This window comes from Gossypium hirsutum, chromosome D06 (genome assembly GCF_007990345.1).
Source record: "Gossypium hirsutum isolate 1008001.06 chromosome D06, Gossypium_hirsutum_v2.1, whole genome shotgun sequence".
Classification (NCBI taxonomy): Eukaryota; Viridiplantae; Streptophyta; class Magnoliopsida; order Malvales; family Malvaceae; genus Gossypium; species Gossypium hirsutum.
The window spans coordinates 16,338,325-16,410,413 of NC_053442.1; the positions used below are offsets into that span (position 1 = coordinate 16,338,325).

The following is a 72,089-nucleotide window of genomic DNA, read 5'->3' on the forward strand; positions in this document are numbered from 1 at the left end:
ATGGTTTCATTTAAAAATTTACTAAAATAGGAGATTGTTGAGGCAATTTATGAGCAGTGCCAATGAGCAATTCTCATTGGTGTCTAGCACTGTTCAACTCATAAACTTGCCATTTTTGGAGTTGGAAAATGTTGGCAACAAAATCCTTGGTCTTTGATCTTTCCTAATACTTTGGTCAAGTGCAAGCTTACCTATTATATCAAAATTACTTATAGCAACATATTCTAAAGATTGGTTTAGATTGGATCAAGGAAATAGACTTTCTTACTTTGAAGAGATTGGATCGGATCAGGTAAAACATATCCTGAAGATTCAAACTTATTGTGGTCTCATTGAAGATATTCTATATGCTAGTTGTCCTACTATCTATTTGGGATGATTGATTGTAATTGAGATAGTATGTTAGCAAGTCTTGATTCCTTATAAATTGAGGAGACTTGTATAGGTGATGTACTAATCTGAAAGTAGTTATTCTTTTTCATTGAGGAACACTTCTTGTGAGGGCATTGAGTGTAAAATCAAAACAAGTACTTAGTTTTTATCTTAAGTTTTCAGGGGGAAGCTTAAAGGAGAGTTGCCTAGATCTTAGGTGGAATAGTGAAATCCTAATATGATGAGTGTTAGTGTTTGTAATCATTTATTGTATGAGGTGATAAGATAGTGGATTATCATTCTGGGAAAGGTCGTCTATATCTAGTGGAAACTTAACTATGTAAACATATCGAGTGTCTATTGTTTTCCTTTCTTGTTCATCACCAGTGCTTGAGGCAATTAGCACTACTCTTAAGCACCACTTCTGGCACTACTTGGCTTTGCTTGTAAATATTGCATTCAGTATTCATTGCTAACTTACACATTAAATGAAAGTTTGTATATGATCATATTATATGAATCATCATGGTTGGTTTGAAAAAAAAAACATAAGCTAAATGGATGTTGTATATGATTGCATATTATTATAATCTATATTATAAAAGTTGGACTAGAAATGAAAAAAGTCATATGCATTTTTCAAGGTTAATTTTTCTATTTAAAGTAAAATAGTGGAAAACATTGACTTACATAATAAGATCATTATTTTGGTATGAAATCTTCTAGTGATAATATATAACATGATAATAATATTTAAAATAAAGAACATACTATGCATATTTATGATAGTGCACATGATTTATGCATATTTATAATGATCTACGCGATTTTTTTATATATGGCTTAGATATGATCTATAATTTCATGGCTTTATAAAAAATTTGAGATATAGTGAAAATTGAAATATATTTTGGAAGCCATGAATAAATGACCTCGTGAGTATGAAAATAGCAATATAAAGCTATTTGACCCATTTAAGTGATGAACATGGTTTTGATTATAGTTGTAAAGCGACTAATAATGTCCATGGTAAAGGGTGTATAAATGTGATAAAGAATTTAAAAATGTGTGATATTATAGTCAAAAGATTAGAAATGATGGTCTTTTAATGTATATGTTTTGTTGAGAAAAGGTTGAAGTTATTTGATAATTCATATATATATTATTTTAAGGTCATATATTAACTATTAAAAGAAGCTATAAAATAACAAATATTTGATCTTGTTTCAACAATAGATTTAAGGCCTATTTACAACAATTTACTAGGTGAAAATGACATATCATTTATGGTATCATATATTTGGTAATTATGAAACTAATATTTTGGATATAAATAAATAAAATAGACAAATATGAAACTGTCATGATCAGAAAAATTAGAGTGATCACTATAAATTAATAATAGTACAAAGGATATCCATGATTGCACTCTTTAGAAATTAATGAATTATCAAACATGATAGTGGTGGAATTTTCAACATACAAATATAAAGTTTCCCCATGTGATATAAATTATTAACATAGCTATGTTAGAATTTAAAAATTGAAAGATGCGGTACAAGCCTGTTATATTGAAGTCACCCATGAAGGAAACTCAACTCAACACTTAATATAATGTCAAGTATTGAGTTCAATGAGACAAAGTACATAATCAATATGTGATTGCTAACTGACCGCCTTCAGATGTACTAACATCTAAAGTGTGAATACTGTAATAAAATATAGAAGTACAAGGCGGTATCCGCAAGTATATAGGTCAAGTTGAAATATAGTTCCTCAACAGAGTAGGTGAGTACTCCGAGGATCATACCCAAGGGAGGCGAGTGCTAGATCAATTCTAACCTAAACACTAAAAGATCTGATTAGTACTTTAAATTAGTTATAGTGCGAAAACATAAAATAAATTAGTTTTAGGGTTTTTATAATAATAAAACAAAATATCATAAAAAAATAAACTTCAAGAGATAGAAAAGGAGAATGAATCAAATCTTGATTATGGGATTAGCTCGCTTCGGTAATCCCCATCAATTGTCATTTCGGGTTCCTCTTCAATCAACTAGCCACTACCCCAGCATAATCTTCCAATCTTTCACTAACATAACAAGTCACTAATGACTATTTATCTTCTGACCTCACAGTTTAAACTAACTTGGGATGAAAGAGTTCACGGATGGGTCATACAAATTCTGGGTTAATTTCCACCTTGGTGACTTCTCGAGGTTAACAGGCCTAGGGTTTGTTTCACCTTATTCCTTTCCCAAAGAGTTAATCCGTTGAGTAACCCTACAAAACAGTCAATAGATCATACCTCTACTCGCTAATCCCTCTATGAGAGATTAGTTACTCATGGTTTTCATAGACAATATAGAATGAATATAAAGAGAAAGCATGCTAATTAAATTGATAATATAGAATATATGAAAGAGCCTCATTGTATTGAGATTAACTGCGAATCCATAAAGTTTGAATGCTTTCCACAATTCAGATCCCTTGATAACAATGGAGAACAACTGAAATAAATTATAAAACCTAAAAACGAAAGAAAAGCTAAACTAAATTTACTAAAGAAAGTCTAGGTTAAGTAAATTATGTCCATAACATGTGCCAAAGGATCCTATTTATAGATTGTAGGTGGTCGTCATCCTTAACCCTTGGTTAACTAATGTCCTCGAGCTTTAAGTTTGATTGTGCAGACTAAAATACCATTGTTTCGTATTTAATTCCAGTTTTAAAGTTGATGTCGTGACACACCAGGATATGTATCGTGACATAACAGTCAATGTAATCCTCTTAGGATATCTTCAGGGGTGTGTCGCAACACCCTCAGGCTGTGTCGTACATCGAAGGCAGTCTTGAGATTTCTCCATTGTACTCCCTATGTTGTGACATCGAACATCCCGTGTTGTGACATAATGACCAATATTGGTTTAGTACACCTTTTAACGGTCTCCTGCATAATCACAAAGTGTGTTAGCTCACCTTTAAGCCTTATTCGACCCCTAAAGTTAATAAAAGACTCAATTTACACATTTTATTGAATATAAATAAAACTAAAAAAACTTAACTCAAACATAATGAAAATGCTTATATTCAAGCTCCTTAAATGCGAAAACTAGTTTAATCTACTACACTGAATTATGGCAGATCAAACTCCCCTACACTTAAGTCACTACTTGTCCTTAAGCAATATAAACAAAAACAGGAATAAAAGCAACTACACTTGAGCAAAGATCATACAAGTATTGACTTCGGAGCATATGACTTTGGCATTTCAGGCTTACTAACAACTTTAATATGATGAGTAATTGACTTACCACTTTTGATCACAAACATATAAGTTCAGTATGTTACAAAATACACAAGTATTAAGGGTCTCGCCTGTAGGGATCCATTAATAAATTATACAAGTACTTTGATTATCTGAGAAAAATACAAATAGTCATTTATGCGTATGTTTAGTATGATATCCGTTCATGTATAAAGATATTAGGGTCACATAAGACTTTTTGGCTTGTAACGTTCTGAGGCTTAGGACAGGTATGAAATTCAAATATAGTAAGCATCAACAGGGTTAAAAACATGAAAATAGTTTGGCACATCATATTGATCCCTATTCTTCCCCCTTAGTGACCCTTACCCACTCACCGCCTTATTTTTCCTTCTCTCACCTTCCTTATCTCTCCATATATAGGAAGTCATAGCATGACATAGTAACTATGGCTAGCCTTACAAGTTTTTGTGCACTAATGAACGAGTTTTTCTTTCATTTGTGACTTTGTGACTTTTCTATTTTTCAATACATCTTACTCATAAATGCTTTTTTGTTGGTTTAAGACTTTTTCTACTCGTACTAATTTTTTTTTGGATTTTTCTTTTTGTTTCGCACATTAGGCTACCTTATAATTCCTATATCACACCAATCTTTCCTATTTCACTCTATTTTTACAAACTTCATCGTGATGTATCTACTTAATCCTCAATACGTATGGCTAGACGTCTATAGTCGTGCAGTGCAAGACCAAAGAAAAAGCGCAAATACAAATTAACGTTTTCAAGCTTGGGGTTTGTAATGAGGTTCATTAAGAAGTGTCAACAGGCTCAAAAATTGGCACTAAAGGTAAAATACAAATAGATAAGCTTTTTTACTCTATATGTGTTTCAAACAATGCCTTAGGTCATCCCTAAATATCTCAATATGCACAAATTTAATCAACCAAACAAACTCAAATTCAACCATTTATCATTCATACTAGCATGCTCGTTTCCTTATATTTTCTATATCATTTGGTATAGTTGATTACTTAATACCTATTTATAGTGTAACATATAAAACTTAGTAGTCTAATAATAAAAAAATTAAGATAACCTATCATCATGCCAAATTTATTTGTAAACACAAGTAACCTATGTACATGTTCCTAACCAATGACTTGTATTTATACAAGCTCAAGCACACCAAAGACAAGAAAAAATCAAAGAAAAATGTAGAAATTGAAAATAAACAAGTTTTTTGTATGACCCTCCACACTTTAGTTGACTCATTTTCCTCAATGTGTAACCCATAAAAGGATAAGGAAAGAAGTTACCCGATTGATCGTGGTCGCTCCAACTACTAATGGTGGTTTTTTCTTCCTTTGATCCTTTAAAGCTCGAATTGTTTGTCTCTCTTTTGTGTTGGGTTCCTACGTAGAAAACTTAAACAAAATGTAATAGAACTAAAAAATCTACTTATTAATCATACTCCTATAAAGTCTAAATCAAAATTATCCAAAATTAATACAAGTCTTCCCAAAAATAAAAATGTTCAATCATCCTATTCAAAATCCATCTCCTCACTTCCATCATACTTCTCATCCTCCTCTCTTTCTTTCCCCTCTTTTTCTTGTTTCATATTTGTTGGCCCAAACATGTCGGGTGTATAATTGGAGACCTATATGTGGTTCTGCCTAGCAAATTCTTAAAAATTTATCCATATCTATGTCTCGAAAATATTTCAAATCAGTTTTCTCAATAAAATCGTTTTCATAGTATGGAACATTATAAAAGTCACAAATCATTCGAGGGGTTACTCGCACAGGTACTATATCCCACATATGGCTTTTAGTATTTCTAAACTCCTAGTCCTGTAAAGATGCATAAAGCTCTTGAACAACAGAGACTACAATATTATCTTTCGAGATCATCCAAAATCGCTCTCACCTATGATATCTTACTAACGGTCATATTTCCTTACACAAAATCATCGACGGATCAAATCCCCTTTCTTGGATAAAGGTTTTTCATTGTAGTTCAGTAAAATATTTTCCAATATTCGGGTTTACAAAATTAGAAGGGTTTAGAACTGCCAATGGTTTGGGTTCATTGGTTCATCTAACTTTTCTAGGAGGCATGATTAAACTAAGAACAAAATAAATTTTTCAAGCAATAGTCAATAGAACAGTAACAAGTTTGAGTTAAGCACTGTTAACCTCGAAAAAATCTTTGAAGTACTTGTCGTACGTGTTGGTTCATCATTCCTTTGAGTGCTCCCCTCGATTGTCACACCGAAAGATTTTGAATGATGAGGGATTTCACACTAATTGCAATAAGAGAGTGAGAATTGAGATTTTAAGGTTTAAAAGGTTTTGGAAGATTTAAAAGGGTTAAGGAGTAAAGGGGTGTTTAATATGTTTATGAGGTGTATTAGGGTTATAAAAGATGTTTTTTTAATGGTAAAAATCATGTAAAAAAATTTTAGTCGACATAGGGGTTCCGTGTCATGACATCCTTGGCAGCTTACTGTTGTAGCGACACCGTGTCGTGACATATCTTTTAGTTTGGAAATTTGGGGAGATTGTCATCCATTTCACAACATAGGAGTGTGGTGTCGCGACGTTGAGTTGGTTTCTTCAGTTCTTGCATTCTACACAAAGTGTCGTGATACAGGGTTGTCGTGTTGTGACACCAACTCTGTGTCAGCCCAAATTTCTTTGAGGATGTCTCAATCTTGAATGAACATCTATCAAATAAGAGTTAACATCTAAACTCTACGATTAGTTAAATATACAATAATTTATAATACTTAAGCAATTCAAATATTTTTTAAGTTTTACTATCGAATTCATCCGACAGTATCATTAGCTCACCAATGAATGATTCTTCTGTTCTATCAGTATTAGTCCATCGTCTATCGTCTATCGTCTATCGTCTATCGTGTTGTTCCACCCATGCTCGCTTGTCCCTTTCCTTAAACCTTTTTTTCTACATACATAAAAGGAATCGTGTACCTTGACTCGAGAATGTTACATATTTCTCTAAATCAATGGTAGATCTAGAAGTGTCCAGGAAAGGTCTACATAATAAGATCGGTATCTCATGATCTTCCTCAAAATCAAGCACCACAAAATCTGCCGGAATAATAGAACTGCGCACTTTGACTAACACATCCTCTAGCACACCTTTTGGATGAACTGAAGATCTGTTGGCCAACTATAGTGTTATATGCATATTTTTAAGATCTCTTAACTCGAGCTTTTCAAATACAGATAACGGCATCAAATTAATACTAACTCCTAAATCATATAGAGCTTTATTAAAGTCAATGCTCCCTATCTTTATGGGAATAGTAAAACTTCTCGGGTCTTTTAATTTTTTGGGAACCCGTCTTGAGATAATAGCGCTACAGGAAGTGCTTATACTAACTTGTTCACCTACCTTAATTTTCCTAAGCCTAGATATAATTTCCTTTAAAAACTTGGTGTACTTAGGAACTTTCTCTATTAACTTTTTAAGGGTAGGTTAACATTTAATGTTTTGAGCAAGTTCAGGAAACTTACGAATTCATCATCATCTCGCTCTTTTTTCCTCTAGTCTTGAGGGGAATGGGAGTTTTGCACCAGCAAAATCTTAAGTTATTTCCTTCTCTGTCTCCGCTGCTGGTATGGTTACCTCCTCTGGCTCAGGCTCATTTTCAACCTCTGGCTCATTTTTAGCCTCTAAGGATTCCTCTTGAATATCACCATTATTTTCTACAATTGTCTCCGAAGTAGTGGTTTTCGGGCTCTCAGTACTTTGCCCGATCAAAGCGCGATTATTTTCAAGTGCTTCTTACCTTCTCTCCGTGAATTATCTTTCGTATTGCTGGGAATACATGTACCAATTTGTCTTTTGATGTCACTAATCATGCTAATCAATTGGCTCATTTGATCCTTGAGTTTAGTCAATGTTCTTGTTGAATTGATGCACTCAAACTATACCTGCTTGACATTCGTCCTCATTGACTTCATCTCTCCATCAATTCTATCCAGACGTTGACCACATGCAGTATGGTCACTTGGGTTGGCCCTATCTTGGGGTCTCTACAAATAAGGAGGTTGGTAATTAGTGTTTTCAGCTTGATTTGAATTATTACCTGCTCCTTGGTTCCTTCCTCATCTCAAACTCGGTTGATCTCTCTATCCGAGATTATATGTATTTAAGTAAGGGTTTCCACCCCTATTTTCGATGTATTTTACATTGTAATAACTCGTTTTCAATAAAATAGGAATAGTGGTTTTGAGACCACAAATATGAAGTAAAATTTATTTTATTATTATTTTATGGTCTACAACATGATAGTATTATCATATAAAAATTTCGTTAATAAATTTTACCGTTTACATGTTCAATTTGATAAAAAGGACTAAATCGCGTAAAGTGCAAAAGTTGAGTTCTAATAGCTAAAGGTATTAAATAGCCATAGAACTTTAAAGTAGAGGTTCTTATATGGTAATTAGACCATATTAGTGATAGCGGATTATAATTACTTAGCATTTTGTGTAATTTTTAAAGTATTAAAAGGTTAAATATGTAAATAGGTAAATAAATGTTAAAAAATTAAAGAAAAAAATATGCTATCATCTTTTTCTACCTTATTCAACCGAAATTTCAAAGAAAAAAAGCCATTTTTGGAGACATAGGTTCGACAAGCTCATTTTGTTCAATTAGGTATGCATTTTTGTCTCATTTTTAATGATTTTTATGTTTCCAGGATCATTGTAGCTTAATCTAGCTAGCTCGTGGACTAATTTGTGAAACTATTAAACTGTTCAAATTTTTCCATTGATGAAAATGCTTGAGTTTGAAGTTTGATGATAGAAAATGAATGGTTGTTAGATAAACAACTTTTGTAAAGGAATTTTTAGTAAAATTGTCAAATAGGGACTAAATTAAAAAATATGAAATATTACATGGTGAAATTGTGAAATAATTGAAGTATAGTGCATGCTAAGGACCTATTTGATATTCGGCCATAGTGGGTTGTGGTGAAATTGTATAAATTTCCATTTTTATGAGTTAGGGACTAAATTGTAAAGAATTAAAAGTATAAGGTCAAAATGGTAATTTTTTAAAAAATATGTTTTGGATTAAATTGAATGTATTGTATGTTGAATTAAGTTAAATTTATCAGTATAGATCTAGTCAGACCTCGTACGAAGTTAGATCGAGGCAAAGAGAAAATCTCAGATTAATCACCTTTGTATCTAAGTATACTCGTCAAGGTAAGTTCGTGTAATGAAATTGAGTATTTATATGTTTTAATTGAATTATATTTGTGTGGTTTGTATAATTTTCATGTATAAATACCAATCGCATAACTGACGATGTATGTCGATTACTGAGTCTCATTTGAACCTTAGGAATTCGTAGGATACAAGTGACATGTCATTAGGGTTACCGATTTGGTTGAGGTCCTGCATGTGTTGCGGATACTCCGCAGCTCGTATGAGCTTACCGATTTGTAGCTCATGAGAGCTTACTGATTCTCAACTTGTGAGAGCTTATCGATTTACAGCTCGTGAGAGCATATCGATTCATAGCTCGTATGAGCATACATGTATTGGAATTGATGGATTACAGTTTAGCACACTATGTGTGAGTTATCTCGAGTATCCAACAATATTCCAAATGGTTCAACGGGCAAAATTCTGTTATGAGACGATATGAGTTCAATACGAACTATTACAGGTATATATATGACATACATGGAAATGATATTACATGTTATATTGAAACATGAAACAGATGATACATGTATATGAAACTTGATTAGTGGTTATGTTCATCCATGTTTATTGATTATTATATGTGTTTTACATGGCTAATATATTGGTGAATATGTGCTTAGGCATTTGGCCAAATTGAGTTGGGATATGTTATGTTTACTTACCTAAATTATGATTAAATGGTAAGTTAAATTCTATATTATACGAACTTACTAAGCTTAAATGCTTACTCTGTGTATTTTTCGTATTTTTAGTGAATCGGAAGCTCGTTTAGGTTGGAAGCTTGTCGGAGCTATATCACACTATCCATAAACTCTTTTGGTACTTTCAGTTGGTTTAATTTTGGTTATAATGGCATGTATAGGTTATTTTGGCTAATGTTAGCCTATGTGTTTTGGTTGTGGATATGACCATTTGGTTGGTTTGCATTTTGGCCTTGTGTTAGTGAAATGATATATTTTGATATGTATATAAGTTGCCTTATATAGTTGAGGTATGGCTTGTTATGGTAGAATAGCAGAATGTAAAATGGTGGTTTGAATATGCATTTTGTGTAAGCCTTGAATGGTTGTGAATTGGTACTTGTTTGAATGACTTATTTGGTGTTTTTAGTGTACTAGTTATATGTAAATTATATGACCATTTGGAGCTAGTTTTTGTATGTCATATATGGTACATTTTGGTATGTTTTTAATGGGTAAATCAAGAGGCATAATATAGCTTAGTTTTGGTTAAGCCTTTGTTGGTTAAATGATCAAATTGTGTTTATATTTGCACATGTTTATGAATTGTCATTTGAGGTGCCTAAAGGCATATTGGTTGTATGTGAATATACTACATGTTTAAGGCTTGATTTTGCTTGTTTTGGATGCATTAATATAGCTTGTTTATATGCACAATGTTGAGTGTAGGTTGATGTCAAATTAGGTGAGAAATATGGCTTGTAAAATAGCCTATTTTCGTCCACACGGGCAGAGACACGGACATGTGTCTCAGCCGTGTGTGACACGATCATGTGTCCCCTATAGTTTTTAAAGGGTTGCAAGTTAGGCTGTTACATGGCCTAGTACATGGCCTGGCACACGAGCGTGTGAGGTTACTTTGAAGGGTACACGGCCTAACACACGGGGGTGTGGCTTGGCCGTGTGGGCCAAGTCAGTAATTTACACAGGCATGGACATGGGCTGGGGCACGACCGTGTGTCCCTGTTTCGAATGCCCACACGGCCTAATACACGGGAGTGTCTTTTGGCCATGTGGGTCACACGGCCTGGCCACAAGGCCATGTGACCCATGCAGCTTTGAAAACTTTCAATGTTTTCCGAAAAATTCTCTGAGTTTCTGTTTTAATCCCAACTTGTTTCTAATGCATATTTTGGGCCTTAAAGGCTCGTATATGGGACAATATGAATGATTTTGATTGGTTTTTTATATAAATATTGATATGTTATGAAATGTTTAAAATTCTATTTGTTTGTACTGTAAACTCTGGTAATACTCTTTAACCCTATTCTGGCGACGGATACAGGTTAAGAGTGTTACATACATCATCAGTAGGATTGTTGATATAGTGGAAGAGATGTTTGTCTCCACCATGTAATAACGATGTAAAAGCAGATTCGATGCAGTTGAGTGTATCCACTAACTGTTGATACTTGTCATCCTCTTGGATAACTTTTACCATGGCGGGTTTCTGCCCATATGTAAATCGTTCAATTGGCCACTGACAGGAGTTTAATTCCATGTTCTCAATGATTTTATATGCATCCTCGTACATTCTATTCATAAGGGCTCCACCTGCTGCTCCGTCTAATCTAGATCATGCATTCGCATCCAACTTTTTATAAAATACCTGTAATCGCATCCACTCAAGGAATCCGTGATGCGGACATTTCTGAACCAACGTTTTAAAATGTTTCCAAGCCTCATAGAAACTTTCTCTTTCTAGCTGGCTAAAGACAACAATATCTCTTCTAATCTAAACCATTTTGCCAATAGGGAAAAAATTCTGTAAGAATTTTCTAGCAAGTTCATCTCATGTCATGATAGACCCTAGTGCTTGCGAATCTAACCAAGAAAAGGCATTGTCAATCAAAGAAAATGGGAAAAATTGAAGACGAATAGCATCATTAGTGACCCTCGTTATACTTAAAAGTATTGCCGTTATACTTAAAAGTATCACAAAGTTAGAAAAACCGTTTTAAATGTTTATTCGGATCCTCTATCATTGTGCCCCTAAATTGCAAGTTATTCTGGATCATTTGAATCATTGCCGGCTTGATCTCGAAATTATTCACTATAATAGCTGGCCTTGTCATGCTTTCCTGAACCATATCTAAACTTGGTAGTGCATAGTCTCTTAAGGTTCTCTCGTTACGAGCCATTTGCACATTTGTAGGCAATTGTGGTGCTGGTGGGTTTCCTAAAACGTTATCGTCAACATCGGCAAACAATGGATTTTCACGTGGTACGTTACTTGCAGTAGGTGGTGGTGGATCTTACATCTATTGTTGCTGTTAACGATTTCTTCATATTATTATCTCTAGATCTGTGGTTGCTACAATAGGCTTGCCCCTGTTGCAAGTCATACACTAAACCCAGAAAGAGAGGACTAGTAAATAAAATAAAATAGTATCTATTACCTAAAAATTTCCTAATTATTCTTTTTAAATACAAAAAATAAAATCAAACTAGTGATGCGGCCTCCCCAACAACGACACCAACAACTTGACTGCCTCCAGACATACTAACGTCCAAAGTGTGAATACTACAATAAAATATAAAAGTACGAGGTGGTATCCGCAAGTATACAGGTCGAGTTGAAATATAGTTTTTCAATGGAGTAGGTGAGTACTCTGAGGATCGCACCCAAGGGAGGCAAGTGCTAGATCAATTCTAACCTAAACACTAAAATATCTAATTAGTACTTTAAATTAGTTATAGTATGAAAACATAAAATAAAGGAATTTTAGAGTTTTTATAATAATAAAACAAAATATCATAAAAGAAATAAACTTCAAGAGATGGAAAAAAAGAATGAATCAAATCTTAATTATGAGTGATTAGCTTGCTTCAGTAATCCTCATCAATTGTCATTTCAGGTTCCTTGTCAATCAACTAGTCGTTACCCCAGCAGGATCTTCTGATCTTCTCCTAACAACTCGAGTCCCCAGTGACTACTTATCTTCCAACCTCACAGTCTAGACCAGCTTGAGGTGAAGGTGTTCACAAATGGGCCATACCAATTTTGGGTTGATTTCCACTTTAATGACTTCTCAGGGTTGTCAGGCTTAGGGTTTGTTTCACGTTCTTCGTTTTCCAAACAGCTGGTTCGTTAAGTAACCTTACAAAACAGTCAATAGATCATACCTCCACTCACTAATCCCTCTATGAGGGATAATATTTTCTATGAGAAAATATTGTCAACCATGAGAAGATTAGGGATTTTAGGAGGGGAATTTGGGTAAAATGGCGCGATTTTTAAAAGTAATGATTTTTGCATTGCTTACCTTTTGCGACGTTTTTCATAAAAACACCACAAAAAATCATTTCATTTTGAACAAAACGATCATGTTTTGCTCTACTAAAAATCTTTTATTTTGTCTGTTAAAAATTATTAGTTAATTGATTTTATAAAATATTTATTATTATTTTTTATAAATTGAATTTTTATAAAAAAACCAAGTACTCTCAAAATAAATATCGTATATTTTAATAAGAAAAAATGATTAAATAGCTGTAATTAATTATTAAGTTAGAATTATCCAATGTAAGCAATTAATCTCTCACATATCAAATTTTAATTAAAGATTGAGACGTTAATCATGATTTTATATTATTCATTTTCAATCTAACCTCCATTTTGTTAGAGATATTTCTTCCTCACTAAAATATAACTATTTTCCTAGATGTTCGATGTGGAATGATTTTAGCTTTTGTATTTCATTTTTATTTGTTATAATTTAGTCCTATCCAAAATAGATAGTTACATATCTATATCAATTTGTTACAATATTAATTTATTTATTTATCAATTTTTTTAAAATCTAATATTTAATTATATCAAATGGTTAATTTAGATTAAAAATTTTTAAATATAAAAGCATTAATTAATTGTATAAAATTTCATCATTTAACAAATCTAAAGTAAACCTTAAATCCTAAACCATTTAATATATATAAAATTGATCTATTATCTCTTAAATAATTTAAACTATAATCATAATTTTAATATATTAAAATTAATATTATCTCTTTTACAATTATATAAGAAATTATTTAATATATAAATTAAAAAACACCAATTAATCTAAACCCTAACCCCTATCTCATAAACCTTAAATCATAAAACATAAACCCTAAACCTCTAACCCCTAACCCCTAAACATTAAACCCCAACCCTTAAACCATAAACCATAATCCATAATCCCTAAACACATAATCCCTAAACCTTAAAATAGTAACTCTTAAATCTTAAGCTCTAAACTATAATGATAATTAATTCAATATTTTAAAATTAATACTATCTCTTTTACGATTATATAAGAAATTATTTAATATTATATAAATTAAAAAACAATCAGTCATGTACCCAAAAAACTTTAAAATTATTTTAAATAATAGTATTTTAATTTTTTTTCATTTTTAACAAATATTTTTCTATGTTTTTACTTTTAAATTTTTTCTACGAGTCATTATTTTTCCAAAGAATTTAAATATTCAATTAAAAATAAATTGTAACCCCTAAACCCATAATCCATAAACCTTAAAATAGTAAGTCTTAAACCTTAAACTCTAAATCATATACCCTAAACCAAAAACCTTAAACTATACTGATAATTAATTCAATATTTTAAAATTAATATTATCTTTTTTACGATTATATAAGAAATTATTTAATATGTAAATTAAAAACACTCAGAAATGTACCCAAAAAACTTTAAAATTATTTTAAATAATAGTATTTTAATTTTTCCATTTTTAACAAATATTTTTCCATGTTTTTTTATTTCAAATTATTTCTACCACTACACTAAAACAAGTTTTTAGCGGCGTTTTTTTAGGCCTTTAGCGGCGCTTTTTAGCGCCACTAAAAGTATTTGCGGTGCTTTCGAAAGCGCCGTAAAAAATGCCGCTATTGTCAACGCTGTTAACATTTACGGCGTTTATAGAAATAAACGCCGCTAAAGAACATGTTCTTTAGCGGCGCTTTTTCCAAAAATGCCGCTAAAGGTCATGTTCTTTAACGGCACTTAGATCACAAACGCCGCTATTGTTTGATGACCTTTAGCGACGCTTTTCCTAAAAACGCCACTAATTTTGAGATTTTTGCAGAATTAATTTTTTTATATTATCAGCCATCCTGCAGGAACAAATCAAAAACAACCCAATTTAAACCAGCCAAAAGCAATAAATCTATATAATATTTTAAATTAAACGAATAAAATAATATTAATATCAATAAATAAAATATAATTCATATTATTTTCACAAAATGTTAAAAGTTAAAATGATAAAATATTTATACAATACACTATGACGGCGGATGTTGCGATTGTTGAAATATCTTCAGCATATCTTGAAGCTGTCGTTGGAGTTCGTCGTACTTTCTGCTCTGCTCTGCTTCCCTCGTTGCCGCCTCTGCTGCCCTCACTGCTGCCCTTGCTGCTGCCTCTGCTTCCCTTACTGCCGCCTCTGCTTTAAGTTGTAGCTGGAGTTCTTCATATTTCTTTTGAACCTCAATTGTGGTTGCTTGCATCTAAGTCATCTGGTCTTTTAACCTCTGAACTTCAGCTTGAGACTGACTCGCCGAAGGCATGTATTGCCGCGAGCTGGATCCAAAATATTGAGTTGGGTTAATAAAAGATCCTTGAAATCTAACTCGACCATACCTTTCAGGACCCAAAACTTCAGCAATAATCTGGTTATCAATGTCTTCAAGATGAACAGAACTCTCACTGGAAGCAACCGCTTCATACTCCGCCTTTTTATCCTTTAGTTTTTCCTAATAAATAAATCACATAGTTAAGAATGCAATATATATTAAAAAAATGCAACATAACTTAACAATAGTCGCATTAGAAGCAATGAATTAAACCATTAGAAAATAAACATTATAGATAACTAAAACAAGTCAAATCGTATTAAGTAAACGTACCATAATTTCTGCAGCTTCAGGAGTCATAGGAGATCCATCTTTCTTCCTATGTGTAACTTCAAAAAGTTGAAGGCGTCCAACTTTTTGACCGGACGACAGTTCCTACAGTATAGTAGTAAAAATATTATTTAATGGAAAGTTATACATATTTGACAGTATTAAAAAATTAAAAATACCTCCGCCTCAGCTACACATGCAAAACTTTTCGACCCGGCTGTGTGAGTGAATTTCTGTTTTTGTCTGCTGCTTTTTCCAACTCGTTCACGATCCTACGTTATGAAATTTTTAGTACGTAAATAGTAAATACTATAAACCAAAATAATTACAAGAGTTTGGAAGTACGTCATACCCCGCCTTTCTTCGATTGCCAAAATCTAACCGCTTCTTCCCATTGATACCTTAGCATACCCGGCGGGACATTGTGCAATTTCTCTTCGAGAGTTGTTTTTGTCTTATAATAATCTTTCTTTAGAGTACTTTTATGGTCTCTCCATATTTTTCCCAATGCCTTCTTTACATAAGTATCCGAGACCTCTAAAGCAAACCTCGCCTACAAAAAACACAAGTTAAGAAAGTAACTATAAATGAAACTTAAACCTAAGTATTACAGATGACATTAATGTTTTGTTACCTTAATATTATCGAGGGCTTGGTTTTTGTTACTATCGAGCATTTTATGCCATGACTCGTAGTTGATAGGCAACATATTCGCATTTCGTGCTAAAATGCCCAAGTATCCTGCTAAAAGTCGAGTTTCTGTTCCAACAGGCTGACCAAAACTGTTTCGTCCAACTTTGACACGCTCGACTGGATCTAACTCGTATAACTCTCTAAGTAACGTACATACTCGACCTCTGCGTGTCCCACCATTTTCAGCTAAAAATGGTATATTATAATATAAGAATTTGAAAAATAAATCAATTATAAGTCAACACGCATGTAAATTAAATGTAAAATTACTTTGAACTTCTGTAGGATCCTCAAGTGTATTCGAAACATTCGAAGATCCAATAGCTGTCCGTTCTTCACTATTTGTTTTTGCCGAATTTGGAGCATTTTGAACAATGCCTACATCTCGCATTTTTCTTCTAGGCATTTTATCTGTAATACACATAAAATAGTTGAAAAGTTATGGAATGATATATTTTAAAATTATTAAGTTATGTAAATTATGTAAGTTATGTATAATTTTAATTTGTAAGTTATGGAATGATATATTTTAAAATTATGTAAATTATTAAGTTATGTAAATTATGGAATGATATATTTTAAAATTATTAAGTTATGTGTATTATGTATTATGTATGTTATGTATAATATTAATTAAGTTGTAATGTAACATATTTTAGTAAGTAATGTAAGTAATGTAATATATACTTAAAAATATATATTTCGGTAAGTAATGTAAGTAATGTAATATATACTTAAGAATATATATTTAAGTAATGTAAGTAAAGTAAACTGAGTTATGTAATATATTTCGGTAAGTAATGTAAGTAATGTAATATATGCTTAAGAATATTGCATTTTTTGCACGAATGTAGCAAACCATATTCAAAGTCAACAAAAAAAAAGAAGCGAGATAATAAAAAGAAACATGTCGGAATATGCATTCTTCGATTAAAACTTAATTAATTGATCGAATTAATTAGTTCGATTAATTGGTTGGTCATTAAAATTAATTCAGTTGAGAATCGATTAAAAGTTTTGTAAATGTTCAAGTATCATTTAATTCAATTTGAAAGTAGATAATTAAAAATTAAATGGACCTATAATTACTGATAAGCATAATAACTTATTTAGCGCTCCAGTTTTAAAAAAAAGCATTTTAACAATTTACTTAAATTTTCAAATCTTTTAAACATTGAACTTAAGCTATTTGTCACTGTCACTGCACCCCTAATATAAATAAAAAAATTAACATAAGTTAACTTTACTGACATCACATCAACAATTAATTATTTTTAATATTTAAATATTCAAAGAACAAATTAAATATTCAAATATTCAAAAAAATTCTATCCGATAATGGTTAAGAAATCTGAAATTTCAATTAATTGTAGTTTAGTTTGAGTAAGCACTCCTAGAAATATGATTATGGTTGCAATTTCTTCCTATGATCATATCGTAATTAGTAAGCAGCAGTCCAAAAAATAATCATGATAAGTGACCATCAAATATCAATGAATTGCCCTAATAAATAATGATGATGACGAAAAATTACTGAAATCTGAGGCAATGTAACCAAATCACAATCAAAGGCAGCAATTTAGTCAACAAACTCGAAATTACTCCAACCTAAAACCAATCCGATTATAAACATGTAATAACTTGAATTTAATAATTGAACTCGTAACAATCTGAAAAACTCCAAATCCACCCAATAGACACCTTTAAACATCTACAAATCTAGAATCCCAATAGATACCTACTTTTTTTTTTGCTTCCCTAATGGAGCCTAATTCCACAAAGTCCAGGGAGCACACTAAACATCTAGGACAATTTATCATCACATTTGTTCTGTCATTACATGTTCAAATGAATCAAAGCAAACAACACTTGCACTAGGATGTAAGGTAGCCGTAACCAAAGCACAGGATTTGCAATAAATTAATGATAGAAGATTTTGCTGCCCTGAAAACTAGAGGGCGCTAGTATTTTCTATTTTGGATTAGTTCCATTTCAATAAAATAGCATGTCTAAAAGGTATGTTGAGTTAGAATGAAAAAAAGGACACCAAATGCAGGCATGAAGTTGAAATTGTTACAGTTGATATACATACCAGGCTATGCTCCATATTCATACATAAAATTTTTCATTCGTACATGGACTAAACATATTCAACATTCATTCAACATTCAAAGGTCTTTTTAGTCGTGTTATCAAAATCATCGATTTTAGTAAAGTATATATTCCAGCAAGTATATATTTGGCCATATATTCCAGCAAGTATATTCCAGCAACTGGAATATATTCCAGCAAGTATATATTCCAGCTTCTTCCCTTGTAGCCATAGTGGTGGCAGCATAAACAGTTAAGCAACAAGGAAAAACGAGGAATAACCATCGGAAAAAATCCCTAAAATTGACAGAAACAAAACCCTAAATGCTTTTCCCACAATCGATAGAAAAAGGCATACCTGGGATCGGAATTTCGCAACTTTGAATGCTTCGGTCCTGTTGTAGCTGGACTTCTCCTCTGCTTCTTTCTCTTTGTATTTCATGCGTATCCATATACAAATAGCAGCATTTTAAAACAGTTAAGCAGAAAGGAAAAAAGAAGAATAACGATTGGGAAAAATTCCCAAATTTGACAGAACAAGAACCCTAAATGTAGATCGACAATCGATAGAAGAAGGCTTACCTGGGATACAAATTTCGCAGCTTTGATAGATCGAATCAACCCTTGCTTCGGTTCTGAGTTCTCCCCTGGATCTTTTCCTTTGTATTTTTTCCCCTTTCGATTCAAGCTCCCCTCTACGTTTTCTTCCCAAATTTCCTTCTTTCTCAGACAGAAAAATTAAGGCATATATCACTTAAAACTCATAAGTTTAATCCGGTGTAAAGAAACGGCGCCGTTTAGAGAAATTTTAAGATATCTTTGCGGCATTTTAGGCAAAAATGCCGCTACTGCTTCTGATATTTGCGGCGTTTTAACAAAAAACGCCACTAAAATAAAGTACTGAACAGAAAACGGTGTCGTTTTACTAAACTTTTAATGCATATTTTCGGCGCTTCTATCAAAAACGCCAGTATAAATTCATTTCATCAAGCGGCGCTTTAAGAAAAACACTACAAATCTTTTACAAAATTTGCGGCATTTTTATTAAAACGCCACTAAAAACTAAACTCGTCAACGAAACGGCGCCGTTTTATTCAATTTTTAAAATATTTTTTGCGGCGTTTTTCATAGAAACGCCACTAAATATTCACTTTATTTATAAGTATTTGCGGCTATTGTATCCACATTTGCGGCGTTTTAATAAAAAATGCCACTAAAATTTCAAGTACAGAAAGAGACGGAGCCGTTTTATTAAAATATATGTTAATTTTCTGGCGTTTTTAGAAAAAACGCTACAAATTATTAACTGAAACGGCGACGTTTTACCAAAGTTTAAATATAATTTACGGCGTTTTTAGTGAAAACGCCACAAATAAAATTTAATCCGTAAACTGAAACGACAACATATTGAAAAATGTAATAAATATTTGTGGCGTTTTTATCAAAAACGCCACTAATAAATTTAAATTCGCCCTTTTTTGCTAAAATTTGAATAAATTTTATTTATTTATTGTATCTTTCATTTAAATTTTACATAAATAATTATTAAAATTTTAAGTAATATTTAAAAGTATTTAATACATGTATAAATTTTAGTTTTTTTATTTCATTTATATTTTTTCTTCTTATATTTTGGTCCTATATACAAATTAAATAATTAATTGCCTATATATATATATCCATATCAAAAATATCAAATGGTTAGGGTTAAATATTTTTAAATATACAAGTATTAATTAATTGTATCATTTAACAAGTCTTAAATTATAAACCTTAAACCCTAAATTAACCAATCATTAATCTATATGCATAAAGTGATCATCTATATCTATTATATATCTCTTAAATAACAATATATTAAATTTATTATTATCTATTTTACAAATACATAAGAACATATTTAATATAAAAATTAATAACCCCTAAATCCCAAATCCCTAACCCATAACCCCTAAATCCCCTTAATCCTTAAAGCATAACCCCTAACCCCTAAATCCCCCTAACCCATAACCCCTAAATCCCCTTAATCCTTAAAGCATAACCCCTAACCCCTAAATCCCCCTAACCCATAAAGCATAACCCCTAAACCCTAATCACCCTAACCCCTAAAGCATAACCCCTAACCCCTAAACCACAAAACCCAAACCCTAAATCCATACCCCCTACTCCTTAAAATACCATCTAAAAAAATCCCTAAATCTTTAATAATCATAAAATATAGTAAAAATCTATTAAACAATATTTAATAGTTAAAAATTTTGTATAAAGTAGCAATAATCAATATTAACTTTATAAAATTTATTTTTTATATAAAGTTTGAAAAATGTCCTCTTAAGAAACGAATGAAATTTGGTATAATAAATTTTATCTTTTTATAAAATTTGGTATAAAAAATGTATTTTTTTATCCAATAATAATTGGGTAAAGAACGACACGGATGAATTAAGTTAAATGTCCTCTTAAGAAACGGCACCGTTTAGGTAATTTTTTAATATTGCATCCACATTTGCGGCGTTTTAATAAAAAACGCCACTAATATTTCAAGTAAAGAAAGAAACGACGCCGTTTAAATAAAATATAAGGCAACTTTCTAGCGTTTTCACAAAAACGCCACCAAAAGATTCCATCCTTCCATTGAAACGGCGCCGTTTTGCCAACTTTTAAACATCATTTGTGGCGTTTTTAAAATAAACGCCAAAAATTAAATTTAATCCCTAAACTGAAACGACGACGTATCGGAAAATTCAATAAATGTTTGTGGCGTTTTTTTATCAAAACGCCGGTATTGTCTACCTTTTGCGGCATTTTCTATGGAAACGCCACTAACAAATCTCTATCCAAACGGTGCCGTTTTGTGAAATTTGAATATGTAGTAACAGCGTTTTTTGTTAAAAACGCCGCTAAATCTCATATATTTTATTTATTTATTTTTTCTATCTTTCATTTAAATTTTACGTAAATAATTATTAAAATTTTAAGTAATATTTAAATGTATTTGATACATGTATTAATTTACATGCATAAAATGATCATCTATCGATTATATATCTCTTAAATACTATAAACTATATACTCATAATTTCAATATATTAAATTTATTATTATCTATTTTAGAAATATATAAGAACATATTTAACATAAAAATTAATAAAACTAATTAATCTAAACTTAAACTCTAACCTAACCGTTGAAACCCTAAACCCCAAATCCCTAGCCCCTAAATCCCTTAACCCTTAACCCCTAAATCCTCCTAACCCCTCTAAATCCCCCTAACCCCTAAAGCATAACACTTAACCCCTAAATCTTAAATCCCAAACCTTAAATCCATACACCGACCTACTCCTTAAACTCTAAACCATATACTATAGTGATAATTAATTCAATATTTTAAAATTAATACTACCTCTTTTAAGATTATATAAGAAATTATTTAATATATAAATTAAAAAAATCAGTAATGTATCCAAAAAAATTTAAAAAATTTAAATAATAGTATTTTAATTTTTCAATTTTTAACAAATATTTTAAATTATTTTTAAATCCCTGTGCATTAGCGGCGCTTTCCTAAAAACGCCTCTAAATCCACCGAAAGCACAGAAAACGGCGTCGTTGGGCTTAGTTTTTATTACGGCGCTACACAAAAAACGCCGCTAGATCCCCGAAATCTCTCGAAACGGCGTCGTTGGGCTTAGGTTTTTTTGCGGCGCTTCTCCAAAAACGCCACTAAATCCTCAAAAAGCTCAGAAACGGTGTCGTTGGGCTTAGGTTTTTTTGCGGCGCTTCTTTAAAAACGCCGCTAAAGCCCTGAACATTAGCGGCACATTGATAAAAATGCCGCTAAGCCCTCGAAAGCCTAGAAAACAACGTCGTTGGGCTTAGGTTTTTGCGGTGCTTTCCCAAAAACGCCGCTAAAGCCATGAACATTAGCGGCGCTTTCTTAAAAACGCCGCTAAATCCCCTAATGCTCTGTAAACGACGTCGTTGGGATTATGTTTTTTGCGGCGCTTTTTAGAAAACGCCGCTAATTCTTATTTTCAGCGGCGTTTTCTAGTTAGCGCCGCGAAAGATCGATCTTTAGCGGCGTTGTTTATCCAAACGCCGCTAAAAAGCCGCTAAAAGCCTGTTTTGGTGTAGTGTACATGTCATTATTTTTTTCTGAAGATTTTGAATATTAAATTTGAATTTTAATTATTATAAATAAACCAATTAAATAATAAATACACAGATAAAATATTTTATGCTGCGCTTTTCAAAAACGTCGCTAAAAATAGAGCATTAGCGGCGCTTCTTCAAAAATGCCGCTAAAGACCCAAGAATTAGCGGCGCTTTTCCAAAAATGCCGCTAAAAATAGAGCATTAGCGGCTCTTTTCTAAAAACGCCGCTAAAGCCCCATGCATTAGCGACGCTTTCTAAAAAAGCCGCTAAAGCCCCAAAACTCAAAAAACGATGTAGTTGGGCTTAGGTTTTTTGTGGCGCTTTTTGAAAAACGCCGCTAATGTTCATTTTTAGCAGCGTTTTTCAATATGCGCCGCTAATACTCAATCTTTAGCGGCGTTTTTTTTAAAGCGCCGCTAATGCTTGATTTTTAGTGGCGTTTTTATCTAAACGCCACTAAAAACGCCGCTAAAAGCCTGTTTTAGTATAGTGTTTGCAAGATATAATTAGATTAAGATATATTTTTTAATACCTAGAAAAAAACCTCTTCTATTGTAGACAACAATATTTTTGTTACAAAGTAATGCAATGGAGACTGGTGAACAAAATGTTGGAATGTTAGATAGGACGCTACATGGAGGTCTATGCTGATGGTATATTAGTCAGAACATTCTCTATAGAGTAGCAAATTCGAGACTTATAAGAAATTGTTTTAAGTCCTTAGAGAATATACCATGAAGCTTAATCCTGCTAAATATTACTTTGGTATGAAGCGAGAAAATTCTTGAGCTTTATGGTATCCAATAGATGAATTGAGGGAAATTCAGAGAAAGCATAGGTGTGCTTTCGTGGAAAGTGATTTAAGAAAAATATTTTCTACAATTTTTTTATGTTTGTTTTCACTGAAATAAATTTCGATTGTTAAAAGAACATGTTTCTATAATATTTTGTAACAAATATAATTTATGTTGTGTTTGTTTCAGAAAATAACTTTCAAAAATAATTTCGTAAACATTTTTTTGAATAATAAATTCTTTTATGTAAAATCATCCAAATATTAAAAAATATTAATTTAAAAAAAAATAGTGAACACCAATCAACCACCCTCAACATGAAAATCGTGTACCTCCGCATGAAAAATTTTGTTAATTTTATAAAATAAACTTAACTAAATAATTACCTGACATTTTTAATGAGGATACATATTCACACATTCCATTATACCTTAAAAGCTACAACAATTCCATTCAACTAACGGATATGTATGAAATTGGATCAAAATCTTATGAATTTTATATAGATTTATTCTAAATTTAAATCTCCTCAAATATAAATTCGATATATACATTATAATAATTATTTATAATTATAATAATTTAAATATATTTTCTTTTCCAGGGCTAATTTACCATTAATGTTGAAAATTATTTTTGAAAAGTTTGATAATTTTATTATTAATGTTAAAAAGTATTTTTGAGAAGACATGATATTTTATAAAGTAAAATATGTAATAGGGAATAGAAAGGTAATTTCATTTAAAAACTACATTTTTTTTAATCAAAAGCTAAAACCTTTGATTCTTATGTCTTGGGTTAAAACCTCAGTTTAAAACCAAGGTTTTGATTTGAAAAGCTTTTTGTATGTGAAATCAAAGTTTAAGTTAAAAAGTTTTTGTTAACCTTTTCAACTATATCGGTAAAGAGAGCCAAACACCTTTTGAATGGATAGTAACTGTTATGTGGTAGAATCTTTTACCTCACAGCTACAGTAACTAATTCCATCACTATTACTATTTTTATCTTTACCGGAGGAAAACGTACTGCTCATCTAAAGTCACCCTTGGTCTTAATTAATAGTAGTTGTATGTCTTATAAAAGTTAGAAAAAAGAAGTACAAGTAAATAATATAAAAAAATAAGGATAATATAATTTTTTACCCCTGAACTTGGCAAATAGGTCCACTTTGATACCTATATATTTTTGTCTACTTTGATCCTTGAACTTGGCAACTAGATCCATTTTAGTCCCTAAACTTGGATCCGTCAAGATTTGATGATGTTGCTAGTGTTACTGGAACAAGATTGGACTGGACAAACTGAGAACTGATCAATATAATGGTCTGAACAAAGGGATTGATCTGATTGACTCAAAAATTGCTTGAAATTGATAAAAATAAAAAACCTAGACATTTTTATGGTTTTTTTATTAATTAATTATTTTTGTTGGTCCGTTGGTCAAATCGGTCAAACTGGTTGAATTGAGAACCGGTGGCCTTACTTCTTCAACCATCGATTTTAAAATTAAACACACAGTGTGACACTTTGAGATTGTGCCACATCATCATATGGTACAACCTCAGAGTGTCACATCGCTAAACTTTTATAACTTTCAAGTTTAGGGACCAAAATGGACTTAGTTATCAAGTTCAAGTGCCAAAGTAGACCAAAATATAATACAAATACCAAAGTAAACCTTGCTAGCAAGTTCAGGGGCAAAAAAATTTAAGATAAACTACCAAGTTGGTCACCCAACTTTTAGGGCGCTTTTATTTTAGTCATCCAAGTGTTAAATCCTTAACAATGGTTGGCTTTACACGCCAAATCATATCCACATCATATTTACAATTTCATTTTGGTTAGCCAACTTTTAGATTGCTTTTATTTTGGTCACTGATTTTTTTTATCTTGGTTCGAGTAAAAAGAATTAAGAATTAAAGTGAAAAAGAGCTAAAAACTAAAATAATGAATTAAAAACTTGTCAAGTAATACTTGTTTATCCTATTATTAAAAATTCTAAATTATATTTTTTGAATCTAGAAATTTTAAATTTCAAAACATCAAAATCAATTAATAATTTGTTGAAAATTTTTACCTCTTGATAATTGTGAATCGATTTGTTACTATAATATTGAGATTGACTAAATTAATTAATTCAATCTCCTTAATTTTGAAAATTTTATTTTATGTGCACAAATTATCCTTAATGAAATCAACTCAAAGAACTTATATTTAATAATTGTCTACTAAACTTACATTTTTTTATTATTTAATAATTGCTTGTTCTACGTTTGAGTAAAGAAGTGATGAAAATAATTTCGGGTTTTATTTGATGTGGACACTACACCAGAATAGGCTTTTAGCGGCACTTTTTGCGGCGTTTGGAACAAAAGCGCCACAAAAAATAGAGCATTAGCGGCGATTTAGCCAAAGCGCCGCTAAAGGTAGAGCATCAGCGGCGTTTATACGGAAGCGCCGCTAAAAATAGGAATTAACGGCGTTTTATATAAAGCGCCACAAAAAACCTAAGACGAACGGCATTGTTTTTTGCGATTTTTTAAACATTTAGCGGCGTTTTTGTCTAAGCACCGCTAATGCTCGGGTCTATAGGCGTTTTTGTCTAAGCGCCGCTAATGCTCGGGTCTATAGCGGCATTTTCGTCTAAGCGCCGGTAATGCTCCGAGTCTTTAGTGGAGTTTTTGTCTAAGCGCCGCTAATGCTCGGGTCTATAGCGGCGTTTTCGTCTAAGCGCCGGTAATGCTCCGAGTCTTTAGCGGAGTTTTCGTCTAAGCGCCGCTAATGCTCCGGGTCTATAGCGGCGTTTTCGCCTAAGCGCCGCTAATGTTCGGGTCTTTTGCGGCGTTTTTATATATGCGCCGCTAATTCTCCTGTATTCAGCGGCGTTTGTATCTAAGCGCCGCGAATGTATTAACCTTTAGCGGCGTTTTTGCCGAAGCGCCGCTAATAGTAACAAAAATCTTATAAGTTGAAATAATTAATATTTTGTTCTATTTATTATATATATAGTGGGACAATTTACATTTAAATTATAATTAACAAATAATATTGATTAATAAAAAAAGTTTTTATTAAAGAGAAGTCGTATATATGTAACAGCTAACTATTTATAACAGTTGATTTAAACTACTTTACGAGAGAAAATATATTAAATTGTGAATAAAATAAAATATAGTAAAACTTAATTTGTTGTATTAATGTAAAGAGTAAATTAAAAATAGAATTAACTTTTTATAAAAGTAATAAATTAATTTTGGTAGTACGTATATATTGTTCGACTAATTTATATATATTTTAACAATAATTATTGACTATATTTAATTTAATTATGATTATATATATTAAAGATTTAGGGAATTTTTTTTATGGACGGTATTTTAATGAGTACGGGGTATAAATTTAAGGTAATTGGGGATTTAAGGTTAATTTAGGGGTTAGAGGTTTTGGGGTTTGAGATTTAGGGTTAATTTCAACAGTCATGTGTTAGGGTTTAATTAATTAGATTTGTTTTTTTTTATTTTTTATGGTGATCAATATATACGTTCTTATATATTTGTAAAATAGATATTCAAGAATAAATTTAATATATTGAATATTATAATAGGTAGATCATGATCACTTTATGCATGTCGATTAATCGATAATTATCAATATGTCTACAATTTTGTGAAAACGTCACCGTTTGTTTGTGGAATTGAAAAATTTAAGGTTTAGGTGTTAGGGGAATTTAGGGTTTAAGGGTTATGCTTTAGGGGTTAGGGGATTTAGGGGTAAAGGGTTAGGGGTTATGGATTTGGGCCGGGTTTAGGGTTTCAACGGTTATGTTAGAGTTTAAGTTATTAGATTAATTTAGTTTTATCAAATATGTTCTTATATATATATTTCTAAAATATATAATATATAATAAATTTAATATATTGAAATTATGAGTATATAGTTTAAATTTATTTATTTATCAATAAAATTAAATATTATAAATTCAAACTTTATACAAAAAAATAAATATTATAAAGGTAATATTACAAATTATTAAAAGTTTTTTATTACTATTAATTATTGTTTAATCAATTATAACTATTTTATATATGATTATTAAAGATTTAGGGATTATTTCTGATGGTCGTGCTATTTTAAGGATTAGGGGGTATATATGGATTTAAGGTTTGGGATATAGGGTTAGGGGTTTAAGTTTTACGAGTTATGGGCTAAAGGTTAGTGGTTTAGAATTTATGGTTTAGGGTTTCAGGGGTCGGATAAGGATTTTAATTAGGTTAGTTTAGATTAATTTCTTTAAATAATGTTTTAAAAAATCAAATTAAAGTACCAATTGATATCAATTACATTAATGTTTTGTCATTTAAATATTATTTAAATAGAATTAAGTTTAATAAGTTAAAAAATAGTTTGAAATATGCATTAAAGCTTTATTAAACGGCGCCGTTTCAGATTATAACTCAATTTGTAGTGGCGTTTTTGGAAACGCCGGAAATATACAAGAAATAGTGGCGTTTTCCTAACAAACGCCGGAATGGTGTCTTAAAATTTTGGCAAAACGACGCCATTTCTGTTCCACGTGTTTTTACTTATCATTTTCTGTAAGGCAGAACACAAACAGAAACAAAATCAGAGAGGAGAAATCGAAAACTATAATATCGAAAGAGAAAATACAAAGGAAAAAAGGGAGAGGAGAACTCATAAATCGGGTGAAACGAAGCAACAGTTGAGCCAATCTTGACAGGATACTATCAAAGTTGCGGAATTTGTGGTGAAAAAGGTAAGCTTTTTGTCTTTTAAATCGCTGTATCTTGATTTAGGGTTTGGGTTAAGTGTAATTTGGGAAACTGGGGTTTAAATAATAAATTCAATCACCAACCTTTGGCCTGTTTGTTTGGGAATTCGGGGAATTTCGGCGTTTTTGCGTGTCAAGGGTTTGGGAATTTGGGAATTCCCTTTAGTGTTCCCCCAAGTCAAATTTCCACGATTTCATTTCCCCAATTTCCCAACTTCTTTACCCCCAATTTCCCCCAAGTTATTCTTCCCCAAAGTATTTTCCCCAATTTCCCAATTGCTCAATCCCTTTCTGATAGCCGAACAACATTATTTTCTAGTATCGATGGACTTCCCCTTTCCCGTATTTTTTGTGCATTTTGGGTTTGGATCAATGGCAATTCATTTTTGTAACATTGGCTTAGGGGAGAGCTCAATAGATTCACTTTCACTATCCCTTTACATGTTTTGGTTTTGGTTAGTCTTACTGACGTATTTGCCATCTATGTTATTCGAGTTAAATGAGATGAGTGTTGGGTATGAATTCGAGTTAAATGAGATTAGTGTTAGGTATGAATATATGTATATTTTGAAATTTAAAATTTATGTCTGCATGTTTTGTCATAAAAAATTATATGCATATTGTATATTTTAAACTGCTGCTTTCTCTTTATATATGTTATTTCCCTTATTGTTGCTTGGCTCATCTCTGTATAGATGACCCTGTATAATGTTTTCTTAGTCAACTGCAGCAGAAAGTAGACTTTTTGATCAATTGATAAACTGCTGGAAATTCAATCGTGAAGCAATCCCAGGAACTTGCAGCCTCTACTTCCTTGCAGCCTTTACTTCCTTGTGAACTTTAAGAGGTATGTATATTTAATTTGCTAAATTTATTAGTTAAAGCAAATGTTCATCACTTTCTTACTTTAATTATTATGATTATTATTAACTTAATGAGTCCATGAATGAAATCCAAAACTGATGTTAACCAAATTTACTGTAGTTGAATTCATCACTTTGTTAGCTGATAATTATTGAGTAGTGTAGACACCGAATTTTATTTAAGTCTACCAATTATTGAGTTTAATTTTTCAAGTGAAAAGAAAATTCTAAATTCCGAATCAATGTTGATTTGGACAAATTAATTAGAGGACTTTGAGTGAATTTGGATCCATTTTCACTATTTGGGTAATGTATGATCCTTTTATTTTTTATGCTAAATACATATATATTTTTTTGGCTTTGACCATTAATGTTAGATTTATATAATTCTGAAAATATATTTTACAATATTTGGTCCATATGACCTTGAGCCTGTTGATGGAGTCAAAGTCGCCAACCACCACTGCCAAGGACAACTCCCTCTCCCATCTTCACCAGCGCCAACTGCTCCAACCTCTACTCCAGCCCTACCATCACACTATTCACTAAATCAGAGTCCAGATCACTACTTCAGCTTGCACCTACCGTCAACCTCACACCCAAAACCCCAGTCAACCCGAACATCATCATAACCAAATCCACTACCAGCAACCTCAGTAAAAAAAACACACCAGATCGCAAGTAAAAAGGAGGAGGGAGAGCAAATACAACCCTTAATCGAAACTACCAAAGCCAATATAAAAAATTGATAAGGATACAGCTCAACAATTTTCAACCAATTCTCTTATTGATGGCTTCGGTTTAATAAAAAATTGAAGAGTATAACTCAATTAGGATGATCAATTTTAAGAAATAATGTTATATCTTAAATTATCTTGAGTTATTTTTCTTTGTAAGTAGACTATATTGACATTTAATAATTATGAAGTTATTTTTTACTGTTGGATATTTACATTTCATCTTCTTTGAAATCAATTTATGCTTTTATGTCTATTTGATTATCCATGAAAATTAATTATTTTAAGGTTTGTTACTGTTCCTCCCAATAATGTTTAATTTTTAATTTTACGTTTGGATTAAACTATATTCTTTTATTAGATTATCTAAAATGAGGAAAGATAAGGAAAAGAAGAGATTAACCATAACTTTCATTTGATTAAATGGTAGAAAGAAAAGGAGGTAATATATTGTATTCTATTTTGTATATAAAGGTCAATTCAAAATTTCTCTTTAATTTTTTATTTTGATGGGTTGAGAATTTAAAACACACATTCAATTCGGTAAGAATGTGAGATGGTTGGAGTTAAAATGCCATTGACAGCTACCTAATAGAGAGACGGTCCACGTTTTTTATACAAACTCAATTCCCTATTTGCTACTAATTTCTTAGTCAAGTTGCATGCAAAATGCTTATTTACCTTATAAACTACTATTTGTATAATATTTGTAACTAAAATTAATATTATATTTGTATCTAAAATTAATATTATATTATAAAATACTGTTTATCCAATCTTTTTTTTAAACAAAATTGTTTATCCAATGTTTATATTATAAAATCAATATTTGTCTCTTATTGTAAGGGACATAACTTAATTAATTAATATTATACATAACTTACATTAATATTATACATAGATGACATAACTTAATTAATTAATATTATACATAACTTACATTAATATTATACATAAATGACATAACTTAATTAATTAATATTATACATAACTTACATAAATTAATTAGTTAATATACATAAATTACATAACTTACATTAATATGATACATAAATGACATAACTTAGTTAATTAATATTATACATAACTTACAACTTACATAACTTACATATTTTTAATTATTCGTAAATTACATAACTTACTTAATTTTCATAATAAATAACTTACATAAATAACTTCTTACATAACTTATGTGACTTACATAACTTACATAGCATAATTTTCATAATACACAACTTACATAATTTGGGTAATAAATAACTTACATAATACATAACTTACATAGCTTAACTATACTTATTCCTAAATCCTAAACCCGTGCAATTTATTGTCAAGATTAGGCTTCAAGAAATAAGAAATGGACCGGTCTTGGATGAATTTGTCAAGGGTAAGCGACGGTTACCGAAATGGAGTACAAACTTTTCTAAATTTTGCATTTCAATATGCAAGCCAAGAGAACATGATTCTTTGCCCGTGTAAGAAGTGTGTCAACATAAACTGGCATTATCGTGAAGTTGTATACGAGCATCTAATTGTTGATAGGTTTGTTCGTGGTTATAAACAATGGTTTTTTTCATGGAGAATGCCCGCCTAGTACTTCCTCTTCAAGGATGGATGTATCTTATGATAGTACTGCCTACCATCAGTCTGTTAGAGGGGATGACATGGAAGGGATGTTGCGGGAAGCATTTAATATTCACAGTCATGGTTTACAGTCGTTCCCACCCGACTTTGTGCCATCTGATGATTGTAATCTCGGTGGAAATGCTTTTACCGAACCCGGAAGAAACCAACATCATGAAGAGCCGAATGGAGAAGCGGCAAAGTTCTACGCGCTACTTAATGAGATGAACGAAGAACTATATGAGGGATCGAAATTTTCAAAAATGTCGTTCTGCATTCGTCTTTTCCAGTTAAAATGTTTGGGAGGGTGGACTGGGAACTCATTGACAATGCTGTTAGAGTTTTTGAGAGAAATGTTTTCGTTTGCAAAAATCCCTCAGTCATGCAAAGATATGAAGAAAATGATAAAAGACTTAGGTCTTGGGTACAACAAAATCCATAGTTGCCCGAATGATTGCATATTGTACTGTGGCGATCGGAGAAACCAACAGTGCTGTCATGTATGCAGCGAATCCCGTTGGATGAATAGAAACATAGAAGATGGGAACGACGATGAAAATGATGCACAGCCAAGAAAGAAGCCGGTCAAGATTTTGCGGTATTTTCCGCTGATACCAAGGCTTCAAAGGTTTTTCATGTCGTCGAAGACAGCGGAGTCAATGACGTGGCACCATGAAGGACGAACCAATGATGGACTATTAAGGCATCCGGCAGATTCTTTAGCTTGGAAATCATTTGACAATAAATTTCTAAGCTTTGCAAACGATCCGAGGAGTGTCAGGCTTGGCCTAGCATCTGATGGATTTAATCCTTACAAGATCATGAGTACTGCATACAGTACATGGCCAGTGGTGCTTGTTCCTTACAATCTGCCTCCGTGGATTTGCATGAAGCAATCTTCCCTTATCTTATCTATGATTATCCCTGGAGAGAAAGGGCCCGGGAATGATATCGAAATTTATTTACAGCCACTTATTGAAGAGTTAAAACAATTATGGGCTGGTGTCGAGACATACGATGTGCTGAGAAAGGAGAACTTTAATTTACGTGCAGCTTTGATGTGGACCATTAATGACTTCCCCGCTTATGCCAATTTATCCGGTTGGAGTATCAAGGGTCATTATGCGTGCCCCTGTTGTGCTGCACAAACATGTTCGCAATGGTTATACAATGGGAAGAAGTTCTCTTACATGGGGCATCGTCGGTGGTTACCGAAAAATCATAGATTTAGATTTTAGAGTTCATCATTTGACGGTACTGAAGAGTTCAGAGAAGCTCCTTCGTAGACAAGTGGATCTGAAATCTTGCTAATGTTGGAAGATATGAATTTCAGTTATGGGAAGATGAATCAACCGACAAACACGCAAAGAAATAGAAGATCAAATGATGAAGCTGATGATAACTCCGATGAAGAGGACGATCCTAATGAGGCGGACTTGTGGAAAAAAAGAAGTATTTTTTTGAGTTACCTTATTGGGAGCACCACCTTTTACGACACAATCTTGATGTTATGCATATTGAGAAAAATGTCTGCGAGAACATTGTCTGTACAATTTTGAATGTAGACGGAAAATCAAAAGACAATCTTCAGAGTCGACTTGATTTAGTTCAGATGGGAATTCGACTTGATCTTCATCCGAATCCACTTCCGAATGGTAAATATCGGTTGCCGCCTTCAATTTTCTCAATGTCGAAGACAGAGAAAGAAGTGTTTTGCATGGTGTTGAAGGATATAAAGGTTCCAGATGCGTATGCATCAAATATATCTCGATGTGTTAGTGTTAAAGATTGAAGACTATATTCGCTAAAGTCACATGACTATCACATCTTGATGCAAGATTTACTGCCAGTTGCTCTACGATGTTGTATTTCGAAGAATGTGACGTCTTGTATAATTGAACTATCCAATATAATGAAAGCCATTTGTGGAAAAGTTTTGGATGTTCAAGAACTTCAGAAGGTACAGGATCGAGCCGCTTTAACTCTATGCAACATGGAGAAAATCTTCCCACCTTCCTTCTTCACTATTATGGTTCACTTGATAATCCATCTCCCGCATGAAGCAATTCTTGGCGGACCCGTTTTCTATCGATGGATGTATCCCATAGAAAGGTGTTAATTATAATTTTGTAAATTTTCCTTCATTCACCCATGTGCCTTTAGTTACAACTTTTGACAATGTTGTATATTGTGTTTAGGTTCCTATCAAAATTAAAGTCTTATTGCCGCAACAAGCGTTATCCAGAAGGATCGATTGCTGAAGGCTACTTGGCAGAGGAATGTATGACCTTCTGTTCAAGATATTTGGAAGATGTTGAAACAAGGTTGAACAGACCAAATAGAAATGCTGGACTCACGGATCGTAACTTTGCCGACAGTTATTTGTTCCAAAGTTTTGGAGAACCAATCGGTAAAGTTGAAATTGCAGAATTAGATGATTTATCGTGGGTACAAGCACATCGATATGTTCTGTTTCACCACGAATCAATGGAACCTTTACGCAAGTAAGTCCTAGAAATTTGATAAATATTTATCATTTCAAAATTGTTTATAGTCTAACAAACTTAACATATTTGTAACATAGTGAGTACAAACAAATATTGAGATCTCGTTCACGCTCCCGAAGAACACAACATCGAGATATCAATAAGTTGTTTACAGAATCTTTTCATGAATAGTTAAGTCAAACGGTATGTAATTGGAGCTTTCACCGACAAATAATAATATTTGTTCAAAACATTTTTAATTACTCAGTTTACTTTCCATTCAATAGGTTTGGAGTGGGAAGAACGTCACCGACGAAGTTAAATGGCTTTCCCAAGGTCCAAATCGAGTGGTTAAAAGATATAGTGCATTCCTCATAAACGGATTCAGATTTCATACAAAATATCGCGAGAGATTGAGGAGAACGCAAAATTGTGGAATAGTTGTTAATTCCTCAATTACAAGTTATGCTAGTGCTAGGGACAATAATCCTGTGGAGGGAAATGTGGAATATTTTGGACTTTTTACTGACATAATTGAGTTGGATTACTACGGCAAATGGAAGTTGTCTTATTTCGAGGTGATTGGCCGATGTTAATACTGCACGTGGAATCAAGCAAGATCAATTTAGTTTCACAATGGTAAACTTTGCTCGATTGATTCACACAGGACAACAATTGATTGATGAGCCATATGTATTTCCTTCTCAAGTCAAACAAGTTTTTTACTCAAAAGATCCAACTGATGAGGGTTGGTATGTTGTACTCCGTAACATCCCTAGAGACTTGCTTGACATGGGCAGTGGAAGTAGAGATGATATTGACGACAGAACACAAACTTTACCATTTCCAGAACAGAACTTAAACGAAAACATCCCTAGTACTAGTACACAATTTCAATGGGTCCGCCAGGATACAGATGAAGATATTTACGAATTATAATGTAGTCAGCTTTTACGATTATCTAATTATATTTACGAATGATGTTATTGTTGTAATTGTATACTAAGTTTTCAACTAATTTATTTGTATTGCAGATAAAATGCCTAGAAGAAAAGTGCGATCGCACCGCATTGTTCAAGGTACTCCAAACTCGACGGAAACAAACAGCACTGAACAACAGACTGCAATTGGATCTTCGAATGTTCTGGTTACACCTGAGGAACATATAGAAGTTCAAAGTAATTTAACATTTAATTTTCATGTGTGCTGACTTCTTGTTTATTTTTTTAAATTTCGTATATTACAATACTTTTATTTTTCAGATGAAACTCGTGAGACGCGGAGAGTTCGCGGACGTACAGTACAGAGCGATTTATACGACCTAGATCCAGTCGAGCGTGTCCAAGTATCCAGTAATAGCTTTGGTCAGCCTGTTGGATCAGAAGCCCGCCTTTTAGCAGGATACATGGGCATTCTAGCACGGAATGCAAATATGTTGCCAATTAACTTCGAGTCATGGCATAAAGTGCCCGAGAGTAACAAGAACCAAGCTTTCGATAACATTAAGGTAACAAAACGTGTATTTCATTTATAATACTTGGGTTTAAGTTTCGTTTACATTTACTTTCTTAAGTTGTGTTTTTTGTAGGCGAGATTTGCTCTAGAGGTCTCCGATGCTTATGTAAAGAAGGCATTGGGAAAATGATGGAGAGACCATAAGAGCACTTTAAAGAAAGAATATTTTAAAACAAAAACAACACTCGACGAGAGATTACAAAATGTCCCACCGGGAATGCTGAGGTACCAGTGGGAAAAGGTTGTTAGATTTTGGACTTCGAAGAAAGGAGAGGTATGTGTAACTTATAAAATTTTGTAATTATTTTGGTGTATAGTATTTCCTAATTAACGTACTAATAATTTCATAATGTAGGATCGTGAACAAGTTGGAAAACAGAGTAGGCAGCAACAAAAATTCACTCACACAGCTGGGTCGAAAAGTTTTGCGTGTGTAGCTCATGCAGAGGTATTTTGAAATGCTTTTAATATTGGCAGATATTTATTACTTTCTATCAATTAATATTTTTACTATTGTATTGTAGGAACTGTCGTCCAATCAAAAAGTTGGACGACTTCAACTTTTTGACATTACACATAGGAAGAAAGATGGAAACCCTATGACTCTTGAAACTGCAGAAATTATGGTACGTTTGCTTAATACAATTTCACTTGTTTTAATTATTTATATAGTGTTTACTTTCTAATGATTTATTTCATTTATTATAATGCAAATATTGTTAAGTTATGTTGCATTCTTATTTTAATATATATTGCGTTCCTATCTATGTGTGATTTATTTTTTAGGAAAAATTAAAGAATAAAAAGGCGGAGTACGACGCGATTGCATCCAGTGATAGTTCTGTTCATATTGACGACATTGATAACCGGATTATCACTGAAGTTTTGGGTCTTGAAAGGTATGGTCGGGTTCGATTCCAATGATCTTTTGTTAACCCGTCCCAATATTTTGGATCTAGCTCGCAACAGTATATGCCTTCGGGGAGTCGAGCTAAAGCTGAAGTTCAGAGGTTAAGAGACCAGATTGCTCTGATGCAAACGACAACAACTGAGCAAATTACACAATTTAAAGCGGAGGCAACATCGAGAGAAGCTGATGTTCAAAAAAGATATGAAGAACTCCAGCTACAACTTAAAGCAGATGCAGCAGCGAGAGAAGCTAAGGTTCAACGAAAGTATGAAGAACTCCAGCAGCAGCTTAGAGCAGATGCGGCAGCGAGAGAAGAACAGGCTGCAGCAAGGGAAGTAGAGGCTAAAGCGAGGGAAGCAGAGGTTGCAGCGAGGGAAGCAGAGCAGCGTCAAAAGTTCGATGAACTCCAGCAGCAGCTCCAGAGTATGATGAAGATGTTTCAGCAGTTGCAACAGCCGCCGTCTTAGACTATCGTGTAAATATACTTCAATTTTGACTTTCAATTATCATTTTAACTTTTAACATTTTTGTAAGAATAATACGAATTTGTTTATATTTATTGATATTTATTATATTATTTGTTTAATCCATAGATTTGTTACTTTTGGCTGGTTTAGATATGATTTCTTTTGATTTGTTTTTTACAGGAGGGCAGAAAATATAAATTTTTTTTTACAAATCTGCCAAATTTAGCGGCGTTTTTGGTAAAAGCGCCGCTATAGATTAGGGTCTTTAGCGGCGTTTTTGCGCGAAGCGCCGCTATATAGACAAAGGGTATTTAGCGGCGTTTTCTGGATAAGCGCCGGCTATAGATCAGGGTCTATTGCGGCGTTTGTGGGAAAAATGCTGCTTTAGATCAGGGTCTATTGCGGCGTTTTTGGGAAAAGCGCTGCTAAAGGCCATGATCTATAGCGGCACTTATATAAAAAACGCCGCTACAGACCCTGATCTATAGCGGCGCTTTCAACAAAAACGCCGCTAAAGACACCAATCTATAGCGGCGGTTATATTAAAAACGCCGCTAAAGCTCTTAGTCTTCAGCGGCGTTTGTGATAGAAGCGCCGCTATAGACCAACACCTTTAGCGGCGTTTTTTTGTGAAAACGCCGCTAAAGGTAGCGGCGCTATCTTTAGCGGCATCTTTTGCGGCGCTTATCAAAGCGCCGCTAAAAGTATTTGCGGCGCTAAAAAGCGCCGCTAAAGGCCTAAAAAAGCGCCACTAAAAGCCTGTTTTGGTGTAGTGGGAAGATGAAATTAATTAATTAAATTAATTGAAAATATATTTTTCTTTACTTTTAGCTTACCATGAAAGATTCAAGATCATAAAATCAAAAGAATTTTTTGTTCTATAGACAATTATTAAAGATGAATTATTTGATTTAATTTTAATTTTGAAACATAAAATAAAATTTTAAATTTTAGAAGGAGATTAAATTAAATAATTTTAATATTTTAGTAACAAATCGATTGACACTATTAAGGGATACAAATTTTCATCAACTAATTTTATTGATTTTGATGTTTTGAAATTCGAAATCTTAATATTTTAAAAAATATAGAACTTTCAACAAGGGGGTAAACAAGCACAATATGAATATCTTTTTAATGCATTATTTTAGTTTGCACCACCTTTTCACTTTAATCCATAATATTTTTTTACCCTTAAAAAAATATTTTTTTGAGTGACAAAAATAAAAACGATCTAAAAATTAGATGACCAAAATAAAAATGTAAATATGATGTGACATGTACACTTAACCGCTATTCGAGATTTAACGCTTGAAAGACTAAAATGAAAGCACCTTCAATGTTAAGTGACGGAATTATAAGGATTTCTTTTCGAGTGACCAAAATAAAAGCAGCCTAAAAATTGAATGACCAACTAACTAATATACCCAAAATTGTATTATCCTAAAAATTATTTCCAAAGAAACCAGCTTTAATAAAATATTAACAAAATTTTTAAATTAAATATATTAAAAATAAAATATACACGTGGCGAGTTCCAACTCAACCATCTAATCTAAATTTAATATATATTCACATAACAAAAAACCCAAAAAATCTTTTGGAGATCCGTCGGAAGGCCGATCGATTGCAGGGTATTGCAACCCAAATTCCGGCCGAGAATGAACGAAATCCTAATAATATTGGAGCAACTCCAGGATTTCAATGAATCCAGAAGTAATTCGAGCAACAACAATAGCAGCACAGCCCGGACATGCAGGCGAAGTGCAGACAATCCTAGTGACAGGAGGAGTACTACAGCATACCCTCGGCCGTCTGCTTCGCCTCTTTACGATTGAAAACAAAAGCCAAAGTACATCTCCAGAGGTTCTGAAACAATCTCCAGATCGAAGCATTCACCATTTTAGAACATGTTAGTGTAAAGTTTGTTTAAACGAATGTAAACTTAAAAACACCAATCTTCCCCACACAACTTGTAAGTGCAAAACCCTTGAAACATGGGGTGCATGTAAGTCCGATCAGAAATCCAAAAGATTTTGATAATGCGGGTTCAGGTTTTTTTGGCTTTTTTATTGAAATAACCTAAATAATTTAATTAAATATCAAAATGACTCACTTTTTTAATTAAATACCAAAATAACTTGAAATTTACGGTAAAAATTAGTAGAGCCATATAAAATGGCATCATCTATATAAATACTATGAAAATACTGCAAGTTCTGAAAAAATGGAGGACTTCAAAAATATTTTTTATTTTCTGGTGGAGCCAACTTAAATGGCACCACCAGACCTCACACCCTCCTTTTACTTTTTTTTTTATATTTTTTTATTAACTTTTGTCTTTTTCTTTAATTATTTTTTTCTTTTTTTAAGTTTTATATTTTTCTTATTTTATTTTGTTTCTTTATTTTATTTATTTTTTGTTATTAATTTTAAAATTTTTGAAATGTATATTTGAAATATTTTATAATATATAATTTTTAAAATTTAAAATATTATTTTAGATTATTTTTTAAATTTTAAATATTATTTTTTAAATTATGTCTTATAAATTTTAAAATATATTTTGAAATTAATTTTTTAAATTTTAAATTTTAAATATATATTTAAAATATAATTTTAAACAAAATAAAATAATTTAAAAATATATTTTTAAATTTTAAATATATTTTTGAAATTATTTCTTATAAATTTTAAAAATATATTTTTGAAATTATTTTTTTAATTTTAAATATTATTTTTAAATATTAAATATATTTTTAATAATATTTAAACATTTAAAATTTTCAAATAAAATTTTTATAAAAATTATTTTAAAAAGGTTTAAATATATTTAAAAATAATTTAAAAATAATAATTTAAAAAATTCTGAAAAATTGAGAGACTTTAAAAACAATTTTCTAATTTCTGGTGGAGCCAATTTAAATGGAGCCACCAGAACACCCTGCTTCTTCTTCTTCTTTTTTTTTTTAATTTTTTTTTTTACTTTTTTTTAACTTTTGTCATTTCTCTGACATTTTTTTATTTTTGTCTTTATCTTTATTTATTTATTTTTATTTATATTTTGTTATTATTAATTTTAAAAACTTGAAATGTATATTTGAAATGTTTTATAATATATATATTTTAAATTTTAAATATATATTTTTGAAATTATTTTTCTAAATTTTAAATATTATTTTTAAATTATTGTTTAAAAATTGAAATATTATTTTTTAAATATTAAATATATTTTTAATAATATAAAATATTTAAATATTTTAAAGATATGACCTTTCAAATTTATTATTAGTTTTATAATATTTTAAATGTATATTTTAATTTGTTTTATAATTTTTTTAATTATAAATTTTAAATTATTTTAAATTATGATTTTTAAATAATTTAAAATATATTATTTTTAAAAATATGGCGTTTCAAATGTATTATTTTTTATAATATTTTAAATATTTTTAAATTTTAATATAATTTTTATAAATTATTAATTTTAAAGATATTCAAAAAATTTTTAAATTAAATTTAAAATTGTAAGAATTAATATTTTATTTGGTGGAGCCATTCTAAATGGTTCCATTACTTTATAGTGTACTTTTTAATTTTTTTAATATAATAATTTAATATTTAATATTTAATATTTTATTTTGGTGGAGCCATTCTTTATGGCTCCACCTCTTGGTTTTCTACCATATATAGAATGGTGAAATTATTGTGTTCACTAGGAGTTAAAAAAATCTATTCAAGATGAATAATGAGGTGTTTTTGGTGTATGTTATTTTTTATGGTAAAATTATAGTAAGTGATGTTAGTTGTATATTTCAAGATCGGCAAAGAGTAGGTTTGCGATTCAAAAAAATGTGGAGCTAGCAGAAATGAAAAGGAAGATCAGTGCGAAAATAGCTATCTGTTGTGGAAGGGCGATATCCAAATTATTTTACAAGTTTCCAATCTCTACAGATCCGTTCAAATTTTGTGAGATGCAGCTGTTAGATGATGATGACTTAGGCACTATGATGGAAATATGGTGGCCGACTAGGAGTGAGAACCCCCAACCAGTTGAATCATTTGTCGAGTTAGCAGACTTAGAGCTTGTTGAGAATGTTAGTCCAATAATTCAACATCACGAATTTGACTTTGATCTTAATGTTGGATGGACAAACCAATTAGAATGTGAAGGGACATCACAGATGCCCAAAAATTCTAATTATGGTGGGAGTTCGTATAACAATTCTACCCGGGGTCCCCGTTTACAAATACATCCAGAGGTGATAATAAGCACAGAGGCAAATGTCAGAGAAATGACCAATAATGGTGAAGATTCTGATCAAGACGTTGAAGATTTTAGTGACTCCGATGTTGATGAGGTTCCCGACGACATCGATGATGAAGGCCCGGAAGAGGTTGAAGATGTTCACGGCCCTTTAGTCAGTAACCCAAGTCGTGGCATTATTTTACGAAATGAACCTTAGGGCGACATGTTGAACGTAGATCTAGATGCAGTGCATGCATCCGAGTTTCCTGAGTATGCCGATATAGTACCTACTCATAGATTGACGATAAATTCACAGTTCAAGGAGTTATTCGTTGGGCAACAATTCGAGAACAAGACGGACTGTGTGTTTGCCATCAAACAATACAGTATGAAGTTGTCGATAGATTACAAGGTTGTCAAATCTACACCGAAATAATATGTTGGGGAATGTTGGAGAGCCGGTGATGGGTGTGGTTGGCGAGTTCGAGCTGCATTTATACAGAGGACTCAACAGTGGCAAATACGAAAATTAGAAGGGCGTCATATATGTAGTGTCGCACGTATATCTCAAGACCACCGAAAATTGGATGCCAAAAGTATTTGCAACTGCATCATGCCACTAGTGAAAGATAGTCCAATCATTCATGTGTCAACATTGATTGCAGAATGCAAGCTCGATTTCAGTACACAGTTTCGTATAAAAAAACGTGGTTGGCGAAACAAATGGCTATGCAACAATTGTACGGCGACTGGGATGAGTCATACAATGAACTTCGGGGTTAGATTTCAGCGATGGTGGAGTACATCCCAGGAACTATCATGGACTTGCAAACGTTGCCTTATAGAAGCCCTAATGGACAATTGGAACTGGGGAGAAGATTTTTTTGTCGACTGTTCTGGACTTTCGCTCCATGTGTTAGAGCCTTCCCCTACTGCAAACTACTAGTGCAAGTTGATGGAACATGGCTTTATGGAAAATACACGCAAATACTTCTGATTGCGGTTGCATAAGAAGGTAACGGAAATGTACTACCGATCGCTTTTGCCATCATGGAGTCTGAGAACTCCTAATCGTGGGCGTATTTCATTCAGAACTTACAGAGACATGTTGTCAGGCAAGCCAACATTTGCATTATCTCCGACAGATCGAAGGGTCTTGTTGCTGCGATTTGACAATCTAAGGTTCTATGGAGGTCCGTCTATCGTATTCGTCATATCGCTGTCAACTTCCACCATCAGTACATGAACAAAGACTGGCGCAAACGAATTGTGAACATAGGTAAAAATATCGTATTTAAATTCGTATTTGTAATTATTTCAAGTCCATTTCCTAATTCGAATAGTAACATAACTTAAAATTGGAATACATACGTAGGATACGAGCTAGAAGCACACCGTTTCAGACATAAGTTGGCGAGGTTAGAGACTGATATGGTGGGGTCCAATCCTTCTCTCAGACAGTGGTTAGGTAGCATAGAGCCATGGCAATGGGCTCAATATTTTGACGAGGGGTACCGATATGGTCAAATGACAACTAACCTCGTTGAGGCCATTAACTCCGTCCTGAGGCGTACGCGTCACTTACCAATTTCAGCGATGTTTTCAACTACATTTTATAGGCTAGCAACCTTAATGCCAAAAATGGGGTTGAAACAAGCAAAACAGTTAGAGGCAGGACACGTGTACATCGAAAAAATTAGGGATGCCATGAAAGACAATGCTCAAAGGGCCAGGTCAATGAATACAAAACTATATTCCCAAAATTTGGAAACTTTTTGAGTGACAGAGTATATCGGTCGCCGGTCGGGGATCCCACCACGGTCCTACGGAGTTGATCTCTGAAACAGGCGATGTGAGTGCGGGATGTTCCAAACACTACGTTATCCGTGTGCACATGTGGTTGCAGCGTGTGCTACCTACAGTTTGAATACCGAACAATATATCAATGATGTGTGCACATTTGAACGTACGTTACGTATTTGGCGTAACGAGTTCCTCGTATTAAGGGATGTATCAACATGGAAAGTGTAACTACCTGTGTTCGAGATGTTGCCAGATCGGTCACTACGTAGGAGAATCAAAGGTAGACCGACAACAATGAGGATTCAGAACGACATGGATATAAGAGAACAAGTCGATCCAAAATGTTGCATCATATGTAGAACAGTTAGATACAATCGGAGCAAATGTCCCCATGGAAACGTCTACACTGGTCAATCTTCACGGTCTGAAAGAAATTAAATGTTGTACCTAATGTTTGCATTTTATGATCTCTTAGAAATAAAGTTTGTATTATTTAGTGTTAAGTTTTTACCTAAAATTAACAGTTGCAACTTTAAAAACTTTAAAACATATTATAAATTATATAAAAAAGACTAATATATAAGTTGTGGAACCCTAAACTAATACAAGAAATATTACATAACACTTGAAATTTACATAACTTAAAATTGGAAAGAATCGGGAGTGGTATCGTCGTTCGGGGTATAACGATTCACGAGCCTTCGTTGATGGGGTGGACGTTGGGGTGTACTGTACACATCAGGAAGATCGACAGTTGGATCGAATGTGGCCTGAGGCGGGGTGGAGTACATGTTATTACCAAACATATTAAATGATATCGGTGGTTGCTCTGGGTGAAATGAACTCAAACTGCCTATGTTTGGGTGATATGAACTTGAACCGCTTATGTCTGGGTGATATGAACTTGAACTGGCAATGTCCGAGTGATATGAACTACTCTGCGACTCATCACAAAAAGCATCAACCCATTGGTCCGATGTGTTCAAAGGTTGGTCCTTCGAGTTAGGCTCCACCATATGTTGATCCTCTAGCTCCCCCATAGGTTGATTTCCACGTTTGGAGCCGTGACCCGATACTATCATAAGTTGTCCACCATATAAATAAACACGTTATCGAGTCATGTACCACTGCATATATTCAGTCGAGGAACTAAAGTCAAACATGCACGAGTCCATCTCAGGCCGTCTGTCGTACCGGGCATTCCATAGTGCTACAAAAGATTGATGTTCTACGCTCCAATCTGTTGTATGTTTCCCCCTCATGGTCTTACCGTGGACTTCATCAAATTGTTCTCGCTCGACTAGCACAAATTGTCTACACCCAAATTGTCACATAACTCAATCATCGTTGTACCTCTCAATAGTTGAAAAGTTGAGCACCGGCATGTTAATGCACCACATATGGGCTTCAGCGTGAACTCATTGAGGAATAATGGTTGCAATGTTCATTGCAGAATACGACATCAAGAACTACACAATATAACATAATGAGTTAAGTCACATCACATACTGCAAGTGGATAAGTTAAATCAACGTTACTTAAACCATATAAATATATATCACTTTCTCTCTGGCATATGCCTCTATCATTTGGCGGTAAATGATTAATGTTTGGCTCGCACCAATTCCCGGAGACGTGGCCCATCTGAAACCGAAACAAACACGTTAGCAGTTAAACTTTGGAAAATATTATCCACATTTATGAGTTGTTAAATGTTAAGTATAATCTTGTTTTTACCTATTTATAAGTGGCCACTAATATGGTTGGTGCCTAATAGCTGCTAGAAACGACATCCTGTATAAAGCCCAAGACTGTAGCAGAACCAGACAACCAGCTATGTTACTAACCCCATGTTTTGTTGCTCGGCAAAGCTTATAGTACAATGTGACCAACACTGTCGATCCCTAACTGTAACTACCAGCATGAGAAAAATCCTCCAATAGAGGCAAGTACTTTAAGTGGACCCTATTAGATGTGTTGTTTGACATAAGTACCCCCCGATCAACTACATAATATAGGCTCGCGCAGCACACATCACCTCGTACTCAGTGGCAATGCTCGATATCTCCTTAAAATTTGCTCTCAACCATTTTAATGTCAAGCATGTGAAATTCCGTTCCCCATCATTAGGGGACCATCCAAGCAATCTGTGGCATAGTACTGAAGGTTCCAACACATTGCTTCGACTCGTGACCACAACACCGTCCACTCGTAACCCAAGTTGCATAGCGACGTCTTCCAATGTGATAGTGCACTCCCCACACGGCATAATGAAAGTGTGGGTCTCCGTACACCATCGCTTAACCAAGGCGGATATTAAGTCCGCCCTCAGGTCAAACCTTTGGATCAATACGACGTCCCCAAATCCCGCCATCTGTAAGTATTGCATGACCCACTCGTCCGGATCGTACTTGGGAAAATGAAATCGCGACCTCAAAACCCGATAATCGTCCTGTATGGTAATTTTTTTATAAAAATATGATAAATCAATTATCTATATAATTTAAACATAAAATTATATATTGAAGACTAAAATTGAAAGGTTGAGAAAACAAAAACATCACACTTATACTATACCAACGTAGCCATTCTAAGTATTTTTTTATTTAAGTTAAATTAAATAAGTAATAATATATTAATAATAGAATGAAGATTTGTCATAAAATATTAATCATAGTTAAGCATTAAAACTAAAGGCAACTATATAACAACAAAAAAGTACATAATAATAATATCCTAAAAAACTATAGGTTGTATGGGTAAATATAAAAATAAAAAAAAACTTATTTTTATTGAATTGATATCTATAGTAATATATAGAGTTTTACATATAATATAAACTAGGCATATTCAAACTTAAAAATTTATCTTACATACGTGAACTTTTATCTTACATATAATATATAGACTTAATTTTTTAATATGTTCAAAATTTTAATATATTTAAATATATTCAGTTATTAAAAATTTAAAATTGGTTATACTCAACATTTTCTTTTAACATATTTAAAAATTTAATATATTTACATTTTTTACGTTTTTTAAAATTTTAAATATATTAAAAAATCATTTTCCTCGTTTCCTATTAAAAAATATATTAAATATATTAACATTTTAAAATATATTTTTAAAAATATATTGAATATATTATAATTTTAATATTGGTTATACTTAACATTTTTTAATATATTTAATTTTTTAAAAATATATTAAATATATTAAAATTTTAAAATTGGCTATACATAACATGTTTTTAATATATTTAATTTCTTTAAGTTTTTAAACATTTTAAATCTATTAAGAAAATCTTTTTTGTCTTTATCTATTAAAAATATATATTAAGTACATAAATTTATGAATGTGTACTAAAATTAAAAAATTAATATATAAATTTATAAATATGTATTAAAATTAAAAAATTATAACCAACACATACAGATTAATTTCATGCAAGAAAATAGTTAAAAAGGAATAATAATAACTAAATAGAGATCACATTCATGAATAAAAATATGTTGAGCAAAGTAGTGCTTAGCAAGAAAAAAAAGAGAAACTAAAACGATTTTTTTTATTTAATTCATAATTAATTTTACTGTTTCGTTGAACCTCGATGAAGTGTGATCTGTATCTCCAGAAGACATTTTGATATCTGCATAATATAAAAAAAACACATAAATACAATATAAATAATTATTATATTACAATAACTATAAAATTTAAAAAAATTTTAACTAACTTAACTTTTTTTTTCTCTCTTTTCTTTCTTCTAAGGGGGGACCAAACCCCCCTCATAGAATATTGGTTTTTTTATTTAATATTTAATCTAATGTCTAGTCACATTACTATCATGATGTGATCTTATAATATATATTTTTAACTTTTAATTTTAATTTTTACTTTTTAATATATATATTTTTAAATAAATTTATTTTTTAACAAATAAATCTTTTTTTAACAAATATTTTTTATTTTTTAATTAATTCAAATTTCACTTTTTAAAATAAAATATTATTTTTTAACTTTTAAATAAAATTTAAAAAATGGTTTGAATATCTTGGCTTTTTTTTATAAAAATAACATAAAAAATTTAATTCATTATCAAAATAACTCATTTTTTAATTAAATACGAAAGTGACATGAAATCTACAGTAAAAGTTGGTGGAGCCAAATTGATTTTAAATGTCAACTTAGATGTCCTACGTAATCGTCCAAATTAAATTTATTTAATTAAAAACTTATTTTTACCCTAACAATTGGATATCCAAGTCATTTAAAATTCATTTGAACTGTCATGTAAGACTGTCGTTAGGGAGGTAACAGAGTTTAACTGTAGAGTGACAACTTCGTAATAAAATAATAACGCAAGTGATTAAAACATAACATTTCAAACATAAGTGACTAAAATGTAATCTGGGATAAATAAAAGTAACTATTTTTGTAGTTTATCCTTTTAAAAATTTAGATTAGGTAGTTCAATAAGTGCTTGACATGTGTATATTTTATTTTTAATATATTTATTTTTTATTTCCATTTTGCCACGTCAGATTTTTAGACCAAAAGTGTTAATACTATTTATTATTGTCTTTTACTTGATTTGCTTATTTCGAAATTGAGAGGGATTGAAAAGGTTTTTTTACCTAAAATATTTCACAAAATATTTCACGCCTTCTAAATGGACGATTAATGACAAGTGCTCTGCCTCCGCAAGGTTTTGATTGCCGTTATCGCCGCCGTCTATTAGTCTTCATCCTCTCCACTTTCCTTGCCTTCACTGTTCTCGCTCAATCCCTCAAGCTCCACACTTTGGTACTTTCCCTTTTTCTTTTTCTATTTATTGGCTTAGGCATGCGGTGAAAGAGAAAACCCCCCACCAAATTCCCCTACTGACATTTTTTCAGAAACTTCTGATAGTCTATCCATACTTCCAGGAAGTTTGAAAAAGCAATAAAGCTTAAGCAATGGCCATTCCGTTTATTATAAACAAAGTTTTGTTGAATAAATCCGTCCATATCCAGCGACTACTTTCAAACCACCACCAAATGCTTGATCTTTTGTCAATGAGAAGGATGTGGTACCAACAAACCATGTTTGGGTGGTTTCAAATCAAACCAATGACTTCCAGTAGACGAGTCCAAGACCGTAGCAAGAACAAAAGAATTCACTATCTCGAAATTGTAAAAGAGAAATGGAAAATATTATCAAAAGTACTGTTTTTGATGGAACTTTTAAAGAAAGAAAAAGAGATGGTTATCCCCTTAAGGTCATTGGACAGATACAGGAAGCAACTTAATTTGCCAAAACCCCATAAAATAACTGATTTTATTAGGAAATGTCCCAATTTGTTTGAATTATACAAGGATCAAAGGGGAACCTTATGGTGTGGAATGACTAAAGGAGCTGAGGATTTGTTGGAAGAAGAGGAAAGGTTGATTGAGGAACAATCAACCAAAGCTGTTGAGTATGTTACTAGGATTTTAATGATGTCAGTTGATAAAAGGATTCAGTTAGATAAGATTGCTCATTTTAGGAGAGATTTTGGTTTGCCAATTGAGTTTAGGACCAAGTGGGTGAATCAGTATCCCCAACATTTTAGGGTGGAAAAATCTAAAGATGGGGTTGAGTTTTTGGAGCTTGTAAATTGGGATCCTGCTTGGGCTATTACAGAGTTGGAGAAAAGAACATTGGGTTTGAATGATGGTATTGGACGTGAACCGGGTATACTTTCTTTGCCGTTTCCTTTGAAGTTCCCTCCTAACTACAAAAAGGTGTATAGACATGGAGGGAAGATTGAGCATTTTCAGAAAAGGTCTTATTTGTCTCCCTATGCAGATGCTAGGGAGCTGAAAGCGGGGTCATTGGAATTTGATAAGAGGGCGGTTGCAGTTATGCACGAGTTACTTAGCTTTACCATTGAGAAGAGATTGGTGACTGACCATCTCACTCATTTTCGACGGGAACTTGTGATGCCACAGAAGTTGATGAGGCTTCTTTTGAAGCATTTTGGCATCTTTTATGTTTCTGAAAGGGGGAAGAGGTTTAGTGTCTTCTTGACTGAAGCTTATGAAGGTTCTGAGCTGATTGAGAAATGCCCATTGGTGCTTTGGAAGGAAAAGGTCCTGAGCCTTATTGGTTATAGAGGAAAGAAGAAAGAGGTTCCTACTTTCAGTGACCTGTCAGACATGGAGGAAAGGGATATAATTGAGGAAAAGGATATTATCGAGGGTGATACTGAGATGGAAGACACATGTGCAGATTTTGAGGAAGAGGAAATCATGGGTGGTTTAGATGCTGTTTCACCTACTAATGATGATGAGTTGGAGATTTCTCATTTTTGCAATTCATACAAAGGCACTAGTCAAACTTGAGGTTATTTTCTTTTGGACGTTTAGTTTTTGTGTCACTTCAGTCAAGTTTGAAAGTTCAAAGATGTCATTACTTTTAAATGAAAAAATTTAAGCAAAGCTTATTGCCTCCTTGATAACTGTTTGTAAGTGTTTTACTGTCTTTTTCTAGCTGTCATCTTCCCTGTGTATAGAAGTTGTGTTGAAAATGAACTAAAAGCTTAATATGCATTTGAAGTAATAAATGTTAAGATATTCACAGCTCAAGTTGTCCCTTTAAGCAGTCCTCTGAGCTCATGACTTGTAGCTTCCTGTATCTGAAACTGATTGGTGGTTCTTGATAAGAATTCGCCATTTGTTTCCCAAAAAGTTTTGACTGCTTTTCACATTGAGGTATATGGATTTCCGCCGGGATTTCAGTTATATATGCATAGATTCCTACGTAATTTTTACCCAACATGGATGGATAGCAATTAATATCACATCCCATGCTTGCTTCTGATATTTTGATATTCAGATTCTGTTTGTTGATTCTGAAATTTGGAAAATAGTCTCTCCATTATTTTGGGATTTAATTGTAGCCATTTGAAACTTCTAACCAATGTTTAGTATGATGCGTTACTTATTATTGGCAATGTTGCAATGACTTACATTTTCAATTGTGACCTTTTCTCTTCGCGCATGAAGATATGTTATCTGATTGAAGCTCACTTTATATGAATAGAGCTTCTTCACTGTACTTCTATTAATTGGTCTTATCAGATACAAGCTTTTCTTTTAGAGTGAACACTATAAAGTCTATAATAGTAAAACCTTTATGAATGGATTGTCTATTCTCGAAGAACGCTGATTGGAACATAGGCCTATCATTATTTGTTCAACTATATTTTTCCAAATTATTTCTTGTCTTTCTTTTGTTTAAACAATTCATTGTTTCAGATATTCCCCTCTATTCAGATTGCATGTTCAGCTAGCAGACAGGTTTATATATACGGGTGCTTTTATCTTGGATGTTAGCAATTCTAATTTGCAAGATTGCATAATAGCATGAGTTCTTAGTACGAAATCTTTCCTTCAACTTGGGATTTTGTCTGGGTTTTACAGTGAGCAATTTACTTTTCTTTCACTTTATGTGTTCACATGAAGTTTAAATATCTGTTAGAAGTCAATCTTATTATTACCTTATGGCAAGCACTCATGATTGTGACTAAACCCTTACGTAAACTGTGACCCAATTTTCCTTTTCTCAGATTGAAAAAGAGAAGTCCTTCAACAGTGGAAATATTTAAAGTGAAAGGACAGCAGAAAAGTTCTGAGACATGAAGGTCATGGCACAGCAGCAAGAAATTCGGCCAATGACTGGACCATGTTCCATTTTCATACTGGTAACTCACATACAATTCCTTTGGCCAAACTAGAATATTTTGTAGTCTCTATAGATGCCTAAAGCAAATCATGTTATTTTAGATTTTAATGAATGTTTCTGTTGTGATGAATTAACCCTATCCAGCATAGAATCAAATTTGAAAGCTACTGTCATCTAATTGCCGCCTTTTACCAAATGACATCCTATCATATCCTTTCAACCGGGAAAGAAACTGATACGTGGTAGTACTTTTATGATTGTGACATTTGAGATCTTGGACAAGATATATTTATATTATTCAGTCTAACCTAGCTAAGTTGAGTTGAGTAAAGCTTCCATGGTCTCATTCTCAACCAACTTGTTTAAATGAACATGGAATTCGTAACTACACATTTAGTGGTTTCACATGGTCAAACTGGCAGGGCAGAAAGTGAGAGACTTTATCATCTCAATTAAGTTTAGTTATAATTATTAATACAATATAAGTAGGTTATCTCTCAAGTTATTCGTATGTATGCAAAATGCGTGGAAGAAGATTAATGATAATTAGTTATAGAAGAGGAGCATTGAGCAAGCTCTATGTGTAGTGGTACAATTTCAAATCCCTTGTTATATGTTTTCGCTAGACTTTGCTGTTTTTTATGTTGAAATGGTTTTTGTCATGGGTTTTGATGTATTTTTCATATTTTTATACTTTTGCTTAATTTATCTATTAATTGAAATGTACTGAATATTTATCTAGTAAATAAAAGTGGAGAAACTTTTGAATCCATAAAATTACCCATTATATTATTAATTAATATGTTACTAAAAACATGAGTTTGGAAAATATTATTGTGCTATTATTAAATTTTAATTATTAGAAAATATGTTACTTTTCTTGATGTGGAGTTACTTTCAATAATATACCAATAAAATTAAAAACTTATAATTATAAAACAACATCGTATTTTAATTAGAGTACTAGCTAATTATCACAAAAAAAGAAATTGAAAATTATACTTTAATTATGGTTTGAAATCTTTTTATTATAATATTATTTTACATGAATTATATGAAGTAAAATAATTATTTAATGAATTAATAAATACATGCTTATGTAACAATATGAACTAGTTCCAAAGTCAAGATGGTGGTTGTTAAACAATAAGTATAAACATCTCAGCTGGTAGCTTCAACAGAATCAACTAGTCATTTAGGCCTCAATTTATTAAGTAATATTAAAAAAAATATTTGTAATCACTGAATTGTTTTAATGTCAGTAAAATAATATATTGAATACAATTTATTTGAAAATTAAATAAATTTTGCGAAAAATATTTAGAAAAGTTAAATTTTTTAGTGTTTAGATGAATTTATGTAAAATATTTGTTTTGTTTGCCAGATTTTCTGAAAATATTTTATAGAAGCTGCTTTCAATGAAACTAACATATATTTGAGATTTTTTTATATTTTCATTGTTTAATTGAGTTTGTTTTATATCTATAAATTTATATTTTACATTTTTCTTTGTAAAACAAACACGATATAAACTTAATAATAAATAATGCTTAATTAAAACTTAACTTATATTACATATATTACATATATGAGAGTACATATTGACACATTAGAGTTGTAATGGATAAATGAAGCTAAACATGATTAAACAACTACGCATATTTATATAATTAAACTAAGTTAAAATATGTCATAAGTCTTTGTACTCTTCTTAAATTTGAAATTTAGTGCATGTACTTTTATTTTTGAGTTAGTCCTACTTTTTAGATATCAAAATTCAGATTCAGTTGTTAGCATTATTAAAAATATTTTGTTAAACTCATGCTCATTATAACATCATTTTTTAGTTACATGAATACCGAGTATTTTTTATTAAAAAATGTGACATCAACAAAATTGAAAAAAGTAACAATATTAACAATTGGACTTGATTTTTAAATCTAAAAAGTAGAGGGACTAAATTCTTGAAAATAAAAATACAAAATTAAATTCCAAATTTGTGAAGAGTACATATTTTAACCTTTATACTACAAAATATATATATATATATATATATTTATAATTATTACAACACCCCAATCTCGAAGGTCGGCCGAAGTGATGCACAAATAGAAAACATATACATACTTGATTCAAAGTTGGATGATTAAAAGACGCATTTAGTTTGAGAAAGTTTCAAGAACATATTGTTGAATATTGGCAATATCCCACATTAGGAAAAGATAGAAATGGAGGGGGTTTGGTTTGTTATATATAGAACCCTTCCCCCTTTGGTTGTATCATCCCAAAATCTTCTCCTTTGTAATATTTCTAGAGGAAATATTAATTTGGTAGTGTCCGAGGACGTAAGCTAAATTGGCCGAACCTCGTTAAAACTCTGGTATTTTATTTCTTATTTGTTTGCTTTTATTTAATAGCTTTATGTTGGTTATATTTATTTAGTTATTATTGCTATAAATATCTAAGTGAGTTCTGTCTAGTTGTTGGGTTTTAAGCGGGACCATTGTGACCCCTCCAATTTAACTGGAAATTTTCTTAGTATAATTGTTGGCATAATAATTATCTAAATATTTCTGATAATATTGTTATTAATATTATCGTCGCTTCCGCAACAATTGGTATCCGAGCCAAGGTTTTGTAGTATGCTCTGTGTTTGCAGCTTAGTCTGATCTTACACATCAGAAACATTTCCTAAAGCTTGTGGGTATTCTGCATTTGGTGGCTATTAAGTAGAAGCTATGGCAAAAATGACAGAAGAAAAACCATCCATATCAACAACTTCCACTTCGTACATTTTGCCGAGGATTGGAACTGCAAATACGAGATTTGTAGTGGAAATTTTTGATGGAACAGGTCATTTCGGCATGTGGCAAAGTGAGCTTCTAGATGCCCTCTTTCAACAGGGTCTAGATATTGCCATTGAGGAAGAAAAACCAGAAGGGGTTGATGATAAAGAATGGAAGACCATCAACCGATTGGCATGTGGTACAATTCGATCATGTCTTTCCAGAGAGCAAAAGTATACATTCAGCAAAGAGACTTCTGCAAGTAAATTGTGGAAAGCATTGGAGGAGAAATTCTTGAAGAAGAACAGTCAAAATAAGTTGCATATGAAGAAAAGACTGTTTCGTTTCAATTATGTTCCTGGTACCACGATGAACGAGCACATTACCAATTTTAATCAGCTGGTGGCTGATTTGTTGAATTTGGATGTGACTTTTGAAGACGAAGACTTGGCGTTAATGTTGTTGGGATCGCTTCCTGAGGAGTTTGAGTACCTTGAAACTACTCTACTTCATGGAAAATCGGAAGTAACTTTCAATGAAGTAACTGCTGCATTGTATAGCTATGAACTACGCCGAAAGGATAAGTTGAAAGGTTCAGGTGAAGCAGCAGTGGAAGCATTGGTAACAAGAGGTCGTCAACAAAGTCAGTCTAAGGGGAAGAGAAGAAAGTCCAAAGGTCGAGCTGTTGCCAAAGATGAATGTTCTTTTTGCAAAGAAAAAGGACATTGGAAGAAAGATTGTCCAAAATTGAAGAAAAAAGGGAAGACTCCGCAAGATGCAAATGTTGCAGAATGCAATAGTGAAGTAGAGTCAGACTTTTCTCTTAGTATGACATCTTCAACATTATATGCAGATGAGTGGATCATGGATTCTGGTTGTTCCTATCATATGTGTCCCATTCGGGAATGGTTCTTTGAATTTCAAAAACTAGATGAAGGGGTTGTTTACATGGGTAATGATAACACATGTAAAATAGCCGGGATAGGTTCAATTAAACTGAGGAGTCATGATGGATCTACTAGAATTTTGCGGGATGTACGATATGTCCCAAAGTTGAAGAAGAATCTCATCTCTTTGGGGTCGTTAGAATCTAAAGGCCTAGTTGTGACAATACGAGATGGAGTTCTTAAAGCAACTTCAGGAGCATTGGTGATGTTGAAAGGTATAAGAAAGAACAATCTGTATTACTACCAAGGTAGTACAGTGGTCGGGACAACACCAGCAGCAATTACGAGTACCAAGAAGGACGCTGAGGCAACACAGCTGTGGCATATGCGTTTGGGCCATGCTGGTGAAAAATCCTTGCAAACTCTAGCCAAGCAAGGATTATTGAAAGGTACAAAGACTTGCAAACTTGAATTTTGCGAGCATTGTGTTCTGGGAAAACAACGAAGGGTGAAATTTGGCACTGGGATTCACAATACTAAAGGTATTCTGGATTATGTGCATTCTGATGTATGGGGACCGTCCAAGACTCCATCACTTGGAGGAAGACGTTATTTTGTCACCTTTATTGATGATTTTTCCAGACGAGTTTGGGTGTTTCCTATGAAGAACAAAGATGAGGTGCTTGAAGTTTTCCTTAAGTGGAAAACTAAAGTTGAAAATCAGACAGGAAGGAAGATTAAGGTTCTCCGATCAGACAACGGTGGAGAATATAAAAGCGATCCTTTCCTGAAGATATGCCAAGATTGTGGCATAGTAAGGCACTTCACCGTAGGTGGAACACCGCAACAGAATGGGGTGGCAGAGCGTATGAATCGAACGCTTGTGGAGAAAGTTCGATGTATGTTATCTAATGCTGGATTAGATAGAAAGTTTTGGACTGAGGCTGTGACGTACGCTCAACATCTCATCAATCATTTGCCATCATCTGCTATAAATGGCAAGACTCCTTTGGAGAAATGGTATGGAAAACCTGCTACTGATTATGACACCTTGCGCATTTTTGGTTCTATTGCATATTATCATGTGAAAGAATCAAAGTTAGATCCAAGAGCAAAGAAGGCTCTATTCATGGGCTTCAATGCTGGTGTTAAGGGATATCGTTTGTGGTGTCTAGAGGCAAAGAAGACGATAATCAGTAGGGATGTTACCTTTCATGAATCTGCCATGTTGAATAAGGTAAATCCAGAAGGAGTGAGTAGTACTTCGCAGCAGGTGGAGTGTACTCCGCAGCAGGTGGAGTTTGAGCAGAGTGTGGTAATTCCAGCAGAAGGTACCACTAGTGATTCTTCATTGGCAGATGCAGAGTCAGATGAGGAAGAGGTTTCTACCCAAGAACCTCAACAGCAATCAGAGCCAATTGCAGTCAGAAGGCAGAGACGAGAAATTCAGAAACCTGCTCGTTTCACTGACATGGTAGCTTATGCACTTCCAGTTGTTGATAATATTCCATCCACTTACACCGAAGCCATTCAGAGTTTAGAGAATAATAGATGGTTAGGTGCAATGGAAGAGGAAATGCAATCTCTAGAGAAAAACAAGACGTGGAAACTGGCACAACTACCAAAAGGGAAGAAGGCGATTGGTTGCAAATTTGAAGACACTATTGAAGTTTGTGTTATGAGAAGATGTTCGAAGATGTGGAATATTGCCAAGGTGGAGATTTGTTGAATATTGGCAATATCCCACATTAGGAAAAGATAGAAATGGAGGGGGTTTGGTTTGTTATATATAGAACCCTTCCCCCTTTGGTTGTATCATCCCAAAATCTTCTCCTTTGTAATATTTCTAGAGGAAATATTAATTTGGTAGTGTCCGAGGACGTAAGCTAAATTGGCCGAACCTCGTTAAAACTCTGGTATTTTATTTCTTATTTGTTTGCTTTTATTTAATAGCTTTATGTTGGTTATATTTATTTAGTTATTATTGCTATAAATATCTAAGTGAGTTCTGTCTAGTTGTTGGGTTTTAAGCGGGACCATTGTGACCCCTCCAATTTAACTGGGAATTTTCTTAGTATAATTGTTGGCATAATAATTATCTAAATATTTCTGATAATATTGTTATTAATATTATCGTCGCTTCCGCAACACATATGTCGTAGAACAAATAAAGTTCAATTTAAAACTTTCAGTTAAAATCTTTCTTTTTAGAACAAAACTCTGGCGGTAACAAATACATATAAAACAATTGGCGCATACAAACAGAAAATACTTCATTTAACTTATCCAATCTCTCAAATACACATGCTTATATAACTGTAACCAAATAAGATAAATATTTTATTTCAAATTCAGTTTAGAACAGAGTTACACCCCCACCTCCAAAACATATGTATGTTACAAAGCAAAAACAAGCAAGGCTCACTGCAGAAATTGCTTCTTCTGGCCGAGTCCCTTTTACAATTCTACGACGACAGCTCACCTGGAAGAAAGAGAAAGAAAAATGGAGTAAATTCAAAAGAACTTAGTGAGTTCCAACAAGAAAAACTCAACACTTAAATAAGAATAGATTTACACTGCAAATTAATAACACAAACTAATACATTGAACTCTATACGCCAAGACACATGGGTGAACACCCCCATTTCATTGGCAAGCACTTAACCATGGCAGATAACCTTCCAGGCGACCTCTTCTACTAGGCCCATACCTTCTTTCATAACATTGGGCATATACTTATATTTTTCCCTCCAAAGAGAACTATAACATTAATAGAGCTGATGTTTCTTCTCCAACACAGTCTTTCTCATACTTACCTTTAAATCACAAACATCCCTTCAAGCGAATTCTTACATACTTTCAAGACTTACTAGGGTGTATTCAATATACACATAATCAATTCTTATAATTATGCTACGTTTTTAACATAACAATAGGGATCAGAACATAGTTCTTAACAATTAACCCTTTCTTTTCTATCAAAAATACACGTATCAAACAACACATATAGAATCAATTTAACTTTCTTCTTTTCGTAACCTTCCTTAGGTTGAACCTTAGGCCACATATATCAGAGCATATCTTACATATCATATCATTTTGAACACCTACGTGTTCCCGTGAGTTCAGGGCTCTTTACTATGGTTAACAATTACCATGTCCTATCGTAGGCATCACCCATATCGTTAGGTTGGTTAGCAACTAACATGCCATCCCAAATATAACACTTACGCCAACTGGTTAGTAACTAACATAACCTACCTGTGGCCGCCAAATTGGTTAACAACTATCATGTCCTACCAATGACCCATCATACATTCCCATCTGGTTAGCAACCAACATGCTTTACCAGTGTTCACACTTATCTGCCATTTTGGTTTGCATCTAACATGCCCTATTAGTGGCTCATCGTATTAGGATACTAAGTTCATACCCTTAAGGAAGGCATATCAATTTCATGCCACGAACATACACACACAAATGATTATATACAACAATTCTCAAAGTTCCAAGACTCTGTTCTTACCTGAACTCTAGCTAAAACAACCACACTCGATTCGACCGAACGCTCACCCTTAATTCGAGTTATCCGAAAATCCAAATAAGAAAAGACAAAACTAAGTCATTTTGATAAATGTTTACCTAGCAGTCTCGCTTTCCTTGTAATAGCCCGATTTTTAGAAATGTTGAAAAACAGTGGTACAAGACCACCAAATTCAGAAAATAAGCTCGTAAATTTTATTATTTAATAATTACGAGTCAAATATGATTTTTAAGAGATTTTTGAATTAGTAATTTGTGTTTTATAAAAATTTATTAAGTCAAGAAATTGAGAAAAAGAGGTATCGAGACCACGATGTTATAAATCGAGCCGTAAATATTTTTATAAATATTTACAGAGTGTCAATATGGCAGCGTTAAAGTTTCGTCAGAAAATTTTAACGTTTCGGCAGTCAATTAATTAAAAAAGACTAAATTGAAAAGATGCAAAACTTGCTAAAGTGATTAAATAGCTTAACAATTAAATAAGAAAGGACTAAAAGAGTAAATGGACCAACTTAAGTGGCAGAGACAGCATACCGTTAAAAAAATCAAAGATTTTTATGTATTTAAGGACAAAATTGGAATTACAATAAAGTTTATGTAGCCAAAATTTATTTTAAGGATTTCAAGACCATTTCTTCTTGAAATTTCGGTGGGAAACAGCCATGGAAGAGGGTTTAGAGCTGGTCTTCCATATTTTAGCTTCAAGTAAGTGTAATTCTTACCTTTTCCTAGAAATTTTTATATTTTTAGACTTTTACAATTAGGTCCAACTTAGTATTCTAATAGTGTCTCATTTTGTTGAAAGTTTAGAAAGATACCAATTGATAAGTTCATATGATTTTTGTTATTTGATGATGAAATTGATATGTTAATGGATGTTTAAAGGTGTTTTATTAAAGAATTTTGGATGAAAACATGTTTTAGGGATTAAGTTGAAAAATATTGAAATTGTGGAAAAATTCTGAAATTTCATGGAATCTATGGGCTGTTATTGATATGTATGAGAATTATTAGGCTTGGATCAATGATTAAATTGCAAGAATTTCATTTTCCGAGCTTAGGGATGAAATTGTTATGTGTTAAAAGTTTAGAGTCAAAATGGTAATCAATATATTGCACTAAAACAGTTTTGGACAGCAGTAGTGTGCCAACTTTGGAAAATCACCAGAAATCATGGGGATCGAATTAGAAGATGAGTAAAATATGAAACTAAAGCTTATTGAGTCTAGTTTCTCATAGAAGAAACGGTGTAAGCAATAGAATTGTAAATCATGTGATATAATAAATTTTGTGAGACAGAGTCAGAATAATTTCAGAATCCCCTGTTATGAATTTAGAAAATCATTAAAAATTGTACAAAATTAATTATGGGTTAAAATTTATATTTTTAGAATCCTGAATGAGTCTATTTTCATGAAAAATAAACGGGAATACCATCCGAATTCTGTACAATGAGATAATCAATTTTTAATGAAGAGAAGTCAGAACTGTCGAGCAGTGCAACAAGGGAAACTTTAAAGAATAAACTGTACTTATTGGCTACGTAAAAAATTCTGAAATTTTTATGTTAAAAAGATATATGAATCTAGTTTCAGGTAAAATTAACAGATTTTAATTTGAAGTTCCGTAACTCCAGAATAAAATAATTTAGTGACTCTGACTCAGATGGGCAGCTTTAAATTTACATATAAGTGAGTAATGAAATTATGTATAATGTTATTAAGCGTGTTATATACATTAGGGATGTGGAATGGAGAGGAGGAGGAGGACAATAAAATATATGAATGAATTGTGTATAAATGGTTATATGCTCGATTATAATTGGTCCATCGTAAATTGAATGGTAAATACATATTGGTATTGAAAGAATTATTACGGTATTGAAAAGCAATTGATCAAATGTTTAAGAAATTTAGTCATGGTATATATATATGTGTGTGTGGTAATTTTGATATATGGATGTATTTTGGTTGTGGATTGATCATGATGATAAAGGTTAGGTATAATTGGTCTATTAAGTGACATAATTGGGAAGTATGATAGGTGGGTCATTCTATGTGTGAGATGATGGTATAATTTGGCTTGGTTAAGTAAGTTAAAAGGATGATTACATCATTGAGGTTGCACTGATTAATTCAGTTTATGTGATGGAAATGTCAAGTACGTTTGTCTTTGATGCGTGATGATTATTTAATGCCATGAGAATTTGTTTATTAGTGAGGTTTAAAATGTATCTATATTTTGTCATATAACTTGTTTTGTAATTTATTTGACAAATGATAAAAATTCACTCTGTTACTATGTGAGGTGAATTATGATTTGGGTAGCACATCCATATTTTGCAATAATAGATAAAATATATTTATGTCATGGGTGAATGGTTAAACACTTGGGCTAGTATAAGGTGTATATTTAGTAAGGTTAGTTGGTAATGAAGTAACATGTTTTGGTTTAACATCGAATAGAGAAAATTTGTACTATCTTTGTGACCAATATTGATAGTTGTATGGGAGATGAATGGATAACGTATATGTGACACTTAGCTTATGAGATATTGAGTAATTGATATATTACAATAGTTAAATAGGAAAATGTGACGACATGAGAATATGTAATGATACGGATCAATTCAGGTACTCGTGATGAATTCAACAAGTAAGTGAAAAATTTATAAATTCATACGACGAGGAAGTGAAAGATTGTGAGTATATTGGGCCACATAAACCCTAATTAGTGAATCAAGAATAACAATTTGCAAGTTTTAGTTTAGATAAAATTTTACAACTCAGTTAATATGGTTAAAAGTGTATGTGTTCTGGTAATACGTCGTACCCTATTCCGGCATCGAATACGGGTAAGGGGGTTACATTCCTTCCCGAATCTCCCCACTTTCTCTTTTTCCTTTACTCAAAATTAATCTAAAAGCTTGTACTTCGTCTACTAGTTAAATAATCAGTCTATGTAAATGTAACATTAAGTATAAATAATAAGATTTGTTAACTCGACTCGACTCGAAATTTTTTGACTCGATTCAACTCAATTAAAAAAAATTCAAATTGAGTTCGGTTGCTAAAATAGGATTCGTCAACTCAACTAACTCAAAATTTTTTGACTCGATTCGACTCGATCGAATACTCACTCCTAAACAAAAATCAAATGTGCACAACAAGACAACATTTAGATCCACAATTCCCACAATCCACTACTGGTGTACTCAAACGGAAGAACTTAACACACAAACTTACCTAAAGAAACATTGATTGGCTGGTTCTTCACAACAACCACCCCCAAATATAAAGACTACAACTTAAACTTCGCCTAAAAAGTGAATCATAACAAACTTACCTATAAATCAAACAGTCCGCCACATACATGGCGCACAACCAATACAAATACCTCTCTGGCGGATAGAATATAAATAAGTCTTACCTTGACTTAAATCTTAACTTAACTTTTAGCCTATACAAATCATCAACAAGACTACGCCGGGCGGTATATTACAATTATAATAAATATTTATTATTAAAATATTAATATTGAATATTTTTCAATATTATTTAAAATTATTATTTTTTAAATTTATTATTAAAATAAAATTTAAATATTAAACAATTTATTATATGATTAGATATGGATAATTAAATATGTATATTTAATAATATTGAAAATTATAGTATTTTATTAATTTTAAATATTTTTAAAATAAAAAAATTATTATTAATATAATAATATTAAGCTCGATTTAAGTTAATTTTTAATATAAAAATAAAATTACCTATAAATGAGCTCTTTATTGGAAAATGACCTTCATTTTCCGTGACCAAACTATTTTTCATGAAACATACATAGGAAAATGCAAAAAAATAATTTTCAGAAATTATTTTCAATGAAACTAACGGAGTCTAAGTTTTAATTAATAAAATACCTTTTTTAGATAAAAAACCCATAATATCATAAGAAATAAAATGTTCCAAACCACAGCTTTGATCATAATTTAGTGTATAATTTACCAGCTGATGATGATAAACGAAAGAAACCCTGTTCAAAGTTTGAATTAGACCAGATTTCATTGAATTCAATACTTTTAGGCAGTTAAAAACCTTTCAATTGCACCACCAAGTTGGTCTGCCCATTAACTATACTCTACCCACCATCTTACATTAATATTATTATATATATGCATATATATATATATAGGCCTGGATCTTCACCATCCTAGCGATTAATCCTGGCTTTAACATGGCTAGAAATGAGCAAGATCTCGTCACCAGAGATTGTGAACTGTGGGATCAAGTCCTCCGGGCCTAATTCCGGTTCCTTAACCTTTTCTGTCAGGGTTCAAAGGCGTATCCCGGATTTCCTTCAGTCAGTGAGCTTGAAGTATGTGAAGTTAGGGTACCATTATCTGATCAATCGTGGGATTTACTTGGCTACCATACCAGTTTTGGTGCTTGTTTTTAGTGCGGAGGTGGGAAGCCTTAGTAGGGAAGAGCTACGGAAAAAGCTATCGGAAGATGCTTGCTATGATCTTGCCACAGTCCTCTCTTTTTTCACCGTCTTTGTATTCACCATTTCTGTTTACTTTATGTCAGGGCCTCGCTCCATTTATCTGATTGACTTTGCATGTTTTCGTCCTCACGATGACTTAAAGGTTAAGAACTTTTCATGCATGAATGAAAATATACTTGCATTTCTTGCTATACGAGAAACAATTCATTTACGTATACCCTATTCATATTACATTTCAGGTGACCAAGGAGCAGTTTATTGAAATGGCAAGAGCATCAGGCAAGTTTGATGAGGCTAGTCTTCAATTCCAGAAAAGGATTGTGAAATCATCGGGAGTTGGGGATGAAACTTACCTTCCCAAGGCAGTGATGTCTGATGAGAACAGTGCAACCATGAAAGAAGGTCGCTTGGAAGCCTCAACTGTGATGTTTGGGGCACTCGATGAGCTCTTTGAGAAGACAATCTTGGTGGGATGGGCTGCAGTGCTGGGCTCATAGCAGTGGACTTGTCTAGAGACATGTTGCAAGCGAACCCGAACAACTATGCTGTTGTAGTGAACACAGAGATGGTTGGTTACAATTGGTACCCAGGGCGGGACCGGTCTATGCTTGTTCCGAATTGCTTTTTCAGGATAGGATGCTCCGCAGTCCTTTTGTCGAACTGCCGCCGTGACTATCCCCGTGTCAAGTACAGTCTCGAACACCTTGTACGGACACATAAAGGTGCTGATGATCGCAGCTTCAGGTTTTTTTCCTAGTGTTTTCTTCCACCATTCATGTCTTGATTGCTTAACTTCTTGTGATCAGTTTAATGCTACATTATAGCTTGGTAGATAGATGAATAAGGGTCTTATAAATTTGTATTATATGTTTACAATAGTCACGTTTATGTATATGTTCACATACTTTGTTTCAAAGGAGCAAAACATTTTCCCCTTTCTTGATTCCCTTTTTTGGAAACTTCCCAACTAGTTTCCCAGCCATTGATTACACCTTAGACTTTATGGAGGTGGTCCAGGGATTTAATAGATAGGCTCCATAGCTCATTCCATAGTGGTTATAACTTATAGGTACTTGAAATGTTGGGAACTTCAATAATAGGTTAAAATCTTTTAGTCTTTAGCTATATCTCAACCCAAGTTTAAACTCTTTAAATTAAGGTATTGTAAACTCTTAATCTCCATAAAATCAAATCACTGAATTTATGTTATCTATCCTGTAGAGCCCAATTTTTGCCTGGGCTAGGGAAACAGAAACAAACTCAAAATAAATTAAACCCAAACAGTCCAAAGCACACTTAATAGGCCCAATAGTAAAAAAACCCTAAGTTCAATAACCAGCCCACAAACTAAAAAACATTTTCAGCAAAATGAGAGGCAAAAACCCTAGGTGCGCCGCACCTAGGTTCACCCCCAGCGCCGCACATGGCCTTCTCGCGTGCCCTTCGCGCTGCCGCACGCCAGCGCCCCAACCACGCACATCTGACGCTGCTCTGTCACCTGTAAAAGACAACCAAGAAAACAGCAAATAGAGAAAACAAATAGAAGACGACAAAAAATAGAGATTAACAGTTGTAATCGGCCATAAAAGGCCAAAGATCATCACTGTAATGTTTTCTTCTTCCTCTTTCAGGAACATTAAATAAAAAAATGAAAAGAGAGCAGTTTTGAGGGTTTTTTTTTACTTTCTTTGTTCGAATCTTTTTATTTTATTTTCTTTTTTCTACTTACTAAATAACAAGCAAAGAGGGGGAAGGGAAACTCACCGGGGTTGGCCGTGACCGCGCCGCCAGAGGGTCTCTCCTCCGTCGTCCGATTCGGGTCTAAAGGTGTCGACGGTCTCCCTTTCGGTTCATTTCTCGTGGGTTGAGAGAGCTTGGCTCTCAAGGACACCGCAAAAGGGGTTAAAAACCCATTCTTTCGCCACTGCCCATCGACCATGGTGGCGGCGAGGTCTGTTGATCGGAAAAAGTGAGGAGAGAGGGGAGAAACGGAGAGTTTTAGTTTTTTTTTAGGTTTTTTTTAACAGAAATGAGGACTTTTAAAAAAAATTAGGCTTTTATAGCAATCGACGCCGTTTTGCAACTGAAGGTCAGGTGCCGAAACGACGTTGTTTTGGCCCTGACCAGCGCGCATGACCCGACCCGCCAGAGGATCCGCGTGTTTTGCTTGGAGGGGCTAATTGCATGTTTAGCCCCTCCTCTTTTGCGCTATAATGCAATCTGACTCTTTGTGTTTTTTTGATTTGGGTAGCGAATTTTGTTCCTGTTTCGATATGGTCCTTGGACCATGTGCAGTCCCTCGATTAAAACACTGCGTTTCGAGCTGGGGAATATTTCACAATCAGTCCCTTGAGTTTTGAGCGTGTTTCATTTCGATCACTGGCAATCCTTTCTTTATTTATTTATAGTTTCGACCCCAAAATTTAGTTTGGTTTCCAATTTAATCCCATATGTGTTATTAGAGTTGTTTTATCATTAAATTAATTATTTTAATATTATTATTACTATTATATTACATTATTATTATTATTGTTATGATTTACTTATTTATGTCATTTTAATTTCAAATTTTGTTGTCTATATGTACATACATACATTTTGTTATATATATATATGCATACGTACATATTTTTTTAATTTATTTGTATATATATACATACTTATATATTATTTATATACTTTATATATATACATATATGTGTACATTTATATACATATGTTTTTATAATACATGTATATACATGCATGTATATTTTATAACTCATATACATATACATATACATACATATAAATGTTTTTTCATATTTTATAATTTCAAAGCATACATATATATACATGCATACATTTCTACAACATATACATACGTACTTATTATTATTATAAATATACATGTATACACATACTCTTATATTTTTAGACATTTCATAATTTTTTTTATATACACATACATATATATACGTATTTTAATTCATATACATATACATATATATACATCCTTATCCATATTTTTATATTTGATAATTTTAAAATATGTATACATACATAGATTTTTCATATTTTCATAATTTTGTGTACATTCACGTATATACGTTTTTTACATCTATTCGTTATTTATTTATTTACATTTTCATTATTATTTTGAAAGAAGGTTTCAATTTTATTTGCCTATATACTTGTCACTTTGTATGTTATTGATTGATCCTCTTTATTATCTTATTTTCGTTGCTATTGCTCGTGTTATTTTTACGCCATCATATTTATTATTGTTTTGTTATGCGTATCAATAATGTAAGCTGTTTTCACACTTTTATTACAACATCATGTTTCATTTTGCTCGATATATCAAAATCTGTTACAAATAAATAGCATTTTGTATTTTGAGATTCGGAAAGGTTGTATCCTAACTTACGGGATTTCGATTTTTTTCGATAAATCAAAATATACGAATCTTTTCAAATTTAAGTTTTTATAATATCGAGAATTAATAAAAGATCGTGTTCTAACTTAAGGAATATGATCTTTTCTAAAATCAAGATAATCAAATGTTTTTTCAAATAAGTAAATTTTTCGGCATGTATTCTCGTATCGGGAATTCAATACGTCGTATCCTAACGCATTGGATGTGACATATTATTTTCTCGATATGAGGATTTTTTCTAAAAAATAATAAAGGCAATATTCCGTATTTGGAAATTAGAGAAGTCGTGCCCTAACTTATTGGGTTTCGATTTTTCTCGCGTTAAACCTAAATAACCGAATATCCTTTTAAAATTGAAATGAATGAGGTTTAAATAAAAAATGAAAGGCAAGCTTACTCTCAAAAATACGAGGTGTCGTGTCCTAACTTACTGGATGTGACATCTTGTTACTTCGAGATAAGGAGGCATTTTCCATTTTGATTTATTCGAGTAATTTTAAAATAACACAATATAAAGAGGGATCGTATTTTTAAATTCTTTTTCGAGCTTTTAATTTTCGACACCAAGACGTTAAGTAATCAACTAGGGACCAATTTTGGGCGTTACGAGAGTGCTAATCCTTCCTCGTACGTAACTGACTCCCGAACCCGTTTTCTAAATTTCGTAAACCAAAATCGTTGTTTTGATAAAGTCAAATTGTTTATTAAAAACAACCACTTTTCAAGGTGATCCGATCACACCTCATCAAAAAGGATTGGTGGCGACTCCTATTTTCGTTTTCATTTTTGAAATTCAAGTCGACCCCGCTTTATTCAAAGAATGGTGTCAACATATCCAAACTACCAGTTAGATTACTTGAGTGTGTTGTGTTTGGCACTGTGGTTATATACCTGTAGTTTATGTTAATGTTTTCCTTATTGTAAATTATGGGTCAGGTCTATCTACCAGGAGGAAGATGGACAAGGTTTTAAGGGGCTTAAGGTCAACAAAGATCTAATGGGAATCGGAGGAGATGCCCTCAAAACCAACATCACCACTCTGGGGCCTCTCGTGCTTCCCTTCTTCGAGCAACTTTTCTTCTTCGCTACATTAATTTGGAGGCAGTTGTTCCTGTCACCATCGTCAAAGCCATGCAACCCAGACTACAAGCTTGCATTTGGACACTTTTGTGTGCATGCTGCGAGTAAGACTGTGCTAGACGAGCTGCAAAAGAACCTTGAGCTCACTGAGAACAATATGGAAACCTCAAGGATGACATTGCATCGGTTTGGTAACACTTATAGCAGCAGTATATGGTACGAATTGGCATATTTGGAAGCTAAAGAAAGGGTTAAAAGAGGAGACAGGGTTTGGCAGATTACTTTCGGTTCAGGGTTCAAGTGCAACAGTGTCGTTTGGCGTTGCATGCACCGTGTAAAGAAGCCTTCCAGGGATAATCCCTGGCTCGACTGCATTGACAGATACCCTGTAGTACCTTAAACTGCGTTATAGCTTGGCTGATAATAATGGAATTTTTATTTTTTCTTACTCTTGTTTATCACATGGAAAGGGAAGTCGTTGGAAGCTTGGTTTATGGCAAGGTTCTCTAGCGTTTCAAGATAATTCAACCATACGAAAAAGGTTTGAATTATAGTTGGTGGCAAAAAGCCTAAGATGGCTGATACTGTTCTATTCAATTTTATTCTCGCAAGTAATATCTTCCATGGTTTTTTGGATTGTATTTAAAATGGATTTTTTTTATTTTTGTGTGTGTTATTTTATATATAGGCATAATGACTTATTTGATCTACTAATTTTATATAGAAAAAATTATTTTAGCCCTCCATTTAAATTTTCATCTTTTTTAACCTTTAGCTTGTATTATTTGTCAAATCATTATCCCTTATTTTGCATTATTTATCAAATCATCTCCATCATGGATGGAAAAGTTAATATCTATTAACTTTGCTGATGTAGCATCCATGTGTATGCCACATCAGTAATTAATTAACTTCTAAAATTAAAAATATTGAAATAATATTTTTATAATTTTAAAATAATATTAATATATTTAAAATTTTAAAACAATTTTTATAATTTTTTTGATTTTTTAAAAATTTTAAAAATTAATTAATTATTGATGTGGCATACATATAGATGCCACGTCAATAAAGTTAATAGATGTTAATTTTTCTATCTATTTTGAAGTGATTTGACAAATAATTAAGTTTTAGAGATAAAGGAGGCGAAAATTTAAATGAAAAGTTAAAATGATTTTTTTTGTAAAGTTGAAAGGCTAAATAAATCATTATATTTAAAGCCAGTGACACCTTTGTGTCACAAGGCTAGAACTTTCTTCTCACAATTCGTGCAACCTTAGGCGATTTCTTAATTTCAAATTCGTAGCCTAACTCTTCCAAAGTGAGAATTCTCGCATAATTTCTTTAAGGCATCGAAACAAACCTGAAGCAAACTCAAAAAGAAAGAGCAAAAAACGAAAAAAAACAACAACAGAAAAATAGCACACACCAAGTGTCTGAGTAAATGCTCTCAAATATATTCAATACTATGAATGAAATGAATACAAATGAAGGGGGATGACTTTATTTATAATTAAGCTCCCTTAAATCCAATGTAGTTCCCATCTACAATAAGAGAGTCCTAAGGGATTTAAAGAGGCTTTGAATATGGGTGTTGTTCTTATTTTACCAGAGGGGTTTGAGTTAGCACCGCCTATCGTATTTGGCCTGAGATGAAAAAAAAAGATAGGTGATCTTTCTTTTCAGAACTACCGCCCCACTAAGAAAAATGTTTATGTGATAGGTCTTGTTCCTGGTAAAAAAAATAGTGAAATCACCTTTCTTATTCTTTCCCTAGACCCTACTAGTAATAAGGATGTTCATTTCTTAAAATATCCCATATACGTAGGCGAAAACAAGGGAAATTCTATACATGTTTATCTTTAAGGATTGAAAATAATTACACTGGTAAAATACAATGTTTATAATTTAACCAAGATCCAAGTAGATGGGCCTTGAGTTTATTCCAAGAAATGGGCCAATCCTATTGGACCGTATGACCCCTAATGAACAAGAGGGAACATCAATATGTGCCTTGGTCACGGGCTTCTTTGTGCGGCCCATGACATTCTTCCTCACCTATTATTTCAATGCCCTCATCGCGTCCTCAAATAAAACTGATCTATCTTCTCTTGGAACTGCCATAAAGCCTCGGCAGGTTCCCAACTAGCCTTACTGTCGGGAAGCCCTTTCAATCTAACAAGATACTCATGCCTCAACCTATAGTATTTCCATCGGATCACTTGGTTCGCCATGATACATTCAACATCTCGATCATATGAGACCTTTATCCATATAGGTGCTCATTCAGACTTGCCTTAATTTGGATCATCCAGGTCTTCATGGAACGACTTAACAATATTGACATGGAACACCAGATGAACCTTGAGTTTTGTTTGCAACTCTAGTTTGTAGGCCACATTGCTTACCCTTTTTAGAACTTTGAAAGGTCCCTTATACCATCGCACAAGCCCCTTGTGCAAACTAATGTAATGCAAAATCAAGTGTAATTTGGCAAGGATTGAGTCACCAACTTGAAATTGCACATCCCTGTGACTCTAGTCACCCCACTTCTTGTTGTGCTTACTTGCCTTGTATAGGTAAGCTTTGGCTAAGTCATTCCACTCTTGCCAATCTTTAGTAAATCGATAAGCTATTGGATTTGGTCCTTTATAACGGGTCGCAACAACATTGGGTGTGAGTGGCTGTTGCCACGTCACTATTTAAAATGAACTCTGATTCGTGGCTTCACTCCGCTATAGGTTATAGGAAAATAGGGCCACATCCAACAACTTTGGCCAGTCCCTCTGTGTGGCACTCACATAGTGCAGAAGATAGGTCTCTAATAAAGCATTTATTCTCTCAGTTTTCTCATCAATTTGCAGATGTATGCCAGTGAAAAAGTTAAAGTCTGACCCCATCAACTTAAACAACTCTGTTTAGAATTGGCCTATGAACCGCCCGTTTCAATCACTGACAATAGACTGTTGCACTCCCTAGTATTTTACTACATGTCTAAGGAACAAATGAGTTGCCTCTTCAGGAGGGCACTCATTAGTTGTTGGAATAAGGTTTTTTACTTGGAAAATCTGTCAATTACAACAATGATCCTCGCAAACCCTTTAGATTTAGGCAAACCAATAACAAAATCCAGGGATACACTCTCCAATCTGTTGGATTTAGTACCCTGAGTATAGTATATTTGTTTATAAACTTGTAATTTTTTTGAACAAGTTTATTAATAAAACAAATTTATTGATTACATTAATATACTTTGTATAATTATCCTCATATAGTTTTTGCACACAAAGCAAAATGGAAGTGAATGTTGCTCATTGGTTGTCTAATGTTTAAACTAGTATTAAGCGGTATTATGTGGTCAGATCATAATACAAAAAGACAACTTATATTAGTAGATGAACCTAAACATGTCTTTAGACTAATCAGAAATGAACAAATCGATTGAAAGACCAATATCCCGTCTATCAAGTCTAATTAAGGAGATTGACCGCCTTCAGACGTACTAACGTCCAGAGTGTGAATACTGCAATAAAATATAGAATTACGTGGTGGTTTCCATAAGTATACGGGTCTAGTTTTTATATAGTTTTACAATGGAGTGGGTGAGTACTCCGAGGATCGTACCCAATGGAGGCGAGTGCTAGATCAATTTTAACATAAGCACTAAAAGATCTAATTAGTACTTTAGATTCAATTATAGTACGAAGAGTATAAATTAAAAGATTTTTGGGGTTTTATAATGATAAAAATAAAACAACATAAAAAGATAAAATTTAAAAGATTAAAAAGGAAGAATAAATCAAATATGATTATGGGTGATTAGCGTACTTCGATAATCTTCATCAAATGTCACTTTGATTCCTCGTCAATCAACTAGTCGCTACCCTAACAGGATCTTCCGATCTTTCACTAGCATAATGAGTCAGCAAGAAGTACTTATCTTTCGACCCCACAGTCCTGACTGGTTTGGGGTTAAGGTGTTCACGGATAGATAATACCAATTTTAGGTTAATTCCTACATTGATGACTTCCCAAGGTTGTCAGGCCTAGGGTTTGTTTCATATTTTCCCTTTCCCAAACAACTGATCCATTAAGTAACCCTACAAAACAGTTAACAGATCATACGTCCATTTGCTAATCCCCCATAGAAGAATTAATTCCTCATGGCGTTCATATACAATATATAATTGATGTAAAAAGAAAGCATACTAATTAAATCAAGAAGATAGAGTAAATGAAATAGCCCGATTGTATTGATATTAACCTTAAATCCACAGAGTTGAATGATTTCACAATTCAGATCTCTTGAAAGAAAACAACGAATACACTAAACAATAGAAACCTAAGAAGGAAAGAAAACAAAACTAAATTTAATAGAAGAAACTAGGTTAATGACAAGGTTCTTTTAACATGTTCCAAATGAGCCTATTTATAGCCTTCAGGTGGTCGTCGTCTTTAAACCTAGGTTAGCTGACATTCCCGAGCTTTAAGTTTGATTGTGCAAACCAAAACGCCTCTACTTTGTGCCTAATTTCTGTCCTAGAGTCGATGTCGTGACACACCAAGACCTATGTCGCGACATAACAACTAGTATGCTCATCTGTAGCCATTTTTAGGGGTATGTCATGACACCCTCAGTCTGTGTCGCAACATCGAAGGAAGACTTGATTTTTTTTCATTCTATTCCCTATGTTACAGTATCAATCCTCCTGTGTTTCAACGTAACATCCAATATTGTCCTAAAATGCCTTCTAATGGTCTCCTACACACTTACAAAGTACGTTAGCTCTCCCTCAGGCCACATTCAACCTTTTAGGTCAATAAAAGGCTCAATTTGTACATTTTATTGAATGTAATTAAATTTAAAGAAACTTAATTAAAAAAATGCTTTTATTCAGGCTCCTTAAGTGTGAAAACTAGTTTAATCTACTACACCAAAATTCTGCAGACAAAACTCCCCACACTTAAGTCATTGCTTGTCCTCAGGCAACATAAACAAAAAAAAAAGCGACGACACTTGAGCAAAGATCATACAAGTATTGACTTCGGAACATATGACTTAGGCATTTCATGCTTACTAACAACTTTAACATGATGAATAGTTAAATTACCACCTTTGCCTTCAAGCATCTAAGTTTAGTATGTTACAAAATATACAAGTATTAAGGGTCCCACCTAAAGGAGTCCATCCACAAATCACTCCAAGATCACTAATGAACTTCTTGATCCAAACTATTTCCTTTGTTGCATCAGATGTTGCTATGTATTCCGCTTCAGTTGTAGAATCAGTAATAGTGCTTTGCTTTAAACTTTTCCAGCTGACAACACCACCTTTTAAACAAAACACATATCCTGATTGCGATCAAAAATCATCTTTGTCAGTTTGAAAGCTTTCATCTATGTAATCGCTTAGAACTAGATCATCTTCCAAAC

The 72,089-nt window shown here is 32.7% G+C and overlaps 2 protein-coding genes and 1 pseudogene across 3 annotated transcripts; 2 read left to right on the top strand and 1 right to left on the bottom strand.

The window, feature by feature from the left end:
* Nucleotides 1-14,840: 14,840 nt before the first annotated feature.
* Nucleotides 14,841-19,238, bottom strand: LOC121218301 (uncharacterized). The gene is made up of 7 exons (XM_041095350.1): nucleotides 18,915-19,238; nucleotides 18,691-18,761; nucleotides 16,512-16,652; nucleotides 16,183-16,427; nucleotides 15,901-16,101; nucleotides 15,552-15,820; nucleotides 14,841-15,398 (listed from the first exon to the last, which is right to left on the bottom strand). Exons 3-6 carry the CDS (start codon nucleotides 16,645-16,647, stop codon nucleotides 15,710-15,712), a joined length of 693 nt encoding a protein of 230 aa, XP_040951284.1. The 5' UTR covers nucleotides 16,648-16,652; nucleotides 18,691-18,761; nucleotides 18,915-19,238; the 3' UTR covers nucleotides 14,841-15,398; nucleotides 15,552-15,709.
* Nucleotides 19,239-47,338: 28,100 nt separating this feature from the next.
* LOC107901014 (protein WHAT'S THIS FACTOR 1 homolog, chloroplastic) lies at nucleotides 47,339-51,190 on the top strand. 2 transcript variants are annotated; one of them, XR_001685090.2, is made up of 3 exons: nucleotides 47,339-49,089; nucleotides 50,315-50,449; nucleotides 50,575-51,190. XR_001685090.2 is itself a non-coding variant. In XM_016826831.2 (2 exons), exon 1 carries the CDS (start codon nucleotides 47,682-47,684, stop codon nucleotides 49,086-49,088), a length of 1,407 nt encoding a protein of 468 aa, XP_016682320.1. In that variant the 5' UTR covers nucleotides 47,339-47,681; the 3' UTR covers nucleotide 49,089; nucleotides 50,315-51,190. The 2 variants fall into 2 exon arrangements, 1 of the variants encoding a protein (XP_016682320.1); XM_016826831.2 differs by having other exon boundaries at nucleotides 50,315-51,190.
* A 10,683-nt stretch (nucleotides 51,191-61,873) lies between these two features.
* On the top strand, nucleotides 61,874-67,331 carry LOC107899933 (3-ketoacyl-CoA synthase 10-like; annotated as a pseudogene).
* The last annotated feature ends 4,758 nt before the right edge of the window (nucleotides 67,332-72,089 follow it).

Bases quoted from the DNA above. Each gene is read 5' to 3' on its own strand.
- LOC121218301 (XM_041095350.1), bottom strand. From the start codon at position 16,647: ATGCCTAGAAGAAAAATGCGAGATGTAGGCATTGTTCAAAATGCTCCA. The intron at 16,428-16,511 runs GTAATTTTACAT...TACCATTTTTAG, and splicing joins GGATCCTACAGAAGTTCAAA to CTGAAAATGGTGGGACACGC. The intron at 16,102-16,182 runs GTAACAAAACAT...TGTTTTTTGTAG, and splicing joins AAGCCCTCGATAATATTAAG to GCGAGGTTTGCTTTAGAGGT.
- LOC107901014 (XM_016826831.2), top strand. From the start codon at position 47,682: ATGGCCATTCCGTTTATTATAAACAAAGTTTTGTTGAATAAATCCGTC.